Source organism: Cannabis sativa, chromosome 8 (assembly GCF_029168945.1).
Source record: "Cannabis sativa cultivar Pink pepper isolate KNU-18-1 chromosome 8, ASM2916894v1, whole genome shotgun sequence".
NCBI classification, from domain to species: Eukaryota; Viridiplantae; Streptophyta; class Magnoliopsida; order Rosales; family Cannabaceae; genus Cannabis; species Cannabis sativa.
Genome location: NC_083608.1, coordinates 42,783,965 through 42,856,053, shown reverse-complemented (window position 1 = coordinate 42,856,053; position 72,089 = coordinate 42,783,965). Strand labels below are relative to the sequence as shown.

General features: G+C 31.2%; 6 protein-coding genes and 1 non-coding gene across 14 annotated transcripts in view; 4 read left to right on the top strand and 3 right to left on the bottom strand.

Annotated features, from left to right (window-relative positions):
* Nucleotides 1-32,076: 32,076 nt before the first annotated feature.
* On the bottom strand, nt 32,077-32,608 carry LOC133030631 (uncharacterized). The gene is made up of 2 exons (XM_061103434.1): nt 32,266-32,608; nt 32,077-32,108 (listed from the first exon to the last, which is right to left on the bottom strand). The coding sequence occupies exons 1-2, from the start codon at nt 32,606-32,608 to the stop codon at nt 32,077-32,079; spliced, it is 375 nt and encodes a 124-aa protein (XP_060959417.1).
* A 5,444-nt stretch (nt 32,609-38,052) lies between these two features.
* On the top strand, nt 38,053-38,159 carry LOC133030676 (small nucleolar RNA R71). The gene has a single exon (XR_009684222.1). It is a non-coding gene; the product is annotated as a small nucleolar RNA R71 (small nucleolar RNA).
* A 14,553-nt stretch (nt 38,160-52,712) lies between these two features.
* On the top strand, nt 52,713-57,378 carry LOC115699659 (ubiquitin receptor RAD23d). The gene is made up of 12 exons (XM_030627168.2): nt 52,713-53,045; nt 53,524-53,685; nt 53,914-53,967; nt 54,419-54,498; nt 54,627-54,686; nt 54,773-54,950; nt 55,983-56,141; nt 56,259-56,324; nt 56,430-56,477; nt 56,565-56,674; nt 56,764-56,842; nt 57,034-57,378. Exons 1-12 carry the CDS (start codon nt 52,980-52,982, stop codon nt 57,154-57,156), a joined length of 1,185 nt encoding a protein of 394 aa, XP_030483028.1. The 5' UTR covers nt 52,713-52,979; the 3' UTR covers nt 57,157-57,378.
* A 3,186-nt stretch (nt 57,379-60,564) lies between these two features.
* Nucleotides 60,565-63,166, top strand: LOC115701520 (uncharacterized). The gene is made up of 5 exons (XM_030629337.2): nt 60,565-61,397; nt 61,474-61,577; nt 61,689-61,860; nt 61,946-62,071; nt 62,155-63,166. Exons 1-5 carry the CDS (start codon nt 61,212-61,214, stop codon nt 62,845-62,847), a joined length of 1,281 nt encoding a protein of 426 aa, XP_030485197.2. The 5' UTR covers nt 60,565-61,211; the 3' UTR covers nt 62,848-63,166.
* A 660-nt stretch (nt 63,167-63,826) lies between these two features.
* Nucleotides 63,827-66,431, top strand: LOC115699670 (uncharacterized). The gene is made up of 5 exons (XM_030627189.2): nt 63,827-64,549; nt 64,644-64,747; nt 64,830-65,007; nt 65,103-65,228; nt 65,322-66,431. The coding sequence occupies exons 1-5, from the start codon at nt 64,364-64,366 to the stop codon at nt 66,042-66,044; spliced, it is 1,317 nt and encodes a 438-aa protein (XP_030483049.2). The 5' UTR covers nt 63,827-64,363; the 3' UTR covers nt 66,045-66,431.
* Nucleotides 66,432-66,686: 255 nt separating this feature from the next.
* LOC115699672 (small ribosomal subunit protein cS23) lies at nt 66,687-67,926 on the bottom strand. The gene is made up of 2 exons (XM_030627191.2): nt 67,489-67,926; nt 66,687-67,166 (listed from the first exon to the last, which is right to left on the bottom strand). Exons 1-2 carry the CDS (start codon nt 67,777-67,779, stop codon nt 66,885-66,887), a joined length of 573 nt encoding a protein of 190 aa, XP_030483051.2. The 5' UTR covers nt 67,780-67,926; the 3' UTR covers nt 66,687-66,884.
* A 4,015-nt stretch (nt 67,927-71,941) lies between these two features.
* LOC115699477 (NADPH-dependent diflavin oxidoreductase 1) overlaps nt 71,942-72,089 on the bottom strand; it is a 6,351-nt gene continuing 6,203 nt past the window's right edge. For all 8 annotated transcript variants that reach the window (XM_061101956.1, XM_061101958.1, XM_061101959.1 and 5 more), the window contains one exon: nt 71,942-72,089. This exon is cut by the window's right edge and continues 529 nt beyond it. In XM_061101956.1, coding sequence (XP_060957939.1) covers nt 72,089 — 1 coding nt within the window. In that variant the 3' untranslated portion in view covers nt 71,942-72,088.

Genomic DNA, 72,089 nt, shown 5'->3' with positions numbered 1-72,089 from the left:
ATTTAAAAAGTGGTTATAGATATTTCAAGGTTGTTGAGATTTTCTCTCAAATAGTTGAGAAATTTCCTCATAAATATCAGTAACCGAATTCGGCTATAGATATTTATTTATTTAAACAATTAAATAAGATTTAATTAAAGGGATTTAACTACTATAAATAGGAGCCTGATTTGAGAAATCAAAACACTCTTTTGAACACTTAATTTTCAAAATTAAAGGAGAGAAAAAGGAAATTGGTTTATCTCTCAATTGTTCTTGCTCGTGTATTGAGAACTCAACAAGAACAAAGGTTATACACTTTATCCTAATAACGCATATTATTCATTGTGTGTGTTGTATCGATTTGGAAGATACTGGTGTTTGGGGCTTTGGCCATCTCTTGAGATTGAAGGTATTTGGGGCCAAAAGAGCAACTGCCACGACTGCTTCTGCATCACAGACTATTACTATGGAACGGTATGAGGCCTTATAGAAAAAAGCAGAGGAGGCACAGCAGGAATCTCAGTATTCGAAGAAGTAGTATGAAACACAACAGCTTAAAATCAAGTAATTCCAAGATTAGTTTGAGTATTTCTCTCAGGTTGTGCTTGGTTTCAACATGCCTCCTATGGATCATCCGCCGTTTCCCACTCCTTCTGGTGCTAGATCGTCATCGCACCGTCCCGACTCAGAACAACAATGACGGTGACATTACGTGTCTTTAGAACAATATATATTTTATAATTAACTTTAGAACTTAATTTTTTTTTAATTTCTGAACATCTTTTAATATTTTGCCTTTTTTTTTTTTGATAACTTAGACTTTTAATTACTTACTACAAATCGAACATATTTGTATATTAGTTCGATTGGAATACTTTTTAATTATAAATTTGAATACTATTTTTTAATTATTTCTTTAAAATCTAATTTTAAATTTAAAATTGATTATAATATAATTATAAAGTATTAAAATGTAATAATATTTAAAAAAATTAAAGCAAAAGCTTTACCGACGCATTTTTGCGCTAGCACAAACTAACCTAAAATCCTAAACAAAAATCAAAACCCTAAACTCTAAAATTTTTACCGGCGCACAAAGGTCATTTGTGCATAAATCTAAATGGCAGCGACAAAATCTTGTGCACCATTTATGGAAAATGCACGAAACTTTTGCCGACGCATTTATGCGGCGACAAAGTTATTTTAGACACCGATTAGCGGATTTAGGACCATAGTTTACACCAGCGTATAGTTTTTCCTGGCACAAAATAGCGTCGATAAATTTAGTTTTGCCGGCGCAAAGATAAATTGTGCCAGCAAAAAGCTTTTTACTAACCGAGATTCACAGATAGTTTTTACCGGCACATACTTTTGTTGGCACAATAATGCACCGACAAAAATAGTATTTCTTGTAGTAAATAAAAAAAATAATATCAAATACCCTTTTAAACTTTCTAATGTAACTTTGTTGTACTATTTTTTCATGAAAACTTGCAAAATGATAAAGAGGTGGCTTGGCTTGTGGCAGTCAGAGTCTCGTGATCTATAAAGGGGAAGACTAGATAAGATGTGTAATAGGTCGCTTAGGAAAAGTCAAGTGTGATGATTTTAGGATGTGTAGGTATGAGATTATAGAATTATGATACGTTTACTAAGCTATAATTGGAATCAGAATAATTAATGGGAGAAATGAATCGGTTTAAAATAGAAAATAATCAAAAATAATATTTTATTATGCTGTTTACTAAACTATCCGGAAAAAAAATTAGAATTATATTATTTTGTTTACATAACTAGGAAATGTAATCATATTGCTTTAATTTGACAAAATTATCATTATTAAGACATGTAATTATTTTTTGTTTATAGATTTTTAAAGGACATATTTGTCTTTTTAATTTTTAACTAATAAATTAAAATTAAAATAAATTAAGTTAGGAAAGGAAAATGTATTCTTTATAAAAATGGGGGAGAATCTTTCCCTTTGTTTTCTCCCTAATTTGTGTGGACCCCACTACTTTCTCTCTTTTCAAAATTTAGTAAACAATTGTATGAAAATCAATATCATACTATTAATTCTCAATCCTTTTAAGTAACATGCCATTAAAGTTGACTTAAATTGATGTATGGGTGATACTGATGATAACAAGATGCATCTTCTAGCCTATCACTCAAAAATTTAAAGTTAAGCGTGCTTGACTTAGAGTAAATACAAGATGGGTGAACTTTAAAGACTCGTGTTAGTTTACAGGATCAACTGTCATTCCAGGAATCATTCAAAGTGACGTACTCGTGTATAAGAGTCATAAATCCGTGAGAGAATACCCAATAAAACTTGAAGTAAGGGTACAAAGACTAGCACTGCCACTCTCGACAATTTGCAATAGAAGATTTTGTTTTCGCCAAAAACTTAATCAGCCTTCACAAAATGTGTCCAAGTGTGTGCCTATTCAAAAATTAAACTCTTATACATTTTTTTTTCTTTCGTAAGGACACTTAAATACAATTTGTTTCATCACTTTTCATCATCTTTCTCGTTTTTTTTAAAAAAAAAAAAAATTATTTTTACAAATATTTAAATGAATTTCAAATAACTTTTTGTGGAATTTTTAAAATTTAGTCTAATTTGAAAATTCTTTCATAAGGAGAAATGTAGATCAAATTCTCGAACAAAGTTCTTTTTTTAAAAAAAAAAAATATATAAATTGGATTCATTTAATAATATAATATATTTTTTTATAAAAATAATTTAAAATTAAGAGTTTTTGGCAGCTAAACCCTCTCAACTATTATGTCACTTGTATTTAACTCTCAAAACTTAAATTTTTGCAGTAAAATCCTCCAAACTACTGTAGCAAATTTAAAGTGTCATCCGATTAACAACTACCATGGACTATACTTATGTGCATACTCTTGTACACGTAGCACGTTTATATTGGTATACCGAATATTATTATTCGAAAATTATTTTCAAAATTTATTTAAAATTAAATAAAATTATAAAAATAAAAAATATTATAAATTTTTTTATATTTTTTAAATTATAATATTAGGTGTATCAATATAAATGTGTCATGTGTATAAACGTATATACATAAGCGGTTTATATTACCAGTTAACGGTAGAAAGTGAATGATGTCAAAATTTAAACTTAAAAGGTTATGTGTAGGTAAAATAATAATTAAAAGGATTTAACGACAAAAAAAAAAAACAAAAATTCTAAAATCAATATTCTTTTAAAGTAATAAAACAACAATATTTCCAATTTGGTTTATATAATGGCCACTCTGCTAAAGCTAAAATAAATTTTGAAGATTCGCCTTTGACTTTCTCTTTAATGTTGAAGAACTTATTTGACATTTTCATCATCACTAAGTCAACAATCAATAATAGACAAAAGGCATAATGAGGATAGGATTTTATATTCTTAATGTTTAAGATTTTAAAACATAAAGCTTTTAATTAATGCACAGTGGTCAATTCAATTGGGTATTATTGGGATTTAGGATCGCACGTGCATTTCTTTAAAATTTATTTTCTTTTTTGAGGATTACATTAATTATTATTGTTCTCTTGCAACTTGTTCTAATTTTATTTTATTTGATTAACAACAGATTTATGAATGTGAGAACTTTTTTAAATATACGCAAAGCATTTGTATTTACAAGTATGAAAGTAGATACATGAATTTAAATTCAAAACCCCTTATAAGATTTGAGAATTTCTAACCCATCAGCTTATAATGTGAACTATAAAATAGTTTTCAAATACTTGAATAAGATCGACTTTCTGTGGGTGATAAAATTTCTCAATCTTAATTTGCCTTTATTTCCATCGATCTAATTTATGATAATATTGTAAAAAAAAATATTTTTAGTCACAACAAAATTTATAATTAAAAATAAAAAAGGTTATGACTAATCATAAATTATTATTTTTATGTTGTGACTAAAAAGTTTATGGCTAAAAGTATTAGTCATAAAAATTATAATTTGCTGTAACTAAATATATTTTTAGTCGCAATACTTATTGTGACTAAAATTAAATTAGTGATAACTTATATCTAAAAATTAAGTTTTAGTTACAAATAATTTTTTATTGTACTAAAAGTAACAGTCACAAATATTTGTGTTATGATTAAAAAAATTTCACTAAAGTTAACTTTTTTTAATAGTGTAAGTAATACTATTATTAGCTTTGAGGGGTTGCACTGCCGGAAAAAAATTGAAAGTGGTTCAAAAAATGGCCCTAAAGCTAGACATGGTAAAAACTTCACAGGATTGAGTGGAACCTGATAGAATGTGAATTACTGAAGATGGGTTACAGTGAAATATGGGTGGAAAAAATCACGTGATGTGTTCAATCTGTCCAATTCTTGATTCTCCTCAATAGTAGTGTCAAAGGGATTATAATTCAGAGTAGAAGCTTATGGCAAGGCGATCCTCTGTTTGTTGATATTTTAAGAGTAAATTAGAGTAGCAGTAGAAGATTAATTTTAAAAGAATTGATACTGAAGCAAGGTCTCAACATAAAATGTAGACAATAAATTATAAAATGCATAAAATATGTAGAAGAACACATCTTGAAACCTATCAAGATTCCTTACTATCTCTTTGTAAATCAAAAAAATTATAAATTCCAAGTGAGATGATGATGAAAAACTCACACTTTACTCTTTCAAGCCATGCCTTAACACACAAGGATAAGTGTGTGCTAATAATCACAATGATTGATAGTTCTTGTTAATCTCGACAGAGAGTACAGGAACTGTAGGAATTTCAATTTGCCAAATATACCTTATACCAACAAACACTTATCAATTTTAACCAAGGTCAAATTTGACCTTTACCTCCTTTAACTTTTTACCAGTCAACAAAGTCAATACGACTTCGTTTTGCCCTAAAACAAGAACCTTCTCGATCAATTTGACTTAGGTTCTAGCTTCACAAAGAAACCCTAGTAGAGATTTTCTTCTTCGAAGAAACTCAATGCTCGACCCCTAGTCTTGCTAAAAACACAAATCACACACATACACAAGATCAGATTTAGATTGATCTGATCTCTCCCACAAAATATCAAAAAGAAAAACAGAATGAGAAAGGTAAAGAAAATATCTGAGATTTTTCCCAAGGTTCACTCAAAAATGGGCTACGTTCCTGCTAAGCTGCTCCTCAGATTTGGTAGCTCGATTCCACTGTTAATCAATTAATCAGAGTTACAAGGATGATATTCCAAGTCACAGCTATGATTTTGACTGGTAATCTCTTGATTTATTACAAGTATTGTGTTTAATCTCTCTCTCTCTCTCTCTCTCTCTGTGTTTACTAACTCAATCTTATTTTCTTGTGCATGTACGAGTCTCTCTCCTCTTCTCCTAAGATCTTTGCTCCTGGATCTTGAAGATTCTACTCAACCCAAGCTGAAGGAGATTGAAGTGCAAGTATATATAGTAGTAGGTTCTTTCTTTTCTTAGTACGTTAGTTACAGAAATTAGTTAGATGTAGGATCGATGACCTGTCACGATCCATTCTAACTAATTTTTGTTAGGGATTGAGCTTGTAATAAGGCCTAAAGCCATTGTAGTAATTTTGTATAAGTATTTCCTTGTAATGACTTAATGAAAAAAAATATCAGTATTAAGTGGAGGTTTATCCAACATGAACAATAGGAGAAAATGAACAATTTTGATTTTTGGGTTAATCTAAAATTACTGTAAAAATAAAATAGCATAAATTTTTTACCCAATTAATAAATAATTTTGGTTTAAATAGTTTTAGATATTTAATTTATAAAATAATAATTAATTATATTAATATTATTTAAATAAATATCATAAAGGATTTTGTTATAGATATTTTATTCAAATTTATCATTTCAATAAATATCATTAACTAAATGAGAGAATCTTTCAACTACCTTGATGAAATATCTCAACATCTTGGAGAGTATATCTCAAGTAACTTGAGAGAATATTTTAACCATAAAAATATCAATAACAATATTTTAAATTTAAATTTAAAATAAATATTTAAATTAATTAAAATTCAAAATTCACTAGACCGTGCCAACACAGTGACTGATGCATGCAATGTGCTTGTACTGCCTTGTTAGGGCAGTCTAATTTTCCAATTTTTTTTATTATTAAATTTAAGATATAATTATTTATTTCAAACACTATTATATGTGCTATTTGGATTTGGATTGAATTTTCTTGTGCATGCTTTACAGTTAAAGTGGCAATTAATGTTGGTGTGTCGTGTTCATGTCATTGTCATAAATTTACTAAAAAGTTACTGACACAAATACAACACGTCATACGAAAAATTTATAAAACATGGACACGAACACGACTCGAATAAGTTCGTGTCATATCGAACCCATAAAATCTCATGTTGTGTTGACAGGTTGTAAGCTAAATTATTGGTTTTAATGTCATCATGTCATGTTCATGTCATGTTGAATTTTTAAATTATTTTAGAGGACAGACACGAACACAACCCGTAACATGAAAAATTGATAAAACATGAACAGAAGTTGTAAAAAATTCGTGTCGTTGTGTCAAACTCGTAAAATCTCAAGTCGTGTTTGTGTCAAATTTGAGTATCGTGACCTGAATTGCTTCCCTACTTTACGACTCGACTTACCTTTTCCTTGTACTGATGTTTTAAAGTCATTGAACGATTTTCATTTAATAAAAAAATATATATTAAATAAAAATAATAATAACAAAGTTGTAAAAACTCATCTACCGTATATACTATTCCAAATAAAAATAAATAAATTAAAAGCTTAATTTTTTTAATTATTTTGAGGATTAATGATATAGTTGTTTTTCTTAAAGCTCTCACCTACAAAATTTTAACTTTAAAATAATTTATTATCTAAAACTTAATTATTTAGCTTATTTGATATTAGTATTCATTGTTATGTGCTAATTAACAAAATTATAAAAGTAATTATATATTTGATTGATATTGTAAATAATCTATAAGAGGTATTGGATTTTGTTCTCTTTTTTCATTAAATCAATAACGATATAGATTATAAAATATAAATGAACTAAAATATATATAATTAAATACTAAATTATATAAATTTTTTATAAAAATGCATGTTATATTAATATAATATAATTAGTAATATTTAATTTTTTTCTATTTAAATAAATAATAATTAAGATTATGAAAAATAAAATATATAAAAGTTTATTAAAAAAATGATTAAATAATATTAAATTATAAAGTAAGAGAAAATTACACTATTTGAAAAAGATTAGAAAAATAATATTTTAATATATGTATACTGTTTAATATATAAATAAATATGTGAATTTGTAAGTGTTATACTCGAAATTCGGCTATATACTTGAAATTGACACTTGTCCTATATAGAAGAAATGTGAATCAACTGTGATAATATAATAATGACGTATCATTAAATACAATTTAAAATAACTCGTACCTGTTAAATATAAGTTTGATAGATAATGTTCAAACTCGTGGGCTGCTCAGTCTTATGCGAGACAAGAATAATAACTATTAAACTGATATTGACGAGACATATATTTGCCTTAGGATAAACTCATTTACATATACAAGAAGAGGATACTCTCCTATACGAGCAGATTAAATATTGCAACACACAACCATCTCGCGTTACACATAGTGAGAAGATCACCTCACACTGCTAGTACCAATAAAAAAATATGACAAGATGAATTATTTTCCAACATTTAGCATTTTTTCCTATTAAGATGAACAAGAAGGAGAACTCATATCTGACGAGACACAATTTTCCAAGTCAGCAATAACCATCTAGAGGATAAAAATAAAAAAGCGGTTGGGTAGTTATTAGATATTATCCCATGTGTGATTAAGTTAGCAATAACTATCTAGAGGATAAAGATAAAAGAGCGGTTGGGTAGTTATTAGATATTATCCCATGTGTGATTAAATGAAACGTGGGGATTGTCCATGTTTCATGAACAATTCTATATAAACCAATCCCAAAAAGAACAGCCAACCTATATTCCTATAAATAGGGGCAGAATCCATGAGAAAATGAACGGCAAATTTGAGAGGAGAGAAATATTGTTATTCAAATACTAATATTGTATTATGTACTAAAAAAATATCTCTAATAATAAGGACTCATGGAGTATGTAGATCTTAACTATAAAACTATGTAAAAATATCTAATGTTATTTCATCATTTATTTATTATTTTTTTTTTATAGTAAATTTATTACGTAAAGATTAATAATTTAGTTAACAAAAATATACGTTAACGGTAAGATTATATAAATAAATACAATATATAAATGATATTCCATAATATATGTATACTATTTAGTATAAAAATTAATACAATAATATATTTTTTTTCTATATACAAAATCTAATGAACATAATAAATTTATAGCAATATAATAATAGAAAATTTAATTAGCATTACAGTAGTTATAGATTTTTGTAAATGATTCTTGCTATTGTATATCCGTACAATTCATTATTATAGTTATTATTATTTTATGAAAACGGTATAGAATTTAAAGATGGACCAATCAATATTTCTTTCAATTATTTTAGAAAAGTTCAGATTAAATTAAGCGAAATTAGCCCATATACTGTTTTTTAATTTTCTTTTTTAAAATTTACGGTTTGGATTTTTAAAATGGTTGCAACGTTAGTTGCAATAGGAGTTTCTATATGATTTTTTGTTACAATTTAAGTTGCAGCGCTAGTTGCAATAAGGATTTTTATGTAGAATTCCGTAAAAATAAAAAAAATAAAAATTATTTTAAAGTGTAGAAATGAAAAAACTCCTGATATTGAAGCACTTTTTTTAATTAAAATAGTGTGCATGCTATTTTAGGGTAAATACTATTTTGGACCATCTGTTTTACAAAAGTTACCAATTAGACCCTGTGTTTTGTTAAATGATAAAATGGACCCTGTATTTTCTAAAATAGTACAAATAGGACCCTGAATTGATTTTTTATCAAAATAAAGTTTAATTATAATCCGATCTAAAAGTGCTATGACAAAACTGTTTACATTTTTTGTATCTGTTCGTATTAAGCATTGTCTTCAAGTTGGTTGTATTAAAAAAAAATTGTCAAAAATTAAGCTCAAGGTCCTATTTTTACTATTTTAGAAAATACAGGGTCTATTTTGTCATTTAACAAAACACAGGGTCCAATCTGTAACTTTTACAAAACACAGGGTCCAAAATGGTATTTACCCGCTATTTTATAATACATAGTGCAAACTTTTAAAAGTTAACCTAAATAATGGTTAATAAAATGTTATTGTCCTATAAAGGCAAATGAAGTGTTATAATTTTTTTGATTGGCAGTAAAAGGAAAATTTTGTGTAGGGTATAGTGTTAGGGTCCGTTTGGTACGCAGGATTGGACTGGATTGGACTGAAAATGATTGGACTGGACTGGACAAGATTAGATTATGCTGAAAGTAATCCTGTGTTTGGTTTAAGAATGGACTAGACTATTTTATTTATTTCCTTTTAAAAAAAAAAAACTTAAATTAAATAAAACATATAATAATAAACTAAAATTAAAATATATAATAATAAATAAATAATTCGTAGCAAAAAAAAATAATATATCATATATAATTAAAAATATATCATAAATATATAATAAAATATTTTATCATATTTTTTATTTAATAAATAATTAAAATAGTAAAATAAAAATACTTGAATAATATAAAATTGTTTATCTTAAACACTAATTTAATCACTAATTTAATATAAATATTAAATTTTTAAAATATTTATATAAATTTTTTAATAATTTAAAAATAATATATAATTTTATTGTCATATTTTTTTTTTTAGAATCAATTTAAGTAACTATTATTTAATTAATAATATTCTAAATTTTAAAAACTTATGTATAATAATTCAAAATTATACATTTTCACTATTTTTAATGAATAAGTTTTTGATAAAAAAAATGTATAAATAAATGTGTGATAATTATTTCCTTTAAATTCTAATTAAATTTAAAATATATTAATAAAATTTAAATTAAAAAAAACGATAAAAAAAAATCTCACCTGCATGGGATTATTTATCCCACCCTGCTGGATGGGATAAATAATCCCAGACAGATGAGGTTAACTGGATTAGTTATCCAGACTTCTAACATGCCCAAACACTAAATTGGACAAATTAGCCTGTCTAATCCAATCCAGTGCTGCGTACCAAACGGGCCCTTAGTGTATTGCTTTCATTAATTAATTGAATTTAGATAAAAATGCTATTACTATTGTTTAAAGATTAAAGAATGAAAATATTGAAGGAAAAAGAAAAAGTAATTTGATTAAATGAAAAAGAGGAGTACTTTGCTAAAAAAAAAAAAAAAAAAGAGGAGTGCTTAAAGAACAAGATTCTCCATTCCAAGAGCTCCTCTTGTCTGGCCACTAATTAATAATTAATATAATATAAAATGACATATATGGGTGACTATTCAATGGTTACATTTTTATTGTAACCATATGGTTACATTTTTTTTTAACCTGTAATAACAGGTTACTAATAGGTAGACTTTCCTTTTTTAGATTTAATTAATTATAATTAACTATTTTCTTAAAATAATTAATTAAATAGTAGACATTCCTTTTTTAGAATTATCTAATTATAATTAACTATTTTCTTAAAATAATTAATTAAATATTTAACAAGACCTCTTTTAGCAATTAATATTTATATTTAAATCCTTACTTGAATTATTGTAATAATTAAGCCATTTAATTATAATATTTACAGTAAAATTTATTTTTTTTACAAAGATTAAACTAAATTCTCTTCTTATAATAAATTTTCAAATGATTAATTATTTTTAAATGATATTTAATTATTTTGTAACAATTATATGAACTAAGTATGAGGCCTCAAGCTAATCAATCGATAACAAGCGCATCTATTTTTTTTCTAAAAAATCCTTCAACTTATTTCATTTTTTACTTTTTAAATATTTAAATAAAAAAATTAAATAATTAAGTGTAATAATTTAAAATTAAGATTACAAGTATAATAAAATTTAAATTATGAAATTATATGTATATAATTTTAAATTATAAAAAGTTTTGTTATAAAATTTTAAATAATTTAAGTATAAAAAAATAAATTGCTAAAAGATCCTTATATAGTATTTAATTGCAAAAAATTAATTAATAATTATAATTAATTTAATTTTAAAATATAATTAATCTTAATTAAAGTTTTATAAGGAAATAAATGATTAGGTCACTTTCAGGTTACAAGTTATTTATTATTTATTTTTATTTAATTTCCAAATTAATCACAACCATTTAATAGTAATCCAATGGCTTAAAAAAATGTAACCATGATGGTTACAATAAAAATGTAACCATTGAAACCTCTTCCATATATGTTAAAAGTATTGTTTGATTAGAAAAAAAATGAACATTAATTTATACAAATCAAGAATTCGTGGATGAGAATTCTTTGAAGTCTTATTGAAAATTTTATTGCAGTACGATGAAAAATTATTACAATATTAATAAATGCTGAAAATGTAAGTTGTTAGTTATATTTTATTTTGTGGTTTTTAGATAAAATGTTTTTAGGAAAATAATTAGGACACACTTAAATTACACACACTTCTTACATACAAATAATGTATAATTAATCTCAATCATATAATTAAAAAATAATATGGTCTAATTAACTTAAAATTATAAATAGCTAATATTTATTATAAATTATTACGTAAAATAACTGTGTACAATTTAAATGTGTATCACTCATGCTCTTATCACTTTTTAGCTGTTTTTAAAAATCTAGTTCATAAAAGATTTGGCAAGCAAATCTTTATTGTGTTTTGTATCACAATTTTTAAACTTTTTAGTAGAAAATTTGAAGGTTTCTATTGTTATGATGTTTTCTCGAAAGAAGAATACAATTTTTCCAAAACACTTTTATGCTCTTTAAATTTCTTTAATTTATATAAATACCTATGCCATGAAAAAAAAAAAAAAACAGTGCATATGAAAATATGTAAAAGTATAAAGAAAGATAAAAAGAATATGCAATTGATTCGTGGTACATGAGTTAATATATACCATTCCCCCCTAGAAAATAAGTTTGCTTTGTTTTTCTTAAGAATTAAAGTTTTATTTATTTATTTAACATTTTATTCCAAACAAAACAATCTCAGATAGAGAAAATGACATCCTCTGATCGACTATACTTTTCATTGAATACAAAATATTCATCTACCTATATATGTATACTTTTTGTACCGAATTAATTTAACATTTGGCACCAAATATCAATATACTCTAACATATCCGCATCTTTATTTTACAAGTAATGTCTATAGTATTCACACTAATTTGAACGTTATATAGGAAAATTATACTATAGGACATTTAAAATAGACCTCATTTATAGGACATTTAATAACTTATGCTTATTGGTCAGGTGCATCATAATATTGTAGGAGTGATTGTATGGTAATGGTATTTAATGAACATTATGATTGAATTTTCTGAAGTGAAAATTTTAAATATTTTTCATTTATTTTTTATTTGTTTTTTTTATTCTTACTTGGTGAGATTTGAGAGATTGTTTTCGTACATAGGGTGATGTTACTCTATATATCATTTTGGTTAACAGAATTACTAGGCGATTTTTCCTTACCTGAGCGGTAGGCCTTTGTATTTGAGTACTTGGCTTATCGTCCCACGTAACTCTGCCGTATAGATTAATCAGATGGCTTTGCTCTGGAGCATTGGCCACATTTTTTTCAGTAAAGGTTGGTGTGCAGTATCCGTATTATTCCATGGCAATTTTTTTTTTTCAACCTCTCCCATGACACATTTTCCTTACAAGATTAGAAGTTTCAGGGTCTTTTGGATTTATTTTCTTTGTAGCATTATTTTCTTAAGGAGCAAGGTCATCAAGAATATTTTCATCGTGAGCCATTTCGCCTAATTCAATTATGGCCTCTAATCTTGTTAGAGCTTCTCATATTTGACAGGAGAATTCCTCTTGATACTTCTTTTGGTTTCAAGAAGTTTTTTAGCCATTCAAATGACCTCAGGATCTGGCTCATAGTAATACTCCTCTTCTTTGTCTTTTCCATCATCTTCAGGATCATCGTCCTCAGGTTCATCCTCTGGATCTTCTGGGTCATCTTCATTGATGGGGATTTCATCAACATATTTTTTAGTATGTTGAGTCTTCTTGGTAGGACGACTGTTACTTCTGACGAATCTCATACCACACCTGCTTTTTCCTATAGTGGGAGGATTCACGTCATCCATTGGAGTGTCCCCATCACAGGCACCAGGTTTGCTGATAGTGGTCCTTGTTGCTACCATTGTTGAAGTATACAACTTTGTTACCAACTCTTTCTTCAGCTCTCAATTAAATCACCAAAATATTAACTGAGATTTTTAGAAATCAATAAAATATAATGATGCTAAAAATATATAATAAACAAAAAAATAAAAGTAGAGTTTTACATGGTTAAAGGATTAATGACCTCTAGTCTATGACTCAATATTATTATGATAAGACTGGAAAATCTTATTGATTTACACAAGTATTTTGCCAAGTATTTTAACCCTGGAATTTGCTTGAGCACTCCAGAAATGAGATTCTAACCCCTTGTATGAATAGATTTTCTTTATATTTATAGTGATATGGTTCTAGTATGTACACATTGCCCACTGATAGGGTAAATACAGATTATACATATTGACTTCAAGCTTATTTAGTGAAACCCGACCCATAAGGCATTGATCTTTTACTGACGTGGACGCCACATCAAGTTGATATGATTCTTATTCGGAAGATATGATTCTTGGGCATGATCCTAAGAATTAAGCCCTGATATTATGGGATTTGGTAATTAATGAATGTGATACTGAGCTGGATATATGCATGCTTGTGAACTATTACCGTGGAAGCTTCGTTAAATGCTATTCAAACGCACACTGTGGTAAAGGTTTATCTCGCCCAAATGAGTCGTCTGTCCAGCATCTAGAAAGCTTAACTTTGTTAATGGATCCAGTCCATTATCTTTATTGGGCCTACGAATGGGCCTATTATATTTAAACTGACTCAATATGAAAATAACTTAATGATTAAGTAAGGGTATTTTAGTCTTTTGCCATTTAGGTTTTATCAGTTAAATCCTTAGTGGATTTATATGGAGCTAATAGATATAAGCTGGGTAAAAGTTAGATTTTAAATATTAAATGATAGAGTCAAACTAAGCATTACACAATACACTCTCTCTCCTTAATCTCTCCTCTATTTCAACCCTAAGAAATCCAAGGAGACAAAGGAAATCTCAAAGCTTTTTCTTCGGTTTTAGCAAGAATTTCAGCTAGAAATTGAAGTGAAATTGTTAGCCTAGATTAAGGTAAAATCTCTAAGCTCTTTTTCTTTAAGGAGGCGTTTGGTTGGGAGGAATGAAAATATAGGAATGTGAATGAGAATGGGAATAGGAATAGGAATGGAATGGAATAAAATTTAAAATGCATAAAAAAAATTGATAAAAAAATCATTAAATTTTTTTTCTTGTTACATTGGAATGGTCATTCCTTTCTTTTTAAAATGGATTAGTCATTCCACCAAAATGGTGGAAAGAGCATTCCATTGGAATGCTATTCCAATACTTTAAAATGCAACCAATAAACAAAGGAATGAAATAAAAATTGTTTCCTTTCCATTCCATTCCATTTCATTACCTCCAACCAAACGCCACCTAAGTTCTTGTTGAATTAAAGTTAGAATTTTGTGATTTTTGGCTAAATTGATTATGTTAGTTGTGGTGATGTTATGAGTTGTTTAATTATAAGTTTTTAGTGAGAATTCAACTTATTTTGGTTGAAGGTTAGTCGTTGTAGTAGTTTTGAGTGAGTTTGAGTTTTAGAACTCAAGCTTTACTCATCCATGGTTATTTTTGATTTGGTGTTTAATTGTGCTGTTTGAGTTGTGGAACATGTTTAGTAGGTTATATTTTTGTGTTTTGGAAATTTTGGTAGCATTTGGGAAAGTTTGGAGCAAATTTTGTGGGCTTAAAAATTTCTAATTTTTGAGCTCTTACTCCCCAGGAATCGTTCGTCCGATTGGTACAGGGCTATATCAACTGGAAGTCCAGTTAGACAGTATTGGGAAAGGTCAATTTTTGTATTTTGGCCATAACTTTTTACTCGAGTGTCTATTTTGGACATTCTATATACTGTTTTAAAGCTTGTGAAAAGACAATATGGTATGTAATTTATATCTAAAATGTGTATGTTATTTTAGGGTATTTTTACCATGTCGTTTGGTAAAAAAAAAACTAGATTCTAAACAAGTATAAGAAAGTTTTTTTTAGAATAGACACTTAATTACCAGTTTTATGTTACTGTGATATAGGGCTTTCGATCATTGAACACTTTTTCCACTTAAGTTGACCATCACACTTGATTACAAAATTAAGGTAAGGTTAGTATAACAGATGCACATATGCACATGTTTAGTATACATGTATTATGATTTGTCAATTAGATAACATATCAGTTATAGCGGTATTGGTGTACATAGAGTTGAACCTAGATACCTGACCCATTTATTTATTTTTCAAAAGATGGGTGTATAACATATCCTATCCAGGATATTGAACAATATGATTGAATATATTTTGTTATATTAGATTAGACCGATATTAATTATTAATAAGATACTTAAGTATTGTTATATCTTCTCTAATCATATCACAACATTGACTGTAGGTCAATTCGATCTTAATTCTTAGTGATTAATATTCTGCTAATTGTATTATTTAAGTCTTGACTAAATTACTTGTTATTGGCTTACCCTACAGACTAGGTCATACTTAATTACTTATCCTACAGACTAGCTCATACTAGCTCATCATATCACAACGTTGATTGTAAGTCAAGTCGATCTTAATTCTGAGTAAATATTATTCTACTAATTGTAGTATTTAAGTCTTGATTTACTCGTTATCGACTTACCCTACAGATTAGCTTATACTTACATATTAAATATTTAATAGTATAATTAAGTGGAGTATTTATTATAGACATAAAATCTATAGCTTTTATTTAAGAGGTGAAATGATGGCTTTCTTATAGTTAGGTTCAAGTGTTAAATGATAAATTATTTATTTCTGTAATTAAGTTTATGAATATATCATTTATAAGAAATTTAGGCCGAGTTAGAGATAAAATACATTATGATGGGTAAAATGGTAATTTACACCCGTTTTATTAGTAACAATGGATAATGGTTATAACAATGGATAACATATTTAAACTTGTGTAAAACGTTTTATGAATTTAAGAGCCTAAATTTGAGTATAATAGAGTCACGAGAAATTAATAAACTAGTAAGATTATTTGTTTGAAAATAAATTTACGGTAACTTATTAGAGCTTGAGTTCATGGATCCATAATTCTCATCTTTTACCAAAAATAAACTTAGTAGTCTTAAAATTTTTGAAGAAGCTTTAGAATGAAAGAATTTAGAGTACCTGGTGTATGTTTTTAGTTTTATTCTTCTCTATTTTAGAATATTTGAAATGCGTGTTTTTATTTTAAGAATTTTGAGCTATAATTCAACTTTATTGCACCTCTTCTCTTTCTGAGAGTGGAAAGAAAAATAATATTTTGGCGTAACGTGGTTGTTAATTATGGGAAGGAAAACGGAAACATAAAGCAACCAAGGGAGTCAAAAATTCTTTTTGACACTTTGGGTTAAAAGAATATATATGCATGCACCAAACCTATGTTTTGCATGGAGAGTGAGAGTGACTCGTCCGTACGCATTTCATATGTGGACCATTCTCAAGAATCATGTAGAGTTTTAAGTTGTTAATTATATATAAATGACTATACAAATATGAAATAATAATAATAATAATAAAAGGGGTAGTTAGAATCAGTTTCAAGAATCAAAAGAAAAATAATAAAATGCCATATCATGATCATCTTTGCATATGTTCCAAAATCCCCATATATCTTGACCATAAAACTACATCGATCCAACGATCATGGTTGGCAAGACGGTGCGTTATAAACTCATTCATCATATAAATAAGGCTAAAGTCTATAGCTTTTTCTTAAAAAGATACTATAGGAGGATTTACATATACAAAGTTATATTTTTTAATAAAATGTCATAATTGACGGAAAGCTGTTTATATGGAAGAATCATAATCTTCTAATCATTAAAAATACCCATCGTTTGCATACATTTGTGGAATTGTTTTGCTATTTAAACTTATAAAATAATGGTTTGAAAAAGATAGTAAATTTTTTGAATCAATGAGTCAAAAAGGATGGGAAACGAAGACATATATGCACATATAATCAATTCCCCTTAAGAACCCCTTTAATGAAAGCAAATACAAAAGATCGAAGAGGTATATATTCTTCTCTCTTTCTCACTCATGGAATTGTCGATCTGATCTGGTACCCTTGTTAGGTAGTGTACCATGCATGAAGATTAAAGAATTGGACCCAATAAGATTTTCATTGATTACCACAACAATCTACCAACACTTTGAATTCTTATTTCTTCAACATGTTACATACATATGCTTTTACATAAGTTTGAAAAATTTTAGCAGGGAGAAGCATGAACCTTATCTAACAATATATAATAATCTGGGTGTACAGTATTTTGGTCCTCTATTTCAACTTTGTCTATATATGTGCTTCTATGTATGATCTTATTCTCTCTTCGAGCCCGTGTTGCCAATTTTTCGATTTTGGGCTCAGTGCTAGGCTAGGTTGTAATTGGGCCTTTTTTTTTTGGGACAATTTACATTGCCCACCCTTTTTTCTTAGGGCATTTTACAAAAATACTGCATTTGGGGTAATTGTTTTCAATTTTACTGCCACACGGCAGAATTAACATTTATACTGTCCTCCCTTTTTTTTTTCTTTTATACTGTCAACAACAAAACAAAAGTATGAGGCCTCCATCTTTGACAATCACAGACATAACCACCACAACAACACCAGGACACCGGAAAATAACCATTAATTCCGACAAGAATAAACAAAAGCAGTAAAATCGACGTCAATAAATAATCATGGCAAAACAACGGTAAAACAACACTAAAACAATCAAACAAAACAAAAGAAAAAAATGATTAAAAAAAACAAACAATCTGCTGCACAACCTCAACACCAGATGCAAAATCAACTATATTTGCAAGTCTATTCCTAAAAAATTATAAAAAAAAAAAAAACTACTAAAACAACACTGAAACAACACAAAAACAAATGAAGCAAATATAACTACTTAGAAAAATATAAAAGAAACACACACCTCAAAACTCTCTTGTGAGTGAGCTCGTCAAATATATTTATAGGAGAACCAAAAGAAAAAAACCACAAAAATAGCCAAAGAGAACGAAGAAGAAATGTATTTATAGCCTCCATCTTCCACACTCACAGACATAACCATCACAACAACACGAGAACACCCAGAAAATACCTATTAATTCCAGCGAGATGGAGCAAGGGCAGTGAAATCGGCATCAAATAAATAAATCATGAAAAACAACAGTAAAACAATACTAAAACAATAGTAAAACAAAAAAAACAATAAAAGAAAAAAATGATCAAAAATTAACTATGTTGTGCACATCCTCAATACTAAATGCACTATATTTGCAAGAAAAGTTCTAGAAAATTAGAACAAAAAAAAAACCACACTAACTCTTATATTTTCAAAAAAAAACATAACTAAGAACTTCAAAAAATTAAAAAAAAAAAAAAAAAAAAAGAAAAGAAAAGAAGATGAAGAAGAAGAAGAAGAAGAAGAACTAAACATGAAAAAAAAAATAAAAATCATGAAAAACAACAGTAGAACAATACTAAAACAACGGTAAAGATGAAGAAAAAAAAAAACTTGAAGAAGAAGATGAATATTAGAACATGGGGGTGAGATTTATTTGAAAAGCTAGAAGATAAAGATGATGAAGAAGATGAATAGTGAGAAATGGGAGTGAGATTTTTAAATCTATGTAAATAAATAAAAAAAAAAGAATGAGACATGGGGTGTGATTTTTAAATTTATTTAAATAAAAGAAAAAGTAAAACATGTCACTTTTATGACACATCCCATCAACTTTTTCATCAAAATAATAATTATTAAATTATCTCAAAAAATAATAATTATTAAATATTAAAAATAATAAATAATAACTTTTATATCCATTAAAATAAAAAATTAAATAAATAATTGAGCCCATGTCCCAATCAATCTAAAAAAAAAACAAAACAATAACATAAAATTGAAAATTGTTGGCAGCCGAAAAAGAAAAAAAAAAAAAAAGTTGGCGGCCAAAAAAAAAAAAAAAAAAAAACAGTACAAAAGTTATTTTTGGAGTGTAACAGTATAAAAGAAAGAAAATGGGAAAACACAGTAAACTGTGTAAATTTCCCTTTTCTTATCATTATTTCAAAACTGATGTAGCTAGTATAAGGGAACTTACAAAAATATTGGAATTTAGGTTAATTTTTACAAAAATACTGTCACACGGAAAAGTTTTCAAAAATACTGTGTTTTTATAAAACACTAGTAAAACACAAAATAGAACAACTCAAAACAACAGAACAACTAAAAAATACAAGTAGAACACCAGTGAAAATTTAATACAGTATAAAAAACAAAGTAAAAAAGTAAAAAATACTGCCTGGTAGTATTTTTGTAAAAAAATGACAAAAGTTAGTATACCATGTAAATTTTCCTAAGGGCTATTTTCAAAAATATGGGAAAAATTATTAAAGTTATGATAAATATGGCATAAAAAGTAAATGCCACTAAATATGGCATTATCTAACCAATCAAACTAAAAATATGGGTTTTTTTCTAAAAAAAACCATATAAGACATTAAAAAGAAATCTGAATTTAAAATTCATAAAAAATAAAAACTTAATTAAATTACCATAAAAAATATTAAAATTCTCTTCATATTTATTTTTTTAAAAAAATAAAACAAATAATACTATAGTGATTGCCGAAGTTGTCACTTGTGCTGGAAAAGTCATCGGAGTTTACTGCCCACACCTAAAAAGTAGCCGGAGTAGCCGTCGGTGCCGAAAAATTCGCCGGAGTTGCTGCCGGCGCCGAAAAAGTCATCAGAATCAGCATTGTCGCTGGAAAAATCACCAAGAAACTAGTTTCTTGATGTTAGAAACCGGTTTCTTGGTGATTTTTCCGGTAATTTTACCGGTGACAATGCCAAGTCCGACGACTATTCTGGAGTTTGATGTCGGTGCCGAAAAATTTGCCGGAGTAGTTCCTGGTGTTGGAAAAATCGCCAGAGTTATTTCCGGCGTAAAAAAAGTCGTCAGAATTGGCATTGTTGCCAGCAAAATCATTAGAAAAATCACCAAGAAAGTGGTTTTTTCATCAAGAAACTGGTTTCTTCACCAAGAAAGTGGTTTCTTCATCAAGGAACTAATTTTGTTACACAACAATAATAAAGATTATGAAAACAAAACAAAAATGATATACACTGAAAATAATTGAAACCAGTTTCATCAATCAACCAAATAAAGAAAAAAAAATACAAAAAAAATTACCAAGAAACTGGTTTCTTCATCAAGAAACCGAAAAAAACCAGTTTCTTGGTGATTAGTCCGATAATTTTTCCGGTGACAATGCCAATTTTGACGAATTTCTCAGAGTTTATCCTTGTCGATCGAAAAAGTCACCAGAGTAGATGTCGGTGTATTAGTCGTCAGAGTTGCTACCAATGCTAGAAAATTCGTCATAATTGTCATTGTCGTTAGAAAAATTACCGGAAAAATTACCAAAAAACTGGTTTCTTCATCAAGAAACCAGAAACCAGTTTCTTGGTAATTTTTCCGGCGACTATGCCAATTCTGATGACTTTTCTGAAGTTCTTGTCGCCGGAAAAGTCGCCGGAGTAGCTGCTAGTGTCAGAAAAGTCGTCAGAATTGGCATTGTCAACGGAAAAATCACCAAGAAACCGGTTTCTTAGACTTCAAGAAACCAGTTTCTTGGTGATTTTTCAGTGATTTTTCCGGCAAAAATGCCAACTCCGACGAATTTTCCGGCGCCGGCAAAGAACTCGACGAATTTTCCCGCACCGACCGCTACTCCGTGACTTTTCCGCAAGACCTAAAGAACTCCGGTGACTTTTCCGGCATCAATGACAAATAAAAATTCCTAAACAAATAAAAACATTAAATATGAGATTTAGAAACCTAATTACATATATATGGCATATCAAATACCATAAAAAAACCTAAAAATAAAAAAATACCATATAAATTGGCCAAACTTAAATGTACCATATTTATCATAAGAACTTTTAAAATCCCATACTAAGTGTAATTTCCTCTTTTCCTAATATAATAGCAGTTTTTACACCACTCACTCAAAAATTTTAGAGTGTTTTCAGTTTTTAAAATTGTATTTTTAAAAAGTGAGAATAGAAAATAGTTTTTGTTATTTTAAAAATTTTATGGTGTTTCACACAAATTTTTTAAAATTAGTTTTAATTTTTTTTTACTAAAAAAATCAATATTTTAACACTATACTATGACATGAACCCATCCAGGTTCGGGTTGGGTATGTATCCAGGTTTAGGATTTGAGTATGTGAGCAAAAATATAAAATATAATATGTTAGACAAAAAAAAGTTTAAAAAATTGAAAACAACATTTTGATGTTTTCTGTTTTAAAAAACTGTTTTTAAAAATTTTTACCAAACAACTCTATTAGTTTTTAAAAACTGTTTTCAGTTTTAAAAAATAGAACAGTTTTTGAATTATAAAACCAAACAGCCTTTTAATTTTTTTTTTTTTACTCTGGAGTGAAATTTTTTATAAAAATATTATTTAAGTTTTATACTGTGTTTTGTGTTAAAATTTTACTGTTGTTTTGTATTATTTTACGGTATATTTTATAAATAGAGTATTTTTGTTAATAAGTAGTTGATGATTATAGTAGTTTGAGTCACATTAGATAAAGTTGTTGGATATTTTTGTTTGTTTTACTTTTTTTGAAATGAGATAAAGACAAACTTTCCACTAACACTTGCAGACTATTATCAAATATCAATATTTTTTTTAATGAAGAAATAATCTATAGTACACTAATTTTTTTATAAAATTTATTCAATAACTTTTTTTAATAAAAGATCGCATGGCTGATCGTTATTTGGCTGCCTAATGTTATGTATCTTTCTTTGGAAATATATTTTTGATTTTTTTAAAAAAAACAAGATCAATAACAGAAAGAAGGGTAGGAGAGTACAAGTTACGTGATCTAATGGAGAGTTGGAACACAATTGTTCCAAACATACAGGGGTGAGCAAAAAATTTAAGAAACCGATCAAACTAAATACACTGACTGTCCGAACACCGAAAAAACTGCTTTCGGTCAAAACTGCCTTTGCACGGTCAGTTTTAACGTCAATGACAATGACCGATTAAATCGAGAACCGACCGAATATATATATATACACTATACATATATAATATAATTATTTTTTTTACATATTTAATATACAAATTTACTAAATTAGTTCTAATTCTTATCTTTTTAATTTAAAGTCTCAATTATTCATTACTTTATTTTACTATAATTTGAAGTATTTAGGTATTATATACACACATTCATAAAATAATACGAGTTTTTTAATATATTCATTGTCATATTAGTAGCACAAATAATTTGAGCAAATTTTAAAAAAAAAAATTATTTTACATTATTTATTTAATTAAGAAAGTTTTTGTTCTTAAATTATATGATATTTGATATAATACTCTAATTTTTTTAGTTTTCAAATAATTATAGCAAATTTAAAGACTTATTTTTTTTTTTAAAAAAAAATGAAGCTCAGTTTGGTCGATTTAAACCGAACCGTAAATTAAAACTGTCAATTTTTTTTACATTTATATAATGGTCGGTCGGTTTTCGGTTTATAACCATGAATAGTGAAAATCAAATTTTGGATTTTTTTTATGTAAAAAATCGACCAAATCGACCGTTGCTCACCCCTAATCTATTCCTACTACAACTTGAGCAAGATTATGTGCAAATTTATTGTTGCTTCTGGGAAAAGAGGACAAATAGTCAATTACTTTCCAAACCAGGTCAGACAAGGTTGAATGATCTTTCATCTTTTTAAGGATTCTTGAAACTAAAATTTGGCAATCCGAGACCACAAGGCTGATGGGAAAGTGGACTGCTTTGCACCTGATTAAACCTTGGAGAAGAACCTCGGCTTTAGCAAAGATTAAAGCTATGACTCTATCATTCGAATCTCGAACTACAACCCCATATCCATGTTTGTTAACCTGACTTCTTATTGCAGCATCTACACTAAGCTTGTATTGCCCTGAAACAGACAATAAGGAAGCTGGTCTCGACTGAGCTACCTCTTGGCTTTGGGGGGAACTATCTGATTGGAGAATGATCCTTGCTTAGGCTGTTTTGTAGTCCTGTAAATAAGAAATAATAAAAGGTTCTATATCCATTTAAACAGGCTTCTTATCTGCAAACAAAAACTTGGTACGGTGGTTCCATATAGCCCATAAAATACCAAAAAAACACAGCCAAATTGTCTTTCTGAAAAGCATCAGGAACCTCTTAATAAAAAAAATTTAAATCACAATTCTTGTTATTATGGAAAAAAATTGAGAAACTAGTGTACTTCTAACATTTACATGCCCTGGAACACTCTAAAATGGAATGGGAGTTAGAATTGTTGGATTTTGTACCCTAAATAAAATCCATTTCAATATTATCAGATTTACTAATTAATAAAGATCAGAAATTACTTTTATGTTGCATGGTTCACATGATTTATTTCATGATTATACTTAATGTATAAATCCTATTAAGTCCATAACATATATAAATATATATGTTCATGATTATAGTGTCGTCAACACAGTGGAATATAATCATGATTATATGTTCAAAAGTTTAATTCCCATGATTTGTCAGTTCATTGGATTTAGACTGACATGATAATCGACGATAAGGTATACTTACATCTTGGATAAGTATTATGTCTTTTCCAGGGCATTGGCAAAGTTTACCAGTATCAAATGTATGGAGTACACATAGGAAGGGACCGATATTAAACTTGGATAAGATATCATAAACTTACCGTTATATCTTTCTAAGTCAATATCAGTGGTTGATCTTAGGTCTATGGATCTTAATCCTGATATGGTTAGGTTCAACTTAGTTGTATTCTTTATGTTCTTCAAGTTGTTCGTGGATGTTAACCAATAGTTCTGATGGATATTTACATCTTGGGAACATGGCAGTTCAATTGAGTGGGAGCTTCTATAAGTATTTAGAAGTGAAACGATGATTTCCTTCGAGCTTGGCTGAATAGAAATAATGATTGATGCCTCATTTCAATAATTATATTAGTTTACTGAAGTATCATTTATAGGTAGCTAAGTGTTTTAAGGATAAAATACATTGAAGGGTAGAATGGTAAATTTATCTCTTGTCGATGTAGATCATCTATAGAGGATCTTTAACTATTAGGATTGTAACAATGGATAATCATAATGTATCTATATCGTGGTACATGTAGAGCATTCTATATAATTAAGAGTGCTATTCAATTCCAAATCTATAGTGGCGCAAGGCGAAATTAATAAGTTAGAGAATTTACTTGGTAAATTCTAGATCTACTTATTGAAAGCTCGGCTATATAGGCCCATGGTTCCCTCACTAGTTGAGATAATGCTGCTTGCAGACTCAGTTAATTGATTTTAATTAATCAATTATAATTCTAAAATTAGACTATGTCTTATTTATGAATTTTCACTAAGCAAGAGCTTAATTGTGAAGAAAAGAGGTTTTGGGGTTAATTTATTAATTAAAGACTTTGCACGGTCCAATTAATAAATAATATAAATGACAATTTTATTTAGTAATTAATTATAATTATTAAATAAATAGTTTTGGCATTTATATGATTGAATTAGAAAATATGGTATTATTGAAAGAAGAATAAGTGATTGAAATAAAGTAGCAAAATTGTAACTAGAGAATGGTCCCTTTTAGTGGTCAACCTTAGTGTATTTTTGTCCAATATTTTATTCTTTTTTAATCCATATAATTCAACCCTAATCCCTAGTTAAAACACTATAAAAGAAATACGATGCTTTCATCTTATCCTCTTGTCAACTTGACTATTCAACCTACCAAATCTAGTTTTCATTCTCTGACAATTAGTAGATGAGAGACACATTCAATAGTGATTTCAAACCTCCTTCATTGTTCTTCACCATATTCGAACCCTTAGTGAAAGAGTACCATGCCCACACATAGCAAGTTAAGTACTCAATTATAGTGAGTAAGACGGTGGTAACCAAACCCGAAGGAGAGAAAGAGATCCAGGTTCAGATCTTGACAGCACTCTGCGACAGAAAGGAACAAGGGTTAGAGATCTAAGCGGAAGGAGTCATTATATTCCGCTGCAACCAATGTAAGGTTTCTAAACTCTTATGTGTTTAATTTTATTGTTTTAGAGATATTCATATTTAGGATGTTAATCAACATACTTGTTCGTAAATCTAGATCCTTTTAAAATATCGCCAACATCTGGACTCAGAGCCATGGTAATGATTACTTTCATGAAATATAGATTTAAAACGATGAATATGTTTATTGTGTTGATTTGGATGTGTTCATGTTGGTTTATGTGTTATTTGATAAATGTATGTGATTTACAAAATTTTTCCATGAAAATAATTTATTTGGATTTCTTGTGAAAAATTAAGCAATTTTAGTTTTTACGGAGCTCGATTCTGATAAAAAATAAGAAAGTTATGAAGGTTTGAAAAATCGGGTGCATATGGTCGAGGTGATGCTCAATCGCATGTACAGAGCACTCAGACAAAGTGCTTCTGCGCGCGCGGACAGGGGACAAATCTTGTCTGAGCTTGGCATGGACTTTGGTTAGACACGCCTGGAGGCTGCGAGTTGCGTGTCCAGATACTGCACCTGCCGAGATATGCTGCCCATGTACCCTGCAAGTTCCCTCTCCCGCGCGCGGAATGGGTTGCTTGCAGCCTGTTTCGTGGGCAGTTACGAGATTTATTCCACAAATTTCTAAATTTCCCTATTTCAAACCCTAAAAATCAAAATTAAAATATTATTTTAATATTTAAACTTAAATATCAATTTTGTAAATTAATAATATTTAATTTTTTAATAGATTATTATTAATTTCTGATATTTTGAGATTTAAATTTAAAAATTGATTATTTTATTTTTATTTATGGTCAGATTTTAAAATTTTATTAATTTTTTTAATATATATTATTTAATTATAAGATCAGATATTTTAATATTGGATACATTTTAAATTAAAAGATAGCATTATCATTTTAATTTAAAATATTTGTTAGGCTATTTTTAGCCTAAGTTTCGGGTCACATTTTATAGTTGTTTTTCTTCTTTATTATTATTTTTAGAATAAAATTATGCTTGTTTTCTTTGGTTTCACGTTTCGACACTTGGAATGCATAAATTTGATAAATTTCGAAAAACAGTGATCTATAAAATAGAGAAAATTTTAAAAGAGAATAAAGCTGAAACTTCAAGCTTAAATTCGACTATGTTCTAATCCGATTTTGGACAAAGTCAAAGCTTAAAAGTTTTAGATCTCTTTTTTTATCTTTCCAACGCATCTTAAATCAGCTCATTTGGAGTTTGTATGAGCAAGTTATGCCTATTTTACTAAAAGATGTCGAAGTAGAAAAAAATGGGTCCAGTGGCTGCAACGGTGCTTTTGATCGCCGCCGCGGGGGACTACAAAAAGCTCGTTTCTCCACTTTTCTACAGGCGCCGCGGCGAGAATATTGGCCACCGTGGCCCCGACCTCGTACAAGTCAAAATTAACTTCGTCTTTTTTCGTTTTTGGGCTGAAAAATTCTATTTAATGAAAGGGGGTCGCGAATTATAGAGGGGAGACCATATGGAACCCTAGAAACACAAGAAGAAGACTCTTGGAGCGAGCATGGGCAATCCGCGACAATCCTCCATCTAGTTTCTTTCTCTTCTCTTGATTTTTTATGTTTTTATCTGTGTTTCGTTTAATTATGAATTTGATTATGAGCTAAATTCTCTATTTAGGGATTTGATGGATTTTGACTGAGATTATTATATGGATTAATGCTATTTGATTGTTCTTTCTTTCTCTATCATGGTGATTTATTCATATTTGTGCTTATAACATGTGTTTGATGGCCCACCTTATGCATGATTTATGATCTCAATACAAAATCTGAAAAGTTAGTACTGAGAATGCTCTAAATGAATAGACATGAGTTTTGATGTGAAATGAGAGTATTCACATAGCTTATGTGACTTTTAGATTATTGCTTAATGCTAATTGTATGTTGTTCTATCTCATAGATGCAGTAGTTGGCATGCAATTTAGGACTGTTATGATCTGAAAAGAGTTTAGGTTAATTTATAATTTGTCATCACATAAGAGGAAGAAGAATAATTAATTAGTGTTCTCCCTAATTTCACATCCATTGTTAAACATTCTATTTAATTTTGCTTAGTTTATTTAGTTAAAAATTAATTTATTCGATTGTCAAATGGAAACAAGAATTTAATTAATTGGTACTTAATTACAGTCTGTTGCTAAATTTATAATCACTACGCAAGTATACGCAATCAAGTAGTAAACTCACACAGGTGAGGTCGAACCACAGGGAATTGGACTAATTACTACTAAATTATACTATTGATTCTATCTGGTAAAAGAATACTTTTTATGAATTAAATAAGACAATTCAGAAAATTAGAAATAACAAAGGAAGATTAATCAAGATAAGAAAATAGGGAGACGAATCCTGTTGTTAAGTTACCAATGTTAATGTTTAAATGCTATCCTTCTCTTGAAGTGAATGACAGATTATGAATTAACCTAGCTCTTTTCAGATCTTCTAGGTTCTAAATCTCATGCTCTCTAATTAATTTCTTAATTAAACCAACATGAGATCAGCATTAAGCAATAATCTGAGTGTCACAAAGGCTATGTAAATACTTTCGTTTCACATCAAAACCTAGACTATCCAATTTTAGCATTCTCAATTCTCACTTTTCAGATTTTGAATTGAGATCATAAAACATGTAAAAGGTGATCAATCTTGCACATGGAAATTAAACACAAATATGAATAGTGTTCACAATCAAGATGGAGGAATGGCAATTAATCATTAACTAGGAAAACTTAAACAACATTCATCATTCTCCCTAAATAGGAGTTTAGTTCAAAACATCCATAATCAAATCCATAATTAACATTGAAATAGAAAAGAACATAGAAAAATTAAAGAGAAGAGAAAGAACTAGTTGAAGCAATCGATTCGGGTCGCCACAAGTCGCTCTTCTAGCCTCCTCCTTTGTTTCTAGGGTTCCAATTCTGAATAATCCCTAATTTTCACGAACCCTTGCTATTTAAACCAATTCTCATCTTTAAAATTCGTGAAATTACGAAACTGCCCAAAAATCCCGTCACTGCGGTCCCCGTCGCGACTGGCAAAGCCCCCGTCGCGACGGGGGTTCAGCTTCGAATCTCTTGAAAGTTTCTGTCAGTTCCCGTCGCGACTGGCAAATTCCCCGTCGCGACGGGAATAGGCAGCAACACAAATTTTGGTTTTTCTTCTCGATTCTTTCACCGTTTTTCCTCAATTCTTGTACATACTTTCTTTAAATGCCCGAGGACCTGAAACAAAAGAATCAAGCGTAATATAGCCCTAAAACTAGAAACAAAGAGTGAAAACTAACCGAAATATGACCCGAATCTTAGACTAATTTTAGCCTAACAAATTCCCTCAAACTAGATTCTTACTCGCCCTCGAGTAAGATGAATGCTACTAACTACTAACTACGCTATCAGATAATCATAATACTACTGCCTCATGTGTTGTTCTCTTCTATTGCTCAAACTAGAATTTCAATTCTACCAACTCTAACAATTAATTTAGATGCTCAGTTTATAACACTATGTACAACTGCAAAAATTTATTCAAATGTGAACCATTGTTATAAAAGTTTTACTCTTTCCAACAGTTCCACAGCCCGATAACTCATAAGCTCGCATGCTTACCTTTCTCCACTAATGTTGACAGTATTCTTTGGAATCATTAGGTCTTTTCAAGGCTTTAGGTAGTATGGCTCAGATATTCAGGGGTAGGCAAAAGACAATTTTGGCTAAAGATATCATAAGCACACGAACAGAACCCACAAGCTTCTTACTTTTCTTTCTCTAAGATCCCATAATATTCCCAGATTTACCAAGATTGATAGAAGACGTCTCTATTATTTCTTCAACATCACTGAAATTTTTTCCTCTTTTTTTTTTCACACATATTTTTGCTTTTTATTGTGTTTTTTTTTTCATCATATTTCATTTTTTTTTTTCAGTGACATTGAATTACACAATTTTCCTCTTCTCAATCTTACAATTTTTTTTTCACTCTCACTATTTCCTCACACTAAATGTTTCTCCTCCCCCAAACTAATTATGTAGCTTATGATATCATGAATACAGGGTGAAGAAAAAAAAAAAAATTAATAGTGTGGTTACAAAATTTTTTCGATGGGTGAAAAACATAATAGGTTTAGGCTCAAAAGGTTAACTATGGATACATCTTATTACGGTAGGCTTGAAAGGCTCAAACTTTCCAACAAATGCCTAAATCATATTCCAATTGAACACTATCAAGGATTTCGTCTCAAGAGAATAAGCATGCAAGTTCTAAACTATCCTGTCAATCTTACCACAAACCATAGTAAAACAATTATAACAATTTTCACAGATTGAATATTTTTGCAGATAAACACAGGTTTCTAAGCATCCAAACTAATCCAAAGAGTTAACAGAATCAAGCACACAGTTATTTTACAATTTCAGAACACATCACACTAATCAGCAGTATACAACTATCTTCTAGCTTATTGCCATTCCTTAACTAAAACAGAAAATTAAAATGCAGAAATTAAAGTGCAGAATTTAAAAAATTTTAAGTCTCTCCCCCCAAACTAAATATGACATTGTCCCCAATGTACTATTATACTCAAGGTGAGAAGGACTTACCTGAACCCCCATCAGAAGGGTTTTGGTGGTGGTGGCTGATCATAAGGCTGAAAACGCGGAGGATACGCCAAATAATTCGGGTCCTCGACCCCAAGACTCCACGAATCAATCAAATGATTGAACTGCCTCACTTGATTCTCATCAAATTCACTTCTTTGCGCCATGTAACTCTGGATATGATTGTTTTGCTGGATGATGTAGTTGAGTTGAGCATTGATATGTTGCATCCCCGCATCAAGGGGAGTGGAAGTGGGTACCGCTTGAGGCATTTCTTCATTTGGAATGTGCTCTTCCTCGGGGACATGAATTTCTTGTTGCGGAGTATGACGTGGAGGAGGCGGTTGGCCATAGGGATGCGGGGGTTTAAGGTTTCGCACCATTGTCCAATCAATATTTCGTTGTGGCTGCACTAGATTATCATAAGGATATTGTGGCACCTTATGAGCTTCACACAATTCAGTTATAATTCCCGCTAGGCCAATCCCTGCATGTGTTGATCCTGCAACCATGTTATCTAAACTATTCAGAATGATACCCCCAGCCGGCACCATAATCCCTTTCATGATTGCATAAACAATTTTGAGTCTCTCCAATGGAAAATCTGATAAATGCTTACTAGGCATAAGCCTAGCACTCACAAAAAACATCCAAGCGCGAGCAACTTGATTCAATTCACAGCGATAAAGCATTAGGTTCCCATCATCCACCTCATGCAATCTTAAACCCGGAAAACCAACTGTTTCTGCCAAGTCCACAGGATCAAACTTTTCCTTCATGAACCTTTTGTAGTAGTGTGTATTCACCATTTCCATATTAAACAGTTTATGGAGAGAAGCATAAGTTGCAGGCACATCTGTTTTGCGGACTCGTACCCTATCGTTCTCTGCTTCCGGCCAATTGGCTAAAAATTCAAGAGCCAGAGTCTGATTGATTCTTTCTGGAATCTTCACTAATTGCTCCCATTGGCGGTTCTGAATTTGTTGCCTCATGGTCTCGAATAATGGGCTATTCGGAGTGGGATTTCCATCATATTCGATACCTCGATCCACAATGAAAGCTCTCTTTTGCAATTCGAAGTATCTTTCTTGCGCTTTCAAACTCACAAATCTATCTTTTTCATAATTAGACTTTGACGCCGGTGTTGGTGGTTTTGACGATGACGCACCCGATTGCCCCGTTCGAGAACGCTTAGAACCCATTACACACTTCAAAATTACCACACAAAAATTTTGGGAAAAATTCGGCAGCACTTCCCCTTAATTTCTTCACTTCCCAAAAATCACAATAATACCACAATAATCTCACAACAACAATATTTCACAAATATTCAACAATTTCTCCAAAAAATCTCCACAAATTCCCAACTATTCTAGATAACTATTCAAATTGTTGAAAAACTCGCTTAACTACTCAAAATATTGACAAGAAAGAGACTTACTAAGCAAGAATTTCGTCCATCCACCACCATTGTTGCACATCCATGGAGAACTCAAGGTTGAGGATGATGAATAGTGGAAAATTTGGATTTGGGTGAAAAAGTGGAATTTGTGGTGTGATTTTTGAAGAAAAGAGAAGATTTATGAGAGAAATTTGTGTTTTTGGGGATTTGGATGAAAGATTTGAAGAGAATGAGAAGAAATTTGAGGTTTAATGGTTGAATGAGGTTTTTAGGGTGAGAAAAGGGGAAAAATCGGGTTGGGTTGAAATTTTAGGTTAAATGGTGAAATTGGGTGAATTTGGGTTTTTAAAAGCTGAAAACGGGGTCCCGTCGCGACGGGCAATGTGCCCCGTCGCGACGGGAGTGAGCAGAAAGTTTTCGAAAATTTAGCTTTGCTTCCCCGTCGCGACGGGCAATAGCCCGCCGCGACTTCGAGCTTTTTTTTTGTTTTTTTTTACTGTAAAATTACAAATGCAATCTCTCCTAAGTGCAATGGAACGAATTAAAATGCCACAAAACACTTGTAAATGTCTTCTAAAAAAAATAAATTCAAAAGAAAAATAAAGTAAAACTAAATTAAAGGATTGGGTTGCCTCCCAATAGCGCTGCTTTATCGTCACTCAGCTGGACGTTGACCGAAATCTTCATAGTGGCGCCAGTATCATGGCGGACTTGGCTTGGTCGAATTGACCTCCCAAGTAGAGCTTTAACCGCTTCCCGTTAACTTTGAAAGTATTAGGGCCTTCACCTTTTAATTCCACCGCTCCATAAGGAAACACTCTGACCACTGTAAATGGCCCTGACCACCTTGACTTCAATTTACCAGGAAACAACTTCAGCCTTGAATTGAAAAGTAGAACTTGTTGCCCAGGTTGAAACTCCTTCCTAACTAAATTTCGGTCATGCCACCTTTTAGTTCTCTCTTTATAGATCTTAGCGTTCTCATAAGCCTCATTCCAGAATTCTTCCAACTCATCCAACTGTAGTAATCTTTTCTGACCAACAGCCTTTAAATCGATGTTCAAAGTTTTCATTGCCCAATACGCCTTGTGTTCTAGCTCCACCGGTAGATGACAAGCCTTTCCAAACACCAACCGATATTGTGACATCCCGATTGGCGTCTTGAACGCTGTTCTATAAGCCCACAATACGTCATCCAACTTTCTTGACCAATCTTTCCTTGATCTCTGCACCGTTTTCTCTAGAATCATCTTTATTTCACGGTTAGAAATCTCAGCTTGGCCATTACTTTGCGGATGATAAGGTAGAGCGGTTCTATGACGAACACCATATCTCGAAAGGAGTGCTTCAAACTGTTTGTTGCAGAAGTGACTCCCTTCATCGCTTATGATTGCTCGGGGAGTTCCAAACCGAGTGAATATGTTCTTTTGAAGGAACCGAAGAACTGTTTTACCATCATTAGCTGGTGTGGCTGCAGCTTCCACCCATTTTGACACATAATCCACAGCTAATAGGATGTATAGATTGCTAAACGATGAAGGAAAAGGACCCATGAAATCTATCCCCCATACATCAAACAATTCTACTTCCAAGATTCCTGTCAAAGGCATTTCGTTTCTCCTTGAGATATTTCCTGTACGCTGACAACGATCACATGCCTTCACAAAAGTACTAGCGTCTTTGAAAAGTGTTGGCCAAAAGAATCCACTTTGCAACACCTTGGCAGCTGTTCTAGTTCCACTAAAATGTCCCCCACATGGTAGAGCATGACAGTGATTAAGAATAGAGTACATCTCCTCTTCAGGCACACACCTTCTTATTATCTGATCTGCACAGTGCTTGTAAAGGATTGGCTCTTCCCAATAGTAATGTTTCACCTCAGAAAAGAACTTCTTTAGTTGTTGGCGAGATAGCTCAGGAGGAGTGATATTGGCAGCCAAAAAGTTAACATAATCTGCATACCATGGTACCATCAGACTTTCCCTCACACTAAAGAGTTGTTCATCGGGAAATTGATCATTTATTTGTACCTCTTTTGTATTCTGACTTTCTTCCAGCTCTAGTCTTGACAAGTGATCTGCTACCAGGTTCTCTGTACCCTTCTTATCTTTTATGTCTAGATCAAATTCCTGCAAAAGAAGAACCCATCGAATTAATCTTGGTTTGGCATCCTTCTTAGTCATCAAGTACTTGATTGCTGAATGATCTGTATACACTATCACTTTATTGCCAATCAAATAGGGTCGAAATTTGTCGCATGCAAACACTATAGCCAGCATCTCTTTTTCTGTAGTAGCGTAATTCAGTTGGACATCATTCAAGGTTTTGCTTGCATAGTAAATAGTTCTGAATACCTTGTCAACCTGTTGCCCCTAGGAATGTCAGTCGGGCCGGGCCCGGCCCGGCCCGCCACAAACCCGGCCCGGCCCGACATCACTTTGGCCCGGCCCGGCCCGGCCCGACTCCTTTTTTTGGCTTAGCGGGTCAAGCCCGGCCCGAGATAATTGGGCCGGGTTAGGCCCGACCCGGTTTTTTTTTTTTTTTTTTTTTTTTTCTTGTATGTGTTGCTACTGTTCTTCTTCTTCATCGCCTGAATTTCATGAAAAATTTCAACTTTATCAGTAATAAAGTACAAATCATTATTATAACACTACTTGTTTCGAATGTGGGAAAAACTAATAGTAGTTTATAACAAATGAACACTTTAGGTAGGATGATTAAATCAAAATGCATGCATGGGTACTGTAGAATTAATTGAATGCTGTAATTAACAACATATATATATATATATAACTGTGTACAGTCTGTTGAATATATAGAGGCATCACCAACAGTGTTGAATATATAGAGGCACCACCAACAAAACTATGTTGGATTAAAACTAACTTTTAACTACATATATATTTTCATTGGAACAAATTAAAATTATGGAACAAGTTTGACAGGCCATAACATAAAAGTTTCTCATAATTGATATTTAATTGCATCACAACCTCAGATAGATAATAACCTTAAAATAATATAGCTTCTGCTCTAAACTAGTTCGATAACTTCTTACAATAATACTCTCAGTTCAATCTTTTCAATAGTTGGAAGTTAATAATCAAAACAAGGATGTGAAATAAAATAGAAATACCAGTCACCATTGAATATAGATAATAGAAATACTTAATTTGCAGAATAGAATCTACAGAAACAAACGTTTCAATGTATGACCTTGAAAGTGAATAATTGTTAATAGTCAATAGAATACAGTCTCAACAGTCTGAAACGAAACATTTGGTAAAAATAAGAACAAACTTATTGAAATTATCACTATATCTCTATGAACTGTTACAAAGACCAACACGATATTTTGTTAATATTATTATTCTCTCTAGTTATTTTTCTTTTTTTTTTTTTTAATATTTAAAACCGGGCCGGGCCGGGCCCGACCCGAAATAATATATACCGGGCCGGGCCGGGCCGGGCCAGAAGCCCGATAAGAGCCCGAATAATTCGGGCCACGGTCGGCCCGTCGGGCCGGGGGCCCGGCCCGGCCCGCGAAAAGAGCCCAGATTGACATTCCTAGTTGCCCCAACACTGCTCCAATCGCATAATCACTTGCATCGCACATGATTTCAAAAGGTAATTCCCAGTTTGGTGTAGTCACGATCGGTGCTGAGATTAACTTATCCTTAAGAATCTGGAATGCTTCAAGACAATCTTTCCCAAATTCAAAAGGCACTCCACTAGCGAGAAGATTAGATAGCGGTTTGGCAACTTTGGAGAAGTCTTTGATAAATCTTCTGTAGAACCCGGCATGACCCAAGAAGCTTCGAACTCCCTTAACTGAAACTGGAGGCGGCAAGTTCTCAATTGTAGATACTTTGGCTCTGTCAACCTCAATACCTTCTTTCGAGATTTTATGTCCCAGCACTATTCCTTCTGTAACCATGAAATGGCACTTTTCCCAGTTCAACACCAAATTAGAGTCTTCACACCTTGTTAAAACCAATTCCAAGTTGCTTAAACATTGGTCAAACGATGAACCAAACACTGAAAAATCATCCATGAACACCTCGATGCATTTTTCTATTAGATCTGAAAATATGGCCATCATACACCTCTGAAATGTTGCTGGAGCATTACACAGCCCAAATGGCATTCGTCGAAAAGCAAAAGTACCGTATGGACATGTGAATGTTGTTTTCTCTTGATCCTCTGGTGCTATAGCTATTTGGTGATACCCTGAGTACCCATCAAGGAAACAATAGTACTCTTGACCTGCCAACTTGTCTAACATCTGATCAATGAATGGGAGTGGAAAGTGATCTTTTCTTGTGGCCTTGTTGAGTTTCCGGTAGTCAATGCAGATTCTCCATCCCGTGACAGTTCTGGTTGGGATGAGTTCATTCTTCTCATTCTTTACCACCGTCATCCCTCCTTTCTTTGGAACAACTTGGACTGGACTCACCCATTTACTGTCTGAAATAGGATATGCTACCCCGGCATCTAACCACTTTAAAACTTCTTTTCTGACAACCTCCTTCATTGGTGGATTTAATCTTCGTTGTGCATCAATGGTAGGCTTCACTCCTTCCTCCATTAAAATTCTGTGCATTACAGTTGAAGGGTTGATCCCTTTAATATCTGCAAGAGTCCATCCAATGGCTTTCTTATGCTTCCTTAGAACCCGTAATAGCTTGTCTGTCTCTACAGAAGATAGGGAAGATGCTACAATGACAGGAAGTGTCTTACTTTCTCCCAAATATTCATACCTGAGATGATCTGGTAGGACTTTCAACTCTAGTTGAGGAGGCTTTTCGATAGATGGGGTAGGCTTTGTTGGTATGACTCCTAACTCTTCATAGTATCTTCTATTCAACGGTCCATAAGAGTCGAGCCACATAGCATACTCATAAGCTTCCTTACCGTCTTGTTCCACCACCTCCTCTTGTACCAAAGTCAGATTAAGAGGGTCTTTGATGTGCGTCTTTGTCTCCACCAACTGGTCCACCACATCAATTGCAAAACAGTTGTCACTAGCCGTAGGGTAAGTCATTGCCTTGAGCACATTAAATACAACTTCATCTCCTTGTACCCTTAGCTTTAACTCTCCTTTCTGAACATCAATTAGTGCCTTCCCTGTTGCCAAGAAAGGCCTCCCCAGGATGATAGGAACATTGCTGTCTTCTTCCATATCTAGAACAATGAAGTCTGCTGGAAAGATGAACTTGTCAACTTTTACTAACACATCCTCGATGACTCCTCTAGGATGAGCTAGTGATCGGTCCGCCAATTGAAGAGTTACCGTGGTTGGCTTTGCTTCACCAAGCTGCAATCTTTTAAACACTGACAAAGGCATTAAGTTTATACTGGCTCCCAAATCACATAGTGCATTTATTCCTTCAATTTTACCAATAGTACAAGGAATAGTGAAGCTCCCTGGATCTCTGAGCTTTGGAGGGAGTTTCTTCTGTAGAATAGCGCTACACTCTTCAGTTAGAGCCACTGTCTCATAGTCTTCCATCTTCCTATTCTTTGACAAAATTTCTTTCATAAACTTCACATAACTTGGCATCTGCTCAAGAGCTTCAGCAAAAGGAATGTTAATGTGAAGTCTTTTGAAGACTTCTAGAAACTTGGTGAACTGCTTGTCTAGGCTTGACTTTCTGAGCCTCTGAGGATATGGTATTTTCACATGATGATCAATGCTAATAGGTGGAGACTGTTGTGATGGTGCTGGGCTATCAGTAGCCTTCTCTGCTGTCGGTGTTGGTGTCGGCACTGGTTGAGCATTTATTTCTACATCTACCTCAACTGGTTGTGGTAACTCAGGCCCATCATACTTCTTACCGCTCCTCAGGGTAATTGCCTTGCAGTTTTCTTTAGGATTAACTTCAGTTGTGCTAGGCAAATTTCCTTGAGGGCGGGTTGCTACCTGAGTTGCTAGCTGGCCCATCTGAGTCTACAGGTCTTTAATTGAAGATCTAGTTTCGATCATAACCGGAGCAAGAAATCTGTTTGCAAACTAGAATTTCCACCAGAGGCTTGTTGCTGATTAAACTGTTGGTTCTGATTTCGTTGCTGATAGAACCCACTGTTTCTTCGGTTGTTATTCTGGTTGAACCCATAATTGTTGTTGTTGTTGTTCTGTGAAAAATTCCCAATGGCCTTAGCTTCATCCATTGGCAAATCATCCACATCTGCTTGACACTCCGAAAAGTGATGACTTCCTCCACATAACTCACAAACAATTTGGGCTTGTTTAGCTTGCCCTGCAATTAGCTTTGTCAATGCCTCTACCTGAGCTGTTAACTTTGTGATGGCATCGACTTCTAACACACCAGCTACCTTCTTGGATTGACTCCTTTCAGTTGGCCACTGCTGGTTGTTTAGAGCCATCTCCTCCAATAGATCATACGCCTCATTAGCACTCTTTCTCATAAAAGCTCCGCCCGCTGCTGCATCTATTAGAGTTCTAGTATTACCAACCAACCCGTTATAGAAGTTGTGAACCAGCATCCACTTCTCTATACCATGATGAGGACACCTCCTAATCAGATCTTTAAACCTCTCCCAAGCCTCATGGAGAGATTCATTATCTTGTTGGCAGAAGTTATTGATTTCGCCTCTCAGCTTTGCAGACTTCGCTGGAGGAAAGAACTTTGACAAGAATTTTGTTGCCAGATCATTCCAGGTGGCAATAGAGTTGGGTGGCAAAGAGTTCAACCAGCTCTTGGCTCGTTCTCTGAGTGAGAATGGAAACAATCTCAGTCGAATGGTATCATCGCTAACTCCATTAACTTTAAAAGTTTCACAGAGTTCCATGAAGTTAGAGAGATGCAGATTAGGATCTTCAGAAGGGAGGCCACCAAACTGAACTGAAGACTGCACCATTTGAAGGATGGCAGGTTTGATCTCGAAGTTGTTTGCATCCACTGCCGGTGGCCTAATACATGACTGCACTCCCGTCAGAGTAGGGAGAATGTAATCTCTCAAGCTACGGCCATTAGCTTGATCTTCCACAGCGCCTCCATTATTACCGTTATTACCCCCATTGTTCCCAACATTATTGTTCACATTGGCAGCCATGATTTCTGATGTTTCAGCAGTTGCTGAAACTCTTTCTTGCCTTTTGTTCTTTCGATTCCTCCTGCAAGTTTTCTCGATTTCAGGATCAACTGGTAATATGACTGCTTGTCCTTGACGGCGCATACACTTAGGATTCCTGAAATAGATCAAGAAAATATTGCAAGAAAAAGGTTAGAAAAATCAGCAAGAGAAAATATACCAAAGTAGAAGTTAGTATAATTTTGGGTAATATTAATCTTTATACAATTCCCCGGCAACGGCGCCAAAAACTTGTTGCTAAATTTATAATCACTACGCAAGTATACGCAATCAAGTAGTAAACTCACACAGGTGAGGTCGAACCACAGGGAATTGGACTAATTACTACTAAATTATACTATTGATTCTATCTGGTAAAAGAATACTTTTTATGAATTAAATAAGACAATTCAGAAAATTAGAAATAACAAAGGAAGATTAATCAAGATAAGAAAATAGGGAGACGAATCCTGTTGTTAAGTTACCAATGTTAATGTTTAAATGCTATCCTTCTCTTGAAGTGAATGACAGATTATGAATTAACCTAGCTCTTTTCAGATCTTCTAGGTTCTAAATCTCATGCTTTCTAATTAATTTCTTAATTAAACCAACATGAGATCAGCATTAAGCAATAATCTGAGTGTCACAAAGGCTATGTAAATACTTTCGTTTCACATCAAAACCTAGACTATCCAATTTTAGCATTCTCAATTCTCACTTTTCAGATTTTGAATTGAGATCATAAAACATGTAAAAGGTGATCAATCTTGCACATGGAAATTAAACACAAATATGAATAGTGTTCACAATCAAGATGGAGGAATGGCAATTAATCATTAACTAGGAAAACTTAAACAACATTCATCATTCTCCCTAAATAGGAGTTTAGTTCAAAACATCCATAATCAAATCCATAATTAACATTGAAATAGAAAAGAACATAGAAAAATTAAAGAGAAGAGAAAGAACTAGTTGAAGCAATCGATTCGGGTCGCCACAAGCCGCTCTTCTAGCCTCCTCCTTTGTTTCTAGGGTTCCAATTCTGAATAATCCCTAATTTTCACGAACCCTTGCTATTTAAACCAATTCTCATCTTTAAAATTCGTGAAATTACGAAACTGCCCAAAAATCCCGTCACTGCGGTCCCCGTCGCGACTGGCAAAGCCCCCGTCGCGACGGGGGTTCAGCTTCGAATCTCTTGAAAGTTTCTGTCAGTTCCCGTCGCGACTGGCAAATTCCCCGTCGCGACGGGAATAGGCAGCAACACAAATTTTGGTTTTTCTTCTCGATTCTTTCACCGTTTTTCCTCAATTCTTGTACATACTTTCTTTAAATGCCCGAGGACCTGAAACAAAAGAATCAAGCGTAATATAGCCTTAAAACTAGAAACAAAGAGTGAAAACTAACCGAAATATGACCCGAATCTTAGACTAATTTTAGCCTAACACAGTCCTCGTGGGAACGATCTCACTTATCTGAGTATTACTTATTAAAATGATACGTATACTTGCGTGTTGGATTTATCACAACAATATTATATATTAAAATTATTTTATATGATAAATTAAATAATTAATAAATTTGAAATTAACCTATATATTTTATGGATATTCTAACCATAATATTTTCAAATTCAAATTTGGTTATTTTGTGAAATATTTAATTATTTATAAATCATAAGTTAGAAAAATGATATTTTATATGATTTTACTTATCAGAAATTTATAAATAGTATTTTAAATATTTAAATGACCTAGATATTTTTGTAAAAACTTGAAAAATACTTAATTTGAAATATTTTGACGTATAATTAGGATAATTATTATTTGTTTATTATTTTAATCTTAAAATAATAATTATTTAACCATATCTATTTTAAAATTGGTTTATTTCATTATTTTAATTTTATTAAATTATAAGATTAGAAAATGATACCGAAAATATCTATTTGGTTATTTTTAAATCATTTATCTTATTAGATATTTAATTTAATTCGATAAAATAATTCAAGTAAACCTAGATATTTTAAAATTAGTTGAGTTTTAAATTTTTGAAAATATATTTAAGGTTGGTTTAACAACCGTAAATTTTCAAAATTTAGTTGGTTAGTTAAAATGATAATTTAATTATACAAATATCTTACTTCACAATTTGCTACATGGATATTTTGTTTGTTTATTCAAAAAAAAAAAAAACTTTTTTTAACAAACCTATTATTTATCTGATCTAAATTGTTATGATTAACTTGTTGACAGATCTAATGATCTGATTTTAATCATAGTCCAATTGTCAATAGATCTTATAAATATTTTGTAACATGTAAATTTTGTATTTTTTTTTTATCTGTGTAAACCTAGAAACATGGTAGGGTCCATCCAAATCAATTTGACTTGTGTGAGTTTATATGTTTACTTTTGGGCTTAGATGCATATTAAATCCATTTATTTTTAGATTGATAAATGGACTAGGTTACTAAAATGAAATATCACAATTGATAGTTTTATTTAGGCCCAATTTGTATTGGGCTTATTCAATGAATAATAATTATTTAATGAAACGTTAAATTCTTCTCCTTTGTGCCTTGTGTGAGAGTTAGGGGACCATTAGTAGTGGGTACAACATACTGAACCCAACCCTCCCTCAAATAAACAACCTCAATTGTGAAGACTCATTTGCCTTATTTAAATAATTGTATTAGGCTAATTATACTAGTTTAATCTACTTAAAATTGAATTAGCAACATAATTAATTTTGAAATAAAAGGAATTAATTTTTTATTTGATTATTTTAAAATTAATTTAGAAAAACACACTTAGTTTAAAGAAAAGATTCTAGATAGTGATTTCTAGTAACTAATTTTTTTTTTCTAATATTCAGTTAAGTAGAAAAATATATTTAAGTTGAAAATTAATTTGTTAATTAATTTTAGATCAACTTAAATAATATTTTTTCTTAGAACTTAAATAGCATTAATAACTAAGATGATTTTATTCAAGATACTTAATTATTTGTTTCTATTTCATGAAAATTGATTAAATTAGAAAAAAAAAAAAGTAAGTTGAAAATTAATTTGTTAATTAATTTTGGACCAACTTAAATTAGAATATTTTCTTAGATATTAAATTAGAATTAATAATTAATTTGATTTTATTCTAGATACTTAATTATTTCTATTTTAATGAATTCTATTAAATAGAAAATTATATTTAAGTCGGAAATTTTTCAATTTCAAATCAACTTAAATTAGAATAATTTTCAGAATATATTTTATTTTATTTTAAGAATCATTTCTCATATTAATTTCGAAATACATTTATTGTAGATATTTTAAAAAATTTCAATTTTAAAATTAGATTAAGTTAAAAATTAATTTTATATCAACTTAAATCAAGTAATTTTTCATTAACGATTTATTGAAATAAACAGACTAAAATATATTGTATTTTAATTAAAAAATTAGTAATTAGTTTATGAAATATCTAGATAGATATTTTCTAGTTAGACTTTTTGGTATTTTTCTAGATATATTTAATGAATAAGAAAATTAATATTTAAGTTAATTGTTGTAACGCCCCAATATTTTGCCTTATTTTACAAAAATACTATTTTCATGCATAATTTGAAAAGATAAAAAAAATAATTTAAATACAACAGTGGATTTAAAAAAAAATCAAAATGCAACAGAGAAGGATCCTTCATTTGTAAAACAAGATACAGTAAGTAAATAATTTTAAATAATGCATTTCTACTGTGTTAGATTTATCAACTGCTTAAAATAAAACTAAGGCACCACCAGCGTTCTAGATCGTTTGTGCGCCCGTAGCCGCTCACAGTATACGTACGCCCGGCCACACTCCTTATACATACTTCCTGTCTAATACTGCAGGGGAAAGTAAGGGGGGTGAGCTAAAAGCTCAGTAAGGAAATGCTTATCAAACAATACCATATAATATCACACATACCATTAATGTATTTATTAAGTTTTAGCAATATCATACATGCTCTTTTATAACTATAACCAAATAACTGTACATATGGAAACCTTTATCATACAAGTCTATACTATTTGTTCACACTGTACACATATACAGAGATCATAACTCCAATATCATACTCATAACATAATCATATCAATACTATAAATAATAATAACATTATCACAACATTGGCATATCATAGCCATTACTTACATAACCCTGCATAGGCCCATGTTATTATATGGGCAGATTAGGCCCAGGATATTGTAGGGTCAGGCTAGGCCCGGGTTATGTAAGTAATGGCTATGATATGCCAATGTTGTGATAATGTTATTATTATTTATAGTATTGATATGATTATGTTATGAGTATGATATTGGAGTTATGATCTCTGTATATGTGTACAAAAGGTGAACAAATAGTATAGACTTGTATGATAAAGGTTTCCATATGTACAGTTATTTGGTTATAGTTATAAAAGAGCATGTATGATATTGCTAAAACTTAATAAATACATTAATGGTATGTGTGATATTATATGGTATTGTTTGATAAGCATTTCCTTACTGAGCTTTTAGCTCACCCCCCTTACTTTCCCCCTACAGGTATTAAACAGGGAAGTATGTATAAAGTGAGCGAGTGGTCTGCACGTATACTGTGAGCGGTTACGGGCGCACAAACGATCTAGAACGCTGGTGGTGCCTTAGTTTTATTTTAAGCAGTTGATAAATCTAACACAGTGGAAATGCATTATTTAAAATTATTTACTTACTGTATCTTGTTTTACAAATGAAGGATCCTTCTCTGTTGCATTTTGATTTTTTTTTAAATCCACTGTTGTATTTAAATTATTTTTTTTATCTTTTCAAATTATGCATGAAAATAGTATTTTTGTAAAATAAGGCAAAATATTGGGGCGTTACAATTGTATTCTAGACACTTAAATATTTGACATTTTTCTTAAGATGTTTAATTAAATAGGAAAGTTATGTTTATATTGAAAATTAATTTATTTAATTTTAGACCAACATAAATTAGAATAATTTTTCCAGTTTAATTTTATTTTATTTTAGAATGACTTCAAAAATGTATTATTTTTAAATACTGTACATTGAATTTCGAATTCTATCATATAAATATATATATATATATAAATTTATAGAAAATTAAATTAGAGTTGAAAATTAATTTTAATTAATTTTAAACCAACTTAAATTAAGTAATCTTTATAATATTTATTAAAAAACTAATAAATCAACAATATTTCTTTAAAAAGTACATTAATCAACAATATTTTCCACTTAGTGATATAGATACATAGTGCTATATATAAATATACATAAGAGTGTGGTTGATGAAATTTCCTCCATCATTAGGGAAATTGGATGCTACAATACAAATTGTCATGTATTGTATTTGTCTCTTAGTTTAGTCTGTTCTACTAAGAAATAAAATTAGTATTTAAATGGTTAAATGAGATAAGTTGTAAAATAGGAAAAAACACATTTTTTTTTATTTAAATAAAATAAAGTGGCAAAAATTTAACTATAAGACCCATTGTATTATTCGACCCTATAGTTGATTAAAGCCTAAATCTTCTATTTCAGCCTATCTCATTTCAAACATAACCTAAGTGATGAGAATAGAGAATTAACTTAAGTCTCATAATTCTAGCTTGAAAAATTCAATGTTAGATAACTCTCTTTCTCTTTTTCTTTATTATTTCAAAAATCACTAGTAAATCTCAATCTTAAAATTGTTTGAAAGGTGATTTGAGTATAAATCCACACTATTGAAGTTGATACTCAAGCGTTTGTGGAAGACTGTGATGAACACAATCAAAGGAAGAGAAGATCCAAGTTCAATTTTTGGTAATACTCTATGACAGAAATAACAAGGATCAGAGAACTGAACGGAAGGAGATAATATATTCTGTTGCAACCACTGTAAGGTTTTCTAAATTTTTTTATGTGTTTATATTATTGTTTTATGTTTTCTATATCAGGATCTTAGATTAATTATAATCTAATATACATAAGTAGTAAATTAATATCTTGGTAAAAGATTTTCCAACCGGTTAAACTTTCCCACTTATGGGTTTTTAACATTGAGGTTCCCTTTCGCTACCATGTTCTGTAGCTGTAAGAGGGTTTCTTATATTTTGTGTGTAGCTTCTTCTTGCTCTGACATCTTTCTATGTTGATCTGTGACTACTTGCCTTACTCTCACCACCTCCGGGTCTTCCTCGTAGTCTTTATCAGGGTTTTTGTCGTAGTCATCTCTTTGGTCCTCATTTCATCCTTCTTAGTCATCTTCCTCAATTGGAGTTTCATCAATGTATTTCTCTTAGTGGTGGCCTTTTCGAAGCAGACGACTACCCGCTTTTAACGTTTCACCATCCCTTGCAATGTCCATTTGAGTGTCTACTAGAGGGGGACAGTTTAGATTGTCATCAGTAACATCTTCATGGTCTTGGCGAGTATTTGGCTTGATGACCGTATTTTGAGTGACAACAATGGAGAATACTTTCTTTAACTCTCATTTTAAGCACCAAAATATTTATTGATATTTTCAAAAACTGAATTAATAATAGATTAAGCTAAGGATAAATTTTTAAGAAATGAAGAAAAAAATAATTTTTATGTGGTTGGGGGCATTAGCGAGCCTTAGGACACAAGTCAATATTATTGAGCTCTTTGACTATGGAATATTTTACTCAAGAGTGTTCTTGCCAAATTTTTATAGAGTTTCTAGCCAAAATTCGTAACCCTTTGCATGAAGGGATAAAACCCTATTTATAGGATGAAACCGAGTTCTCGAGTGAACCCAGACCCGTTAGGGTTTTGAACATGAACTAAGCCCACTGATGGGGGTAAAATACATTATAATATTAAATTTGGGTCGGGTACATGAGGCCCAAATTGGAGGGATTTCCTTTGTTCGTACGGGATCATACAACTTGATGGTGACAAGTGTTCATGCACCACCGATTGTGTACAATAAATGTGAGAGTAGTGGACGTTGGACAAAATGTATGCTTCTTTTGGTGTTGTGCGCCTTTCCTAGGTCTAACACAAAAGATAAACCCCTAATTTTATGGGATCTGGTGTTAGAAGGGTGCCACGTAGGATCGCACTTGACGCCTCCTCAACTACTCCTATGGGATTACCCCTGAGGATATCTGGCATCGTCTCTTCGAGTCTTCACCTCTCTGGATGAGAGTCATCCTTCCGAGACCAAGAAGGTCTAGCTTGGTCGAGGCAGGGTCACATTTGAACTCGAAGTTGTAATTTGACTCTTCTTATGGGTTGACCCATTGATCTGTCTGAGCCTGACGAATGGGCCCATGAGTTTATTTTGGGCATTAAAAGTACACGTGTCACGCACCCAAAAACGCGAATAACAACTAGGTTAAATTATTTTGTCATGTTTCTAATATAAATATTAAAGTTTAAAATATTCATCTCAACCTAATGAACCCAACCCAATCCAACTTATATGTAATATCCCGATAAGCCTAATGGTAAATAATTCGAGTTTATATTTATACTATGGGTTAATCAGGTAATTAGTGGGATTATGATCTTACTAATCTATTTCAGTATAAAATTTAAATTTTGCTATAAATGAGTAAATAATCGTAATTTGTTAATTACGGAGATTTATATAGCATGTGTGAATGTAATATGAGCTATATGTGGAATAAAAATATTTTCAGGTTGGGCGACCCAGGAGACTCAATAAGTGGATACATAAGCGTAATTTGTTAATTACGGGAATTTATTTGAAATACGTGGATATAATATGAGTTATTTGTGAAATAAAAATATTTTCAAGTTTGGCGACCCTGGAGACCCGATTGGAGGCCAAAAATGTCACAACAGTTTTAGTTGGAAATATTGATGAGATTATTGGGATAAGTTGATTTTAGAAATATCGGGTTATTTTAGGGTACTCGAAGTTGGCCAAATACCTTAGAAATAGAAATTTTTTAGTGGCTAAAAAATAATAAGATAACTATTAATAATAAAATTTTAATTAATATTATTATATTATTATTATTAATATATTATTATATTATTATAATATTATTTATATATAAATAAGTTAACGTAAGTTAACTTTTATATATATATATATATTAAGTTATCAATGAAATAGAATAGAACGAACGACAAACGAAACCCTCGTTCTCCCTTCTTCGATAAAATCTTCTCCCTTTATATTTATTTTCTTTAATTTTCAATCCAAAACTTAGCGATCTAAGCTCTGGTAGTAGCAGGATAGCAAATCCTTGAAGAGGGAAAGCTTAAGGTATGGTTTAATTTCGTTTTAAGTTTAAAAACAATTGGTTTCGTATAGGGGTTTTGTGAATTAGAATAGTTATGAAGGTTCTGACCTTATAGAATTGTTCTCGGGTAGTCATGGGACGAGTTTCGATATTTTATTGTTGAATTAGAAGTGATTTTTGAGTTAGAAATCGAGTTTGAAATTTTTTAAAGCTTAGTCCGAACGTTAATGGCGTTTTTCATTTAAGGGGTCGATTTTTATTTCTGTTACGTAAGGATGGTAGTATTTATGGCATACATGCACCTGTGAAGTTTGGAGTGATTTGGATAAGTTTTGGTAGTGTTTCGGTGAGTGCGAAAATTGAAATTATCGTATTTCACAGTTTATAGAAATTCCTAAGAGATCAGAAATCGTATTTTTGTCATAACTTTTGACTCAGGTGTCCGTTTTGAAAATTCTATATACCGTTTCGAAGCTTGCGACGAGCTCTACAATATGGTGTATGTTTTAGAGCCAAAATATAAGTTTTATTTTAGTGTATTTATACTGCGGGGTTTGGTAGAAAACCCTCGATTGTCTTATGTGAATATAAACAGTGTTTTGGGATAAACACTTATTGGTTTATCGTTGTTGTGACATAGGGCCGAGATCATCGGGGATAGTTCTCCACTTGGGTTGGCCAAAATATATGAACCTGGATTAAAGGTAAGAAAAGTATATTGTACTGCATAGTACGTTGTATGTAATACAGTTTGTATTGTTATGAATTGATCAATATTGAGATATAGTTAATATTGTTATATATTGAAAAGTATATTGTACTGCATAGTACGTTGTATGTAATGCAATTAGTATTGTTATGAATTGATTAATATTGAGATATAGTTAATATTGTTATATATTGAAAAGATTGATTGGTTGAGTATTGATAATATGATAATATTATGCATGTGATATGTGGGCTCACCTGATTAGGTGATGCAATTTTTCTGGTAACGTACTGGGCGTAACTACGGGCGTCAGTGATATATGATGAGTACCGAGTGTAGGTACGGGCTCACCTAATTAGGTGATGCGATTTTCTTGGCGACGTACTGGGCGTAAGTACGGGCGTCAGTGACATGATAAGTACCGGGCGTAGGTACGAGCTCGTCTAATTAGATGATGCGATATACTGGTGCCAGATTGTGGCACAGGCTCACCTGATTAGGTGATGCAATTATATGATATGTGGGTGCAGGTTTTTGGGCATAGGCTCACCTGATTAGGTGATGCAGTTATGCGACATATGGGTGCCAGGCTATGGCACGGGTTTGCCTGATTAGGGGCTATGGCACGGGTTTGCCTGATTAGGCGATACAATACAAGATCATCAGATTAAAGCATCGACTTGCCCGATTAGGCAACATGATGTCATGAAGATGGTTGCTTTATGAGGTAACATATATATTTTTTATATGATTAAATGAATATGAATTTCATTATTGGTATAATAGTTTTGTATTACCAAATATCTGTATACTAATGTTTATTCGTGGCAGATGCCAGTAGTGATTTAGATTTCATCTTATGAACAAAGTGTGATGGTTTGATTCTTATTGTGTATAAATGACAATATTCGAATAATAAGCTATATGATTGTTATTATTACTTTTCTTGCTGAGTCTTTGTGACTCACGGGTGCTATGTGGTGTAGGTAAAGGCAAAGAAAAGCTAGATCAACCATGAGGTGGCAGTCTTCTCCAGCAATGTACATATTGACCTTGCCGGCCTGCGTGCCGAGTTGCCAGGAGTTGTTTTAGACTGGTTGTATCTGCTGTGTATTTTGATTTTATGTTTAAATAGTTGTCGTATATATTTCTTTAGCAAAACTTTTTATAACAGGAATTCCCGGAACACACTTTTTTGCCGTTATAATGTCCATTTTTAGTGTTTTATTTTAATCAAGTTTTTAATACTATCACGGTTTTTAATAATTAATTATTCTATTAGTATTAAACTAGTTTATGAAATCACACACGTGGCGTCCCTATAGATTAGGGCGTTACACTATATTTATTTTACTAACTAAGTTGGGTTGTACAATAAAAAAATTGAATGTTTTATAGCTTCTCCAAACTACAATCATTGGGTTGGCCCCTTAAAACACTTGTAATCCAACCAACCCAGCTCATGTGCACCCCTAGTTACTTCCAATTCCAAACACACCATTAATATATAATTAGGGTGTGTTTCGAAAGGCAAAAGAGAATTAGAATTTGGTATAATTAAAGATAATTTTGTGTATTTGTTTGACCACACAATTACGTTGTGACGACATAATTTGAGGTAATTGAGATGTCTCAATTACACTCCCTAATTCTCATACTCTCATGAGAATTACTTATAATTACATTGTGTAATTACTAAAAAAATTTATTTTAAATATTAAATACTAACACTTATTATTATTATTCTGTGTAATCACTATTATAATGTTTGCTTTGATGTAATCAAGATTGAAATGGAATGGAATGGAGATTACAATTATAATGTTTGATTGATCCTATTAACTTTTGTAATCCCTTTACATTATAATGAGTATTACACTACTTGTATAAATTCTTATTACATAGGCATGACTCATGATTACAATTACCAATAGAAAAATTATATTTACACCCCATAAAATTATAATTACACCCTATTACTAAATTTACCTCATTCTTTAATTAAAATATTATTTGTTTTACAATTACATCCCACTTTGTGTACTAAAATGATATCTTTTGAATACACCCCAAAACTTTTAAGTTACGATTGAAAAAAGAAAAAGAGAAAACTCAGAAGTCATTAATGGCTTCTACACATTGATTGTCCAAGTCTAATAAAATAAATAATAATTAAAAATTAAAGTTATTGATTTGTGAAAACAATTAAATGGTTTGTTAAGAAAAATTACAAAATAGTAGCAGTTTTAGAATTGTTTTGTGAAAAAAAAAATACAGTTACGAAATATTTTTTTATTTTTTTTCTAGTCTAATATCTCTCATTGTTGTATATCACTAAATTCATCTAATGTATATTTATTTGTTTTTCATGAAAAACGAAAATGCATATATATAATATTAATATAAAGCTAAATTAAATACATTTACACAGAAATTTGTTTTGTATAGAATGATTTCTCCATTAATGAATCTCAAAATAAATCTCTGATTTTCCATTAATAATTTTGGAGTGAAAAATATTCATATCAATCTATTTTTAAATTCTCTTTCAAAAAAAAAAAAAATCTATTTTTGAATTTATAATTAATAGTATAGTGTTTATATATAAAAAAAAAAAAAGTGGGTGTACTTAATAAAAATTAAATCAATAAACTAAATAAAGATATCAAGATATCTATTTTAGTCCTTTCACAAAAACCTAAATATGTAATTATAATTTTGAGGTGCTTATATAATTTTGTGGGGTGTAAATATAATATTCTTTTGTGGGGTGTAATTATAATACTCCTTACCAATATATTACAAAAGACTTTCTCTCTCTTACCTTTTTACCAAATGTAGTGGGGTGCGCATAAATTATCTAATCCAATGAGAACCGACTGGTCCAATTACAATTAATCGCCAAACATTAGATATCCAATTGTGATCGGATTAGATTGTATGTTATTTTTGAATATCCAATTGGATCGGATTGAAGGTTGGATGGAGTGTCTAAAAATCTAATACATCCAACATCCAATCGAACTAATTAATATTTTCATTTAGTTGGATGAATAATTAGATTTTATATTGTTGTACGTAAAATATATATGTATATATAAAAATTAATCTTAAAATTTTACTCCTTTGATTTGGATTGGATGGATCCAATCCAATCCAATACATATTGGATGGATCTGATCCGATCCAAAAAATAATAGGTCTAAAATATTGAATAAACCAAAATTAAACTAACAAATATATATGAAATACAACTGATCCAATCCAACATCCAATAGATGTTGAATCAATGGATGACTGAAATTAATAGGATTGGATTGGATGGTAAAATTTAACATCCAATATATATTTGGATCGTATCGAAATAAGCCAAAAACATTAGGTGTGATCCAATAAATACCCAGGGCCGGCCCTGGGCCTAGGCAGACTAGGCCCGTGCCTAGGGCCCACTCCAACCTAGGGCCCAAAACCAGCCATATAATACCTTTAAAAAAAAAATAAAAATAAAAGAGAGGCCCAACATCACTTTGTTTTCGGCCCAGTCCATTCCAGCCCACCACCCACCAACAAACCCTCCCTCCATTCTTCACGTGTAGAAAAAAAAAAAAAAAAAAAAAAAAAAAAAAAACTGAAAAGTCACTCATGACTCATCTCTCTCTCTCTCTCTCTCTCTCTCTCTCTCTCTCTCTCTCTCTCTCTCTCTCTCTCTCTCTCAAATTCTCAATCTTCCATTCTTTCCCCCCAATTTTTTTTCTCTAACATTCTTTCTTTTCTAAATTTCTAATCTCTCAAAAAAAAAAAAAATCACCTTTACAATTTACAATTTACCAACTATCCTCCTCATCCTAAATCCTCAATCCTCATCACTCATCTCTTTTCAATTTCTATCTCTTTGTATTATAATGGTAAGTTTTTCATTTTTTAAAGTTAATATTTTATTAATTTTTATGATCAATTGCTATATTTAATTAATTCTTTTCCCTTTTAATTATTATTTTGTTTGCTTTGAAATTTTAGTTTAGTATTTATATGTTGTTATTGTTGTTGTTGATGTTGTATAGTTAATAGAGAAACTAAAATGAATATTGAATTTTATTTTCCTAACTTATTTTCACTTGATTATTCTATTAAATGTTGAATTGCCCCTTATGTTGAGAGTTGATAAAGTGATTGAAATAGACCATTGGAAAAGAAAAAAAAATAGTTAGAATGTCTAATTAATCATATATATTAATATATTATTTGTTTGTTGTATGTTTATATTCATTTATACATAACACATTTTTTTTTTCACTATTGATTAGCTCATATTTTCTAACTATCCGGTCACCGTTGCCCATGCAGAACGGAGTTTTTCCAAATTGACCTTGATCAAATCTTATCTTCGTTCAACCATGTCTCAAGAAAGATTAAGCGGTTTAGCTATGTTATCCATTGAAAATGATTTAGTTGCAAAACTTGATTATGCAAATTTAATTAATACTTTTGCATCTAAAAATGCAAGACGCATAATATTTAAGTAATACATTGAAAAGTTTATGTGATGATTTATTGGTTTGGAATGTATTTATATTACTAAATATTAGTTTAATTTTATTTAAAATTACATACATAGAAAAAAATACATATACAAAAGGGCCCATTTTTTTTTAATTTGCTAAAACCGTCTTGGACCCATTTTTTTTCAGGGCCGGCCCTGTAAATACCCCTACTTAACAATAAATAAAATGAGGATATTTTTGTTACTATATTAATTATTTAATTTTATTTTTATACTAAACTAAATAAAAATAAACTAATTACAATATTTATTACAAAATAAACTAAATATAGTAGTAATCTTATTACTATTTACTATTACATTCCATTACTATTTTTATTACCGTTAAAATTACATTAGAGTAAACCAACCATGCATGAACAAAGTTAAAACGAGCAACAAATATTTATTCACTCATCAAATATAATTCAATCTCATAGTCATTTACAGATACACTTTTGAATCTTTAAGGCCATTTTGGAAACAATAATCTAAAATCTGATCCAGCTGTAGCATTCCACCCAATTATTTGGCGACACGTAATAATACTACCCCACGAGTTTACACGTGGCTATCCCTAAAGGAGATCCCAAACCTACTAATATAGATGTTACCATAACTTGACCATACCCAAATTCTCTTTATATTTTATATATTTATATATATACAAACAAGAACTTACAGGACTCTCACTGCTTTCTGTAAATTAGCTTTCGGTGGTGACTCGATTCTCTCTCTCCGTCTTTCTTCGCCCGAGAGAAGGTTTCGCCGGCGGCAACTGTGCTTATCGCCGGGGAATCACAACGGTGATTTTTTCTCGTCGTAGAAGAAGATGAAGGTTTTCGTTAAAACCCTCAAGGGTACTAACTTTCCGATCGAAGTGAATCCCCAAGATTCGGTAAGATACGTAGCCTTATAATTTTATAGGTCAATAGATGAAATAGTTTACAGATGCCATGATTATTTTACGATAGTTGGATACAGTTTTGAGTTATTAGGGTTTTGGAGTCGAGTGTCAACTAGGGTTTTTTTTTTTTTTCCTTCCTTCCTGGTTTATATTATATGCTCGGTTCATTTGCTGAAAGATTGTGTCTTTATTTTTGATTTCATGAATTCGGTTTCAATAGGTCGGGTTCTAATTAGATAAGGATACTGTTTGCAATACTGCACGGATGTGTGTGGGTGTGATGCTAATCTGTATTTGACTTTTATTGAGGAATGGGTTTCTATACATTATTTCAAAGGGGTTTTATGTTTTAATTGTACCCCTAAGCTTACAGTATATGTTTTCTCTTTGTATTGTACGCTTGACTTTTTTGCTTATTGCGTCAGTTTGTTCTAATGCTTTATTGTTGTTACTGTTGTTTATTGTTTAGATTGTTGATGTTAAGAAAAACATAGAAGCCGTACAGGGTGCCGATGTTTACCCTGCGTCTCAACAGATGCTTATTCATCAAGGGAAAGTTCTCAAGGATACGACTACTCTTGAAGAAAATGCAGTTGCGGAGAATAGTTTTATAGTCATCATGCTGACTAAGGTGTGTTTTTGAGACTGAGGTGTTTGTGTTTTTTCTTATATGGACTTATGCTTGTCTTTTCGTGTTTGATTGATTGAAGGATGGGGAGAATCCAGGGCAATGTAGTTTGTTAATATTTTAATTTATTGGTAGGAAAGACTAATATATAGGAATAATCGGGTTCTATTTCTCATTGGAATAATCGGCAATTGATCTGACTGTCTAACTTATGCTAAAAAAACAATGCAGACAAAGGCAGCACCAAGCGGAGCCTCAAGTGCATCAGGGGGAGCCGTAAGCCAGGTAAGTGCAAAGCCAGAGGCTTAGGCTTTTTCTTTCCCACTCTTCATGCAGATAAATTATTTTTCTTCCAAGTTTATGATGAGTACTCAAAGAAGTATCAGTATGAGTTGCCTGCGTACAGTTTGAAGAAAGAATGTTCATTTTTTTTAATTGATATACTAGGCATGAGCTATAGGAAAATAACTAAATTAGAAATTTAATCCACAGATATATGTTGATTGATATACTAGACATGGATTATAGTGTTTTTTTTTCCAGCATTATAATTGTAGTAGCTTGATTGCAATTTGGTGTTAAGAATATAATTTTTTGTTACCATTTAATACTTTGTTCGTTTTCTTCTGAATGTGTAAAGATTATTACTGAGGACTGCTTGCAGAAATTTATCTTGCTAAAAAAATTGTAATTGCTCCCAATGAGACGTATTTTATCAAGATATTTGTTTTTGTAGGCCCAACCTGTTAGTGCGCCTACTCCAATATCAACAACACCGTCTACAACTTCTCAGATTCCTGCCTCAGCTGCAGCACAGTGAGTGCTTTTTCCTTCCTTAATTGATAGTGTGACTATTTACATTTAAAATCAGGTCCTTAAGGCATGCATTTCCTACTACAATCGTCATTAATCTTTTTCTCCTCTGCATTGGTTAAATTGTGCAGGCCGCAGTCTGCTCCAGAACCTGCTCCTGCAGCTACTACAGTAGCTCCTACTGCTGCTTCGTGAGTAATTATTCTAAGCTGTATAATAATTCATTGTATCTTTTGGTGATGGTCTTGTTTTCTTATTTGTGTTTGGGTTTTCGCAGTTCTGAAACTGATGTCTATGGCCAAGCTGCATCAAATCTTGTCGCAGGAAGTGGTTTGGAGTCTACTGTCCAACAGATTCTTGATATGGGGGGAGGAAGTTGGGACCGAGATACAGTTGTTCGTGCTTTACGTGCTGCCTTCAACAACCCTGAAAGAGCTGTTGAATATTTATATTCTGTAAGCGTTTATGCTATTCTTTTTACTCGTTATCTATTTGTCCTTTGGCCTATTATTATTATTATTATTATTGTTAATTTTGTCCCTGAATTTTCTACACTGCCAAATTGTACCTCCATAGTATACGATTTGTTAATAATACCCCTCAAAATATAATTTTTATTGTGAAGCGAGTGATGCCGTGGATGATAGTTGATAAATAGATGCAAATTAAATGCCTTTCACCCTTTTTACTTTAATGATTAAAAAACTAAAAATAAAAATAAAAATTTAAATTATTATAAAAAAGAAAAAATTATTCTATTATTCATGAACGTAAAAAATGTGAAGGGTATTAAATTTGCATCTATTTATTAACTATCATTCACTATTTAACTCATTCCAGCGGGGGGGGGGGGGAGAAAATGCTTTTTTGATTGTAACTTGAAATAACTATTTGGTATATAACATATTTTGTATTAATATCTTTGCTTCTGCTTTATTGGTGACTATACTGGGTCTCTTGTGGGTAAAAATTATGTTTTGCAAATTTACAGATTGTTTTTTTTTTCTTTCTCTCATTAGAGGTTTTATGCATAGTAACAAATATTGACTTATAGGATTTTGGAACTGATTTATGTGGTGTGGAATGAAAATGATAAACTACATTTTTGGAGTCTTGGTTGGACATGTGAGTTCAGCTGCATCCAATTCATACAAATAAATTGCTTAAATAATACATTTGTATTAAGCAATATTTTTTTCTTGTGGTAGAGCCACATTTCCCTAATAAGATCTATTATGTCATCAGAAAATTACACCATGTAGGCATGTACAGTTGTACTTGTACTAGTGTTCTGGTTCATCTATGCTCTAATTTCTGTGGAACTATATCAATTTAAAAGTAATATTTTGTATGAGTTTGTTCAAACTGTGTACTGTTTTTCTTCTATATGTGATATTTACTATGTGGAAAATAATACTTCTCAAAGGTTAATTTGTTACATTCTTTAATAATGACATTGTGAAGTTGACATAGATTTTGTACATCAGGGAATTCCTGAACAGGCTGATGTTCCACCAGTTGCCCAAGTTCCTGCCCAGGCAGCAGGAGCAAACTCCCCAGCAATCATTCCTCCGGTGCAAGCATCACAACCTGCTGCTGCACCCGCTGTGGGTCCTAATGCAAATCCTCTGGATCTCTTCCCACAGGTAGATATTGTTTAAACCTTTTCTTTGAATTCTTCCCCAGATCATCCTTTACTTTTAACTTTGAATTATATTTTATGGTCAGCTAATTAATAAAATATAAATCTCTTCCTGTATCAGGGCCTACCAAATGTGGGTGCAAATACTGGTGCTGGCAACTTAGATTTTCTCCGAAACAGCCAACAGGTACATTTTTTTTTCTTTACTTTCTGTCTTATCTAGATGGAGCTTTCATTTTTTTTTTTTTATTCCTGCAGTTATGGTTATTCCTTTTTTGAACTTCCAATGTAGTTCCAAGCTTTGCGAGCTATGGTTCAAGCGAATCCTCAAATTCTGCAGGTTAGGCTCCTATCATGTTTGATAGCTTGGTCATTTTTGTGGCTTACAGCACTAAATAATACTCATGCTACCCTTATTGTTTTGCAGCCTATGCTTCAAGAGCTAGGGAAACAAAATCCACATCTTGTGCGCCTCATACAAGAGCATCAGGCTGACTTTTTGCGCCTGATAAATGAGCCTGTTGAGGGAGGAGAAGGGTGAGATGATTCCGTCTTATCTTTTTTATTTATTAGTTTTTGTTATCTACCTGAGCCCGGCTAACTTTTCATTTTTATTATACAATCAGGAACGTTCTGGGCCAGATGGCTTCTGCCATGCCACAGGCTGTGACTGTAACTCCCGAGGAGCGGGCAGCCATTGAACGTGTATGTTTCTAATCTTGTTTTGTTTAATCTCTGTGTAGTCCATCTTTTGTTCGTGCTTTTCTTTAGACTTGAATTAGAGTTATTCGGAACGCAATTGATTCCCTTTGATAAGGAATTATATGGAGTGTCAAGTAAATACTGTATGAATTAATATAATCTTTATGGTCTCATATATTATTTTGTTGTTGTAGCTGGAAGCAATGGGATTTGATAGAGCCATAGTCTTGGAAGTTTACTTTGCATGCAACAAAAATGAGGAATTGGCTGCCAACTATCTTTTGGATCACATGCACGAGTTCGAAGATGAACAATAGCCGATTGATTTTTTTTTCTTTTTTAATTTATGTTTTCGGCTTATTTTGTTTTATTTTCTACAACTACAACAACTACTACTACTACGACAAGACTATTGGTCAGATAAATCTTTTAGGGTGTTTAAATTCTGATTTTATCTCTTTCAAATATAGCTTCTTCAGAATTCCATCTCAAGTATTGTTCCTATTTTAATATAATTTTGCTTTTTAACCCAAAAGAAAGTCTTGTTCTTGTTCTTTCTTCTTTTTTTCATTTCTTTTGAAATTTAACATTTTTGCCACTTTAAATTTATAAGAACGATGTTGCTGTTGCCTATTAATTTCGGCATAAGGGTAGCGTGTAATGGAATGGAAATAGAAATGGTTATATGGTAAGAGCGTTGCCATTAGGTATAAGGGTGTTCGTCAAACTCTTCAGTTAAATTATGTGGTACGATTTGCGATGTTGAAATTATTAATTGCAGTTAAAATTATACTGCACCACACTAATTATAAAACTATTAAAAAAATACTAATCAAAAAGGAGGATTGTTGGTGAATAAGTTTATGGGGCAAGATTATGGTAGGACCTAGAAAAATTCCCTACCGGTAGGAAACTTTTTATGACCATTGATTTTAAATCATGTGGTTATTATGATGTAAGGTGTATACTCTTACGATAGGACTGCTTGTATTCGATTAAAACTTTAAACATATTATAATAATATTTAATGATATTTATTTTTTTAAAAAATAATATTAATTATTAAAAATTTTATTAATTTTTATTTTGAATTATTATTATTTTTTTAAGAAATAATATTAATAACTAAAAATTTTATTAATTTTTATTTTGAATTATTATTATTTTTTTAAAAGTTACTTTGAATTATTTTTATATTGGTATTTATTTTCAAAAAAGAATTATTTTTTCTAAATTCATTTTTTTTTACTTCTTATTTTTTGGCTTTTCATAATTTACTGATGGTATTTTTTTTGTAGTTATGTACGTTGTAACTATTTAAAATTACTTGCAAATTTTTTAAAAATTCCAAATAGTTTACAATGCCGAAAATAAAGTTTAAACAATTACTTGCCACACGCATATGAAAAACAGTCATGTGTGCAACAAAATATTTAAATCTTATTTTCGGCATTGTAAACTATTCAGAATTTTTAAAAATTTACAAGTGATTCTAAAGACTATAACGTACACAATCATGAAAAAAAAAATAGATTAAAAAATTCTCTTAAATGCTAAAACAGATAAGAGTCTATCGAAATAGCCATTTAAGGACTTTAAACATACCCAATATTATTTATTTATTGTTTTGATTAAAAAATTTAATTTATTTTTTTTATTTTTGATATAATAATAAAAATATATTAAAATAAATATAGTATATTAGTTATTAACATTAATTATTAAGCTTCATTTTCAAAAAGAATATCAGTTAAGCTAGTTTTACTTGAAAAGTGGTCAATCAACCCCAGTAATTATATTTCATAATACATAAAAATTTCATAATACATAAAACAAAGTATTTTATCATAATGTAAAATAAGAATAAGATAATAATACAAAATATTGTAATAATCTCCTACACCTATGTAAACAAACACTTTATACATTCTCTTTTCTTTCAATTCTTATTGGTTGAATTTTCTTCCCTATACTATAGGGTAAAAATACTAGGACCTACCATATAATTACCCTAAGTTTATGCACATATAATTGGCAAGATTGTTTATGGTATGTGTTTTCTGTGTTTTTACCTACAAAACACGTGGCATTATCAGAGATCAAGTGGATATATATATATATTTTTTTAAAATGCTAATTACAATTTCCTATTACAATTTCTTAGTTAACCTTCACGTTCGAAATCACATGCCGAAATATATATATATTTTTTTTTCATAGATGTATTCGTTATAGTTACAGTATCAACCCTCTATTTTTTTCAAAAATTTCGAATAGTTTATAGTACCGAAAATAGAGTTCCTGATATTCCAGTTTACTATACACGCATTCAAAAAACTTCAAACGTATTTTTGGCGCTGTAAACTATTTGAAATTTTTTAAAAATTTACAGGAATGATGTGTTGTAAGCATAATGAACACTCCGTGTAAAAAAAATTTGAAAAAAAATATTCCGACATGCATTTTCGGGCGTGGAGGTTGACTAAGAGGTTGTAAGAGGAGATTAACAGTAGCACTCCTTTGTCAAAAGAAATAGTATTATGATATATGTTTTAGACATTTAAAATAGTAGGAGAAATGATTGGTGTATTGATTAAAATATTTTATAAATTATTTTAAATATATTTTTTTTTACATAAATGGTATAATGGTAATTACATGACATTATAATTTTTTTTTATCAATGACATTATAAGTTTTAAAACTAAACTAAACAATAAAAAAATTAGGGGTGCTATACAATGCATCCCAAAAAATGATGCACTAATATCTCTTTTACTGTTTTAAGAAGAAAAAAAATATTCTAATTTTTTTTGACCTCATATATGTTAAAATATTTTGTAAAATTTAGAATAATTTATAATATAGAGAGCAATATTCAAACAATTTATTTTACATTTGTATAAGATAAATAAGTCACGTGTGCAATAAATTTTTAAAATTTTATAAAATATCTTAAATACTATCATGTACACCATAAGGAAAAAAAAAAATGAATGCCTAAATCAATATGATTTTTTTCAAAAATTAGAATGTCACACTAAACCATAAACCAAACATATGGTCTGATTAACAAGGACATCACTTATGAAAGAATTTTGCTAACTTTCCCTAAAAAAATTTATCCCCTGTTTGGCAAACTCATAAAAATCGAATCTTGAAATTATTTTTTTGCCTTTAATATTTTTTTTTTAACTTTCTACCAAACAGAGCCCTTGTCTAAAAAAATATTTGCTGCATATTTGAGGAGCCAAATCTAAAAGTGGGATAAAAAGTCTCAATATATCTTTTATCCCATTTTTTTATTTTTGTTAACTAAAAAAGTGGGATAAAAGGTCCCCTTTCTTGTAGTGCCAAGTCAGACAAACTTGGACGGCTTAGAGACGTTCCTTGCAAACCAAGCAACAAAATGAATCCAAAAAAGCTTGATAAATGAATGTTTTTTTTTCTTCATTCTAATAAGAGCTGTTTGATAAAATTGCTAAAAAACATGTGCTCTTAATTCAACAATTGCTCCTGTTTATAATTATTTGAAACTTGATTTCAATATATATATATATATATATATATACAAATTTGAAACTGAAATAAATTAAATTAGGAAACATCGAATCGGAATATGCTGCACAAAATTTCTCTCATCCCATGCACCATATAAATTACTATTAAGAAAGACATTGATGTTACTGGAAAGCTCTTCCATCTGTAAGTGACAAGGAGGTGAGGATACCTTCATTTACAATTATTTATGGTATTTAATAATTAGAAGAAACAGAATGACATTAATTAATTGCATATTTTGTCAAAGTTCAAAGTTGCAAGTAAAGGTTATATAATAGTCCAAATATCTTAATTTCGGCTACTTTTTGCTTCTTTCTTCTTAAAATTTGTTTTGCTAAAAATAACATATACCATTCTGTTCATTTGGAAATGTCTAGCATAGATAGATAGTTTACTCAAAACTAAAGCAAACTCTACCACTGGTTAGTTACTAGTTAGTTACTGAGCCACAAGGCTTTGGCATCATTTCATACCTTTTGCTGTGAAAAACTAATTTCGAGGCATATAAAGTTCATTCTATATGAAGATGAAGTAAATAGTCACTTTCCCACTAAACTAGAGAACCAATGTCATTCCCAGCCTCAGACTATGAAAATACACCATTATAATTTGCTTACAAATATTAAAATATATACATTAACATTCTTTTGAACTTGCAAGTTTATAATCTATTCTCCTTTGGTTTTATATAACTAGCTTTCTTCTGTCGGTGATATCTCTATATATACATAAATACATGCTTCTATGTATAGATATTTAGAATCCCAAAAGAAAAGGAATAAAAAAATAAGTGTACATAGAAAATCACAACATGGGAAAAACAATGGATGCTCTGTTGGGAAAGAAGTTCAAAACTTCTAAATTCAAAAACTTGGTGGAGCTTGTTTCGTCCAGAATTGCTGTTTTGGAAAAGCAACATCGTCTCAAGTGCATGCAAGCACAGTCTGATGTTGTTTCTCTCCTTAGACTTGGTCACCAAGAAAGTGCTCTTCTAAGGGTAATTTCTCATCAACACCATCATCCTCATCATCATTAACTTTCTCTCATCCAAGTTATGATTTTTATTTAAACAGGTTGAGCTTGTGATCACAGAGCAGGACATCTTGGATGCATATTCCATGATTGAAAACTTCTGCCATCTTCTGGTGGAAAGGGTTGTGTCGATAGAGAATAACAAGTTTGTCTCTCCTTTCTCTTCTAGTATTGAAATAAAAAAAAACACTTCTATATAATAATCATCAACACTTTCGTTTTGAGTTTTGTTATTATTGATTTTCATATATTATAGAGAGGTTCCTGATGATCTAAAGGAAGCCATATCGAGCTTGATATATGCAGCCTCAAAATGTGGAGAGGTTCAAGAGTTGGAAAAGATCAGTAAGATGTTCACCAAAAGATTTGGTAAGGAATTTGCCCAAAATGCTGTTGAACTGTGTAATCACTGTGGAGTTTGTCCAAAGGTAGACCTTGATTTGATTTCTCTTCTGGATTTGATTTCAGCCATACCAATTAATCATCTGTGGTTTTTTTCTTCTTCTTTTCAAGATTGTAAGCAAACTTTCAACTCAAAGACCAAACTTGGAGACCAAACTGACAATGTTAAAAGAAATTGCTTTTGCAAATGGAATTGATCTGCATATTGAGGGAGAAAATCTTATGGTTATTACTCAGGTATAGCATTTGTTAATGTTAGAATTTTTTTATTGTCAAATCTGAATTCTAATCTCTGACCCCTTTTTGTTATTTTATTCTAGGAGATGAGACTGGACAGAAGCCAGAAGGAACTTGAACCACAGGAATCTGCTAAAGATGGTAATGAACAAAACCAAGGTGAAATCATCCCTGAAGAAGTTAAGCCTAAAAAGAAATACAGAGATTTGAAGGCTTCTGATATCCATGAAGTTCAAGATGAGAATGATCAAGCTATTAATCAGAAAACACAAGATGAAAAGAGAAACATACTTGAAGATGTTATGCTTATGAAGAAACACAGAGATCCCAAGGCTGATCATGACAAGCATGGAGTTCGACACGGCGAAGAATGTTTGTCCACTAAAGAACCAAAACAAGGTGAAAGAGTTTCAGATCAAGAAGGGATTCAAAGGAGGAAATACAAAGATTTCAAGTCTGCAGCTCAGGCTGCTTATAAGCTGGCGTCTCATGCAGCTGTAGCTGCTAAAGAAGCTGTGGAAATGTCTCAGCCTTCAGACAAAGTTCCTGGTGATCGTCCAAGGAAATCCACTGAAAAGAAATTCTTAGTTCATTTTGATGAGTCTTCAAATTCATATCATTCTGTTCAAGGGAAGGAGGTTTTGGAAAAGAAAAAAAAGTCCCATGACAAAAAGATAGAAACAGAAAAAAACCATGCTGATCAAGTCATTTCTATTTCAAGTCCAGAAGGTGAAAAGATTAAAACAAATAGAAGAGGCCATGTTAAGAGAGACTGAATACCAAAGTACCAGTATACATATTGAAAAAAATTTCTATGTATAGATATATATGACATCTTACAACTCATTATTTCTTCCGAGTAATTGGTCGAAAGAATGATTAAACCAAAGTTGAGAGAGGTCTAGTCGGAGTATTTCAGCTCTAAGAAGTGGAAACTTAAGAGTTAGAAAAGATTTTGCTTGAGTGTATATGTTGTTTTTGGCTAGTAAACAACTGGAATTTTTTTTAGTTGGAAACAAAAAGGGAAATAATAATGAAAATCCCATTATGAGTGAACTTTGTAATTATGCAAAATAATACGAATTGTTGTAAATGTAATTGCTGGGTGTGAAGGTAAAGAAAAAGAAGTTATGATTGTGCATATGACATCTAAAGTTGATGTTATATATGAATAAAAGCTAAGAGAAAAATTGAAATCAAAAGTGTTCTAAAAAGAATAAGCTTGAATATGAAAATTGTATTAGTTCAAACAAAATCTCTCCATTGCCAAAGCAACCCCTGTTGGTGGACAAGTCTGCAATTTTTAATGCCATTTCATAGCCCATGATGCTGCTCATCATCGAAATGAACGAGCAGCATACACAAACAATGCTCTAGCTCCACACATGCCCACCGTGGACATAAAAAAAAAGGAGTTGAAAAGTAATAATAATCCGACAAAATAATCAAATTGAAGACTGTTCCATGTTATATATTTTGTATATTATAGGTAAGAAAAGTACACGAGGTTGACAATTTAATTCATTTTAATATAATTTGGACTTACGTTTGTTTGTTTGGTGGGCTCAGAAAAATATATTACAAACACTAACTAGGCATTTACAAGGGCTTTACGCGTGTGGAGGCTACAAGTCTCCAACCCATTCAATTTTATCGTCTTTTGTTTATCTTTTCAAACAAGACTTAACTACGTCCAAAGACTTATTATTACCAAACGTCTTTGTTTCAGTACCCTATATTTCTTTACAATATTACACCATTATTTTGGTTTGATTTTTATTAAGTTTTGGTCCTATTTCCTTTTTCTGGGACCAGCTTAATTATTATTTCATTCTTTTAATGGGGGAAAAAGGTGTGGTATTATTTTCCGTACTGATCTTTCTACCAATCTTTGTAACGTATTGTACTTGAATATTGACCTTTGTCAAACTCAATTCATATCTCTCTTTTTTGTTTTTGCCTCGAGACTATAGTTGTTAGTGTTGTAATATATGATGATGATGTAATAAGTTATGGTAAGACTCAATAATAATCAACTTGCTTCTTCCAGAAAGGTAAACAAATAAGCTTGTTTGGCTCTTTCAAAGGGTAGAAAGTAGAATCAGAAATATCACTCGAGTTAAAAAAGTAATCAGAGATTATTATGATTATATATACATAAAACCATATGCTTTGTATACATCTCTAGTAACTACAAACACAACAAAAACCATTCCAGACACCAAGTTGTTAATCCTTTATAAGAAAGAAAGTTTTTTTCAGTGTAAAACAAACTCAGGTTGTTAAGAAAACATGGGTCGAAAACTGGATGCACTTCTAGGGAGAAACTTCAAGGTGTCAAAATTCAAAACCATAACAAAACTAGCTATTTCAAGGATTTCCATACTCTCAAACCAGCACCAAGCTCGGTTGTCACATGCTTGTTCTGATGTTAAGGAGCTACTTCAGCTTAATCACCAAGATCGAGCTCTTCTTCGTGTGAGTTTTCATTCTTCTTCTTCTTTCTCTATAAATCCTTAGTAGTACTTACATATACTAATCTTGATATGAATTTTCTTATGTATTATAACAGATTGAGCGTGTAACAATGGAGAAGAACATGTTGGATGCGCTTTCCATGATAGAATTATACTGCCATCTACTCCTTGATAGAATCAAGCTCATAGGAAAAAAGAGGTAAACTGATATACTAAACAAATCTGATTTATTCTTCTTATGTTGGTACTGAAAAAACTGATATTTCTGAGTATTTTTCAAGAGGTGAAACGTGCCCTGAAGAGCTTAAAGAGGCAGTATCAAGCTTGATCTATGCAGCTTCAAGATGCGGTGAATTCCCAGAGCTTCATAAGATTCGCGCCGCTTTAACCTCCAAATATGGTAGGGACTTTGCTGCTCGTGCAGTTGAACTACGCAACAACTGTGAAGTGAGTCCTAAGGTATGCAGTTCCATTCCATTCATGTCATGATGATACTCTTCTTTTTTGCAATTTACTCTCTTTCTGATCAATATTCATTTTTTTGGGTGGTTTAGATGGTACAAAAGTTTTCAACCAGGAAGCCGAGTTACGAAACCAGATTAAAGGTTTTGAAGGAGATTGCTTCTGAATGTGGTATAACTCTTGATTTAGAAGAAGATGATTCTGTGAATGATCATAAGGTAATAAGCTTTTGAACTTTTGCCATTTAATAAAGAAGAACCAGTGTTGAAAATTGTCATTAGATTCTGAATCTGCTTCAACTTTGGTAACAGCAAGAGAAACTGAATATGAAGCAAGAGCAGGAGCAGGAGCAGGAGCAGGAGCAGGAGCGAGAGCGGGAGCGGGAGCAGATAAATGAGCTTACTAGAGCAGCTGATGACTTGGATGACACTACTCAGAGATTACATGACACTGTTTTGAGTGAAGAGACCAAGCAAGCAGAGCACTTCTCTGAATCAATGAAAACTAGAAGAAAGTACAGAGACGTGGCAGATGCTGCCCAAGAGGCTTTTCAATCAGCGGCTTATGCAGCTAACGCTGCAAGAGCTGCTGTTGAGCTCTCCATGTCTTTATCAATAGATAAGGGTTCTGAGGATCATCATGGTTCAGATAATGAAGGAGGGAATGTGTCAGATTTCGGTACATCTTCTACAACCAAAGCTCATATGACCAACATTTCTGCAGCCTCAAGAGAGACTGAAGATTTGAATAACAGACAGAGTTTTGAAAAGATTGAAACTGTTGAGGAACTGAGCTCGGAATCAGAATCAGAACCAGAACCAGAGTTAGAAGGTGAAGACGATAGTACTCTCGAAGATGTAGCGGAGAAGGAAAAGAAACAAGTACAAAGAAAAGTATCATCTTCAGATACAAATACTGAGAAAAGAGAGAGAGGAACATGCCTTGACCAGCATGATTTGGATACCTTCAGCGTACCCAAATCTCCATTGAACAGGCATCACAGACCGTTTAATGCAACTACAAATGACCATTGATCACATGATGACAGCATTAAGCCTTTCATACAAATCTACACAGTGATTGACGTATATTTCACGTGTTGGTTTCTTGGGTCTGAGTTTACAAGAATGAATAAGCTGGAAATTTACAAGTACAGCACAGAAAAATCGAGATAGGAAGATGGTGTAAGCATGCATGACATAAATTTATTTAATTTTTTTGTACAAATAGTTCATGATGAGTGAGCATGGAGTTTGTTCTAGGATATAAAATTTTGAATTAAGTATACTTTTGAGTGAATTGGATATAGTTTTGTAGAAATATAACTAGGAAATTATAATTGTGCTTTTAATGGGATACTCCTCTTGTATTGATGTGTAATTGCAGTTGTAATATATTCTACTTATCCATTCTAGAGTAAATTGGGAGGCATATGAATTAAAAACTTCAGCAGCTTGCAAGATCTGAATAATCTAAAATGAAACAAATTGAAACAAGACTATTTAACTTGTTTCTCAGAATAATGTAAGAATAAAAAAACCCCATTTACAGATCAGGAATGAGTCATGAGAAAGTGAGAATAGCATAGTCAAGACTCAAAACAGCCATGTTGTGATTTCTATAGCAATCATAGCTAGCTTTAATCAAAACCAGAACATTAAAAAGAATAGAAGCAATTACAGAGCAAAATGAATTCAGATGTGTTGATAACCACCAAAGTTTGATACATACATGAAAACAAATTTCATAATCAAGAACACCCACATCATCAAATAAGTACTATCTTCAGAACCAAACAAAGCAAAACAGATTTGATTAGTTATAGATAGAAGCAAGAGCAGAAAAATAACAAAAAAATTTCTACATTTAGAATTCTAAGACAGATTGCCCCCACTTTGCTGCCACAAGTTGATGATATCAGTAGCCTGATTGAGAAGAATGATCATCTGCTTTTGAGATATCCAAGGCTTACTCTCTAGTAGAACCTTGAGCTCTTCCCAAGCATCTTTTCTGGGCCAAAAGTAGTAAGGACTAAGAGGGATGGTTCCATGGCCGGGTATTGTTTGATCAAGCGCAATTCCTATATTTTTCTCCATCCAAATGAACTTCAATACAAGCCTTGGCTTCTCAAGTGCCTTCACTACCACTCCAAGCTTCTAAATTATAAAACAAACAAATAATAGTTTAGCACAAATTTTTGAGCTCTTTAACCGGAGAAACTCTCAGATTAAAGGGAAACCATAATGTGGGAAGTTACCAAATATTTATATACATAAAAATATGTTCAATGATAAAAATTAAGTTCATTATTGCTGTGAAGTATTAATAAACCAGCAAAATTTTCAACTACCCACTAAACTAAAATTTATATACAGCCCCCCCAATTCTGTATTTTGTATGTCTCAGAGCCACAAGACCCAAATTTGAAGTAATGGAAATTATGAACAAAGAAACATGATAGAGACAAAAAAGATGAACCTCTTCCTCGGGAGAAGTTTCCGTTGTGGCGGATTCATCAACAGGGGCCTCCTCAGATACGGCAGGATCAGCAGCAACAGCGGAAGCTGTTAGCTGGAACTTAGGGGAGGAGTGAGTGAGGTTGAAGTCGGAGTATGAGCGAAGGTTTAAGCTGGGGAAGAAGGTTCTGGGCTTGGGAGAGGCGGAGGTTTGAATGGACTTAAGATTATGAAAGTGGGTTTGGGGAGGCCATGTTGAGGGCTTGAAAGTTGCATTTAAGTTTGCCTGGAAGTGGACCGCCATGGCTGGCATATCCACCTTATCTATCCAACTCTAACACGGACAAGGAGAAGAAGAAGAAGAAGAAAAGAAAAAGAAGGAGTATTTGAGTACAGTTTTTTCGTTTCAGAGGATAAGGTGTCGGGCAATCGCATCCGAATCGGGTCCGTTTTGCCTAGTATATTAGTATTGGGCTTTCATGGCTGACCCCAAAATAACATAGTTTTTTTTTTCAAAAAAAAAAAAATTACAATAATATACATTTTTTTATCTAATTTACACTAATAATCTTACTACTATTACTAATATGTCACGCCAGTCAAATCTGATGCATCTAACATTTTTTGATGTTTTTGTGTTTTTTTTTTTTATTTATTTTCTTGCATTTTTAAGTAATTTTATTTTATTACTAATAGTGCTGATAAGAAATTAATTAGTTACCTATTTATAAATTTTTTTAATTTTACATCATATAATTTGAAATACATTTTAGTTACCTCTAAAACATGTTTGTATTAATTAATTAGTTATTTTTAAATTATGTTATGGTAGATTATAATTTAAAATACATTTAGATAATTTTAAAAATTATTTTCGATACTAATAAGTCACCATGTAATATAATAAGATACTATTTTTATATACTAATTATTTTATATTTTTTGTTATTTTGAAAACTAGTTATCGTATAATATAATATAATTCAATTGACAAAATTTTAAAATGAATATTAACTAAAAAAAGTATAATACAGTAAATAATTACTAATAACTAAATAGTTTTATTTTTTTGAAATAGTAAAAAAAATATATGCTTTCTACATCTTGAAATGTTTACATCGAAGAGTAGATCACAATGACATCTTTTTAGGCTCATCTAAGTAACGACGTGATCAAAAATTATTTTAAAAGTTTGAGGGAAGAGAGAGAAATAAGAAAGAGAGAAAGGGTATAAATGAGGGTATTAAAACATACCCAAACAAATAAAAACGTTAATAATTGACCAAGTCATTTTTGACAATTAAATTAAAAATAAAGTAAGTGTAAAATGTTTTGTTTTTAATTTACGGTACAAATACTTAATTTTAACTTTCGATTGTAGATAAATATTTAAGTTTAAATTTTAACTACAATAATAGATAAGTATTTCTAAAATTTTAGTAGGTATTTGGACATTAAGTGTCAAATCATTATGCAGTGTTCTCTTCGACAGTGGACATCTGGTGCCTTCTGGTCCTCGATCTGCAAGGCCTTCCTCGTGGTCGTTCTATTGGGGGTTCAATTTAATCTACGGGTGCATTGTTAGCGTTCTCGTGTGCCACAACAACCTCACACTCCAATTTGTCGTTCATTCGGTTATATTCGGCTAACCTCTGTCGAAGTTGGCGATTTTGTAATTCCACCAAAAGAATATACTTAGTGGGATCATATGCCCCAGGTCTCTCCTTCTTGGAATGGTCTTTACAATATTAGCTCTTTCAAAGTCCCATTCAGGAGGACCTCTTCTTATATTTGGATTAGCAGATTGAGTCACCTAAGTTCCTTGGGACTCTTTTCCAAATGTCTTGAGGGATATTATCCATAAAGAAAAGCTTTAGTTTTTTCTTTGGGTAGGAAGGTGTTTTTAGAGTTTAATTATCATAGACTCTCAATGAAATCACTAACCTATTAACTCAAATTTCATTAACATAAATGAAGCTTGATAATTAATGAATTTGTAATAAAAATTTAAGGGCAATTAATTATTATAGAAAGATAAGAAATTTTTTTACGTGATTTTGTAGTTAAAATTTACATACTCCATACGTCACTCTTATTTCTAAAATTTTATTTACAGAATACAATGTGATAGAATTTTTTTAAGTCAAGAAATTTGTTGTCCCCTTTCATTATGTGAGTACTGCTATTTATAGGATTAAGCTAGTAGTTACTTTAATCTTATCTAAATTGTAGTTTTCTCCACGTTTCATATATCTACACAAAGGTGGGAACAGTTTATACTTTTCAATTGAAATGGATAACCATTATTCTATGATCTAGATCGTCATCATATTTTTACTGAGCTGGCTCAAGATGACATTTTGCTTCCTTGGAGAATATGGTGATGGACAAATGAATACTGAACACAGACTTCTTTGCAAATTATTGGGATTCAAAAGATATTATTAGGATTGAGAATATAGAATCTTCTTAGTGATCGCTCACAGTGAGGTTTAAATGAATAATTCTTCTCTTTGTAAGTAAGCTTTTTCAAGTTGTATCTCTTGTACAAACTAAATAGAAAACAATTACTTTTGCACTAAGTTTGGTTATTCAAAAAAAAGTTTGATCTGCTCCTCGAAAGTAATACCTTTCTTACGATATGCAAGATGTTTGTTACAAAAGACATAAGCGTCTCGCGTATAACATTTGTCTTGTTGATAATTTTTGAGAAAGGCTCCATACACTTTGTTTTGAGGAAAATATTTAAGGGAAATTTGCGGCATAAATGCTCATTTTGTTTATTTTGTTGCTAATAAGTACCCAATTTTTAAAAATTGTGGCATTAATACTCAAAATTTCACTTTTTAAACTCTGTCGTTAGTACCCACTTAACAGAGTAATATAAGGACATGTGTACTGTCCTCATAATTTCTCTTTTTTTTCTTCACCTAATTAATTAAGAAAATACATAAAACTAATTAAAATAAAAATATACAAATCAATAATGGTATGATAAAAAAAAAACATCCGCTAGTACACTCCTCCACCATCACATCCGCGTTGAGGGTCCGGCCCACAATAGAATTTCTGGAAGAAACTTCGTGCGGCGAGAAGACACCTGTGTGCGTGGACTAATCGACCCTCAACGCTGAAGGTGATGTCACTGGAAGCCGTTGATTAATAGATTCAAGTAATCTAATGATAGAGATCTTAGGGAGTCTTCTAGGCAGTTCATGATCTCTTGATCAATAATATATAGATAAGGTTTTATAACAGAAAAAAAAAAATAAAAGAAGTTTTGATGAGGATCAAGTGATGATGAATATGATCAAGATTAATGGGTTCATATTTTTTTTGGGGTTTTTTTTTTTGTTTGACAAGTTTATATGAGATGAGGAAGAAGAAGAAGAAGATGAAGAAGAAGAAGAAAGTGAGTAGTGGTGTACCTCAGCCATTCGATTCTCATGTGGTGGTGTGATGGTGGAGGAGTGTGTGGGTGGGTGGCTAGGTCAAGTGTGAATAGATTTATGTTTTTTTTTATCATACGATTATTGATTTGTTTTTTTTTTTTCTTTTAATTAGTTTTATGTATTTTCTTAATTAATTAGATGAAGAAAAAAAGAGGAATTATGAGGATAGTACATTGTGTCCTTATATTAACTCTGTTAAGTGGGTACTAACGGCAGATTAAAAAAAAAGAGATTTTGAGTATTAATGCCACAATTTTTAAAAATTGGGTACTTATTAGCAACAAAATGAACAAAATGAGTATTTATGCCGCAAATTTCCCAATATTTAATGCTTCTCATTCGTACACATGTCACGTATATAAATTTATTCATTGTTTGAAATACGAGTATAATAGTTATTATATAAGCTTTAGTATATGATAGAACATTTATAGTTATCAACTCTTATTTTAACATGCATCCTCTTGTATGGTTACAACTTACATACAACTCTTGTATGAGCTCATGAAACACAAGTGTAACACTTTTACTTCTTCATTTCTTAGTTCATTTTCTATTATTTGCTCGCTACATACTTGTAACTTGTCATGGTATAGGAACACCACAATAAAATCTCACAGCCATGAAAGATGATGAAGATGGGTATTTGTCTACTCCCCTTCACTTTATTTCCATATACTTCAAAAATAGCTCTTCTCTACTTTTCCTATTCACCCTCCCATGCGTGTTCTTTCTTCCTCTTTTTTTTTTAGTAAGTTTTGATCTTTTTGTTATTACCTACGAAAAATAAGAAAATGAAACAACAAAGGTGGTAATGATCCTGAAGTTGGTGGTATTGTGGTGGCTCACGCTGACTAGAATAATAGGATTGAGTAATAAAAAGCTCCATTAATCTAGTTGATTTCTATTGGATCCAATCCATGATAACCTTTACTTTCCATTATATTTCTACAGGATTTCGTAGCAACAGTACCTTCACTCCACCTCCATTTTTGCCTGTAAGAGTAACTCAGGATCCAAAAATAAAGAAATAATTTTTTTTTTCATACTAATTAATAAAGAATCATGGAACCATTGTTTGAAGTGTAACAAAAAAATATTAAAGAACAATTTTTGAATCAAATACTCTTTTTTTTTAGTTGTCCTTTGTATAGTTAGAGAGAAGTCATGT

Bases quoted from the DNA above. Each gene is read 5' to 3' on its own strand.
- LOC133030631 (XM_061103434.1), bottom strand. From the start codon at position 32,608: ATGAAAACTTTGAACATCGATTTAAAGGCTGTTGGTCAGAAAAGATTA. The intron at 32,109-32,265 runs GTCAATTCGACC...TATTTTTTTTAG, and splicing joins GTTAAAGCTCTACTTGGGAG to AAGACATTTACAAGTGTTTT.
- LOC115699659 (XM_030627168.2), top strand. From the start codon at position 52,980: ATGAAGGTTTTCGTTAAAACCCTCAAGGGTACTAACTTTCCGATCGAA. The intron at 53,686-53,913 runs GTGTGTTTTTGA...AAAACAATGCAG, and splicing joins TAGTCATCATGCTGACTAAG to ACAAAGGCAGCACCAAGCGG. The intron at 54,951-55,982 runs GTAAGCGTTTAT...TTTGTACATCAG, and splicing joins CTGTTGAATATTTATATTCT to GGAATTCCTGAACAGGCTGA.
- LOC115701520 (XM_030629337.2), top strand. From the start codon at position 61,212: ATGGGAAAAACAATGGATGCTCTGTTGGGAAAGAAGTTCAAAACTTCT. The intron at 61,578-61,688 runs GTTTGTCTCTCC...CATATATTATAG, and splicing joins GTGTCGATAGAGAATAACAA to AGAGGTTCCTGATGATCTAA. The intron at 61,861-61,945 runs GTAGACCTTGAT...CTTCTTTTCAAG, and splicing joins ACTGTGGAGTTTGTCCAAAG to ATTGTAAGCAAACTTTCAAC.
- LOC115699670 (XM_030627189.2), top strand. From the start codon at position 64,364: ATGGGTCGAAAACTGGATGCACTTCTAGGGAGAAACTTCAAGGTGTCA. The intron at 64,550-64,643 runs GTGAGTTTTCAT...GTATTATAACAG, and splicing joins AAGATCGAGCTCTTCTTCGT to ATTGAGCGTGTAACAATGGA. The intron at 64,748-64,829 runs GTAAACTGATAT...GTATTTTTCAAG, and splicing joins AAGCTCATAGGAAAAAAGAG to AGGTGAAACGTGCCCTGAAG.
- LOC115699672 (XM_030627191.2), bottom strand. From the start codon at position 67,779: ATGCCAGCCATGGCGGTCCACTTCCAGGCAAACTTAAATGCAACTTTC. The intron at 67,167-67,488 runs GTTCATCTTTTT...TTTATAATTTAG, and splicing joins AAACTTCTCCCGAGGAAGAG to AAGCTTGGAGTGGTAGTGAA.